Here is a 72089-nt window from a genome sequence, read left to right as displayed (position 1 = left end):
GCGTATTTTCTGGAATGAATCAGTGTATACAATACGATTCTACATTTCATTTATTTTATGCCATTTTTAAGTGAAATCTACAAAAACCCACCTTTTTTTCCCTCCCTTGGTCCTCTAAATGAAAAGATCATTCATAATACTGAAATAATGTCTGTGACAACAGATTATAATATCCAGGTTTCGATCTCTATTGTGAGAGAGAAGTGGAACACAAAAGAATAGAATTCTTAGTTCTGATGGACTATGCAAGGATTTTTAATAGAGATACCAGAAATTTAATGGAATTCAGAGGCCATATTATTCAAGGACTGACCTAGATAAAAAATCTAATAGATTTAAATAGATAGGATAATAATAGAATAATAGAATATAATAATAGAATAAATGTTTCTCTTTATCTTCCTCTTACAAATTTGTGTGTTTTATCTTTTTTTCTTCTAGCAATACCTGTTTATATAGATCAAAATCAAACAATGCAATGGATTTAAATGGTAAAGCATTATCATGTGTGCTTCTAAAATGATGTGTTATCATCCTGGAAAATACATTACTGAGTAGAAATTGATTAACAACATTCATTTTTTTTTTGGTAAATATGTGTGGATTTAATCCTTCTTTAGAAAAGAGTGGATAATCTGAAACTGTTTTATACAGCTGCTGTCATGAAACAAAGAACAAAATATCATCAGACTGTGCAAATTGTTGACACTCCATTTATAGCAGCAGAAGATTAGATGCAGATTGGGTCAAGATTGTTATTAATGTTCCTATTAAGCCCCATCACAGTCATTGCAAGTAAGAGAGAAAAACTAATTTCTTCTCTGTTAATATTATTGTGTGCCTGGAATAAATGCCCTCCAAGGGTAAATTAACAAGACAGTTTCACATCACTACGTAATGCTACAGTCTTAATTGGAAAAGACAGAAATATTTGTAACAAAATCAACCCCCTTCAATTTGTATAGCATACTATGGTTCAGTGTTTCTAAATAATTGGCATTTTGGGTGCTAGCATTGCAACAGGGTGTGATGGATGCCTTTAAAACCCAATACTGACACTTTCAGTCTGTTCCTGTCTTCCCTACTGGTCCAGCCATGAGAAGCTTTGTGTTTGTACCACTTACCCTGGGCATAAGCCTAAAGAAACAAATGGAATTCATCAAAGAATTATTTATTACCCTTATTTTTCATCAGCCAGCGAGAATTTAGAATCCATTGGTATTCTTCAAAATCACCCTGTCTTGTGTATTGGAAGGTTCACCCAGGTGAGGTGCCTGAGAGTACCTGAGGATGCATCATCACTGGCATGGCATTAGGCAGGTGCCAGTCTCCGGAGAGACCTCCTCACAGTGGCTTTGCCAAAGGCAGCTTTCAGCACAAGTCTGGAGTGCAGCTGGTCATGGGTAGTGTCCCCCTGGCTCAGTACTGGGGCCAGTCCTGTTTAATATCTTCACCAACAACGTGGACGAGGGGATTGAGTAGTCCCTAACTCAGTTTGCAGATGACACAGTTTGGTGAGAGTCTTGATCTGGTGGAGGGCAGGAGGGCTCTGCAGAGGGATCTGGACAGGCTGGATCGATGGGCCGAGTCCAATGGGATGAGGTTCAACAAGACAAAAGTGTCACAACCTGGGTCACAACCCCACACAACGCTACAGCCTGGGGCAAGAGTGGCTGGAAAATTGCCTGGTGGAAAAGGACCTGGGGATGTTTGCTGCCAGTCAGCTTGACGTGAGCCAGTGTGTGCCCAGGTGGCCAAGATCTGAAGCCAGTTGATTACTGAAATAAGTTTCTTTTAAGCAAACCTTAAAATACATCCATCCATTCAACCAGCCAGCCAGCCAGTGGAACTGTGGGGGAAAATTTATGTCTTTTAAGGGAAGATAATATTTTTATTTATTTTTATGTATCTGCAGGGATATTATTGGAGCTACACAAATTCACACCAGCTGTAGTGGTCTGTTTTATCAATGACCTTTCATTCTTAAAGGCAGTGAAGAGTGAGTATTTCCCTTAGTTATGAGTTTCAGCTAAGAATAAACTTTGCCAGTCAGGAGTGGCAATACAGAGGTTCTGATGTTCTTAAAAGGTAATTGTGAAGAAGTAAAGATTTAGGATTTTAGTATTTGCTCCATAGAAGCATTTAGCTGGAATAAGAAAGCAGGAACTTAAGGATTATTTTGCTATTAGGACTGATGCAGTCCTCAGTATCTGAGGCTAATTTTGAAGACATTAATAACATTGGTGGGATCAGATGCAGCTCACCAGCTATTTGGAACAAATTAAAATGTGAACATGTTGAACCACTAGCTGCTATTTAACTGGCTGTTGGAGTTGCCCCAGAAAGCAGGGAGCAACAGATGTGGTGCCACAAAAGCTCTGGGCACCTTAGCCCCTGGGAACACATGCTGCAGAAACCTAACAGCATTCTTTCAAAAAGTTAGTGAACATATGAATACGGGTGATTTGACTTCTGCAGTTACTTAGATTTCCAAAAAAGCCTTAAACAAGGTCCTCACTAAGAGCTTTCAAAGCAACTAATCAGTCACAAAATGACAAAAGAGGCTCCTTTTTCAGTTAGTAGCTACTACCAAGATCCATCAAGGGCTATTAAGCAAAATTGTTCAGCTCCAATCTCTATTCAGAAGATCCTTAAAATGGTAATTGCTGGAACTGGAATGGTAAAGCTATCACCACCTGCTTGTCCTGCAGCTACACTTTCTGCTGAAGCATTTGCTATTGTTCTTGTTCAGGGACGTAATGCTGAGCAAGAGGGTACTTCATCTGACCTAGTGCAGCCTTCCTGATATTCTTAGCTAAGTGCCTTACTGTGCACTAAGTTGTAGCAACTATCTGTAGTTTTCTCTTTTTCAGTGATAAAAGGACTCTTCCTTTTGTAATGTAATAATTTTAGGTAAAAGTACAGCAATAATTTTCACACAGAATCATAGAAAGGTTGGGGTTGTAAGGGACCTTAAAGATCATCTAGTTCCAAGCCCTTGCCACGGGCAGGGACACCGTCTGCTAGACAAGTTGCTCAAAGCACCATCCAAACTGGCCATGAGCACTTCAGGGATGGGGTATCCATGGCTTCTCTGGGAAACCTGTTCAGGTGCTTCACCCCTTCTGAGTAAAGAACTTCTCCCTAACATCTAACCTAAAACTGCTGTCTTTCCATTTAAAACCATTTCCCTTTGTCCTGTCACTATCTGCCCACATGAAAAATCCCTCTCCCTTCTTTTTATAAGCTCCCTTTAAGTACTGAAACACCTTATTAGTTCTCCTTGGATTCTTCTCCAGGCTGAACAACTCCAGCTCTCTCAGCCTGTCTTTGTAGGAAAGGTACTCCAGCCCTCTGAGCATATCTGTGGGGGCAGTGCTGACATCTGTCATTGCTCTTGTTTCTAGAAGATTTTGGAGAAAGGAACATGGTACCTGTAGTTTGCTAAGTTGTACCAAGGTCCCTCCTCTGCAGAATCCTGGGAGACCATTAGGAGCACAAGTTGACCATATTCCTTCAACCAAAGAGCAGCACTTTTGTGGAGAAGGCAAAGCTGGAATTTGTACATGTATGGCTCACACAGCCACAAGCACCAGAGAACTGAATATAAAAGGTTTGGATTACACTATGACCTCTGCATCTGTATAAACTCACTTAAGAGAGATCAGCACGATTTAAGTCAATATTTGTAAATTCAAGTGTTCTCCCTCACTGCTGCTTCTTTCCCAGCACGACCATACATGTGTTGGTGGCAGGTTCAGGTGTAGGAGTGAGCAGTCCTGGCCCTTAAACAAAGCTGTTAGGTGTAAAGATTTATGTCTGTATACTAAATGGGCAAATTGCTCTCTCAGTCTGTTAAGCTGTCGGTATGATCTCTTGGCAAGCTATAACAGTTTGCTGCTATTTTTTGGAGTGGAACAAATTGCCTGTGTGCAAATATAGCCTAATAGTAAAACGCAGCATGGATATCCTGATCAAGGCATACAAGGAAGTAAATCAGAGTTTATTTTCAGAGTACTTTGACTTCATATGGAACCAGTTTTTAAACAGGGAGAAGAAGAATCAGTGTTTTCGGTGATGAATGCCTAAATTAATATGTTAAAAGTCCTCTGCAGTCCTGTTAACTTCAGCTTAGCTGTCTGGTTCTCCAGACCTCCTACTAGCAGACCACTCTGGCCAATCATGCCTAATTTGGAGTCCTTATTTAAAAACAAACAAACAAATAAAAACCAACCTTGAGAGAATGTTTAGAGTCAAAATTCTCTTTCAACAGTTGCTTAGTTATGATGATGGACAACTTACTTATTTTGCAGAAACAAAGTTAAACTGATTTAATACCATGAAAAAAACCCAAAACAAAACCACACTCTAGACAACAAAAACATACTTCTGCCATTTTTCTTCTCTGGCTTGACAGGTTGGTTTCTGTAACAGTATTTTTTCACTGCTAAGTCTGAATTTGATAATTTATGGTGTTCTGCACTGGAGTAGTGGTATTGGAGCAGTCACTTTGTAGCAGTGATGGAAAAGCCACGGGCTAGAGGAAGCATTCAGAAGCATTGGTATTTCTGTGACTGCTTTGGAGTATGCTCAGCACTAATTTCCTCTTTGTGCTTATGTGATCACCCAAGCACAGCAAGGTTTTATTGTATATATCTGGTTCAGTACACTGCATGTGGAAGTTTGTTATGAGAAACACAGGACTCCCAGTAATTTTCTTTTCTTATTTAATAGAGATTTTCTGACAGTTCCTCTTTGCACTCTCTTTTGTCTTACCACAAGCAGCCATACTGCTTTCACACCTACCCTGACATGAACCTTCCAAATGCTGAGCTAGATTAACTCCTATTTTGTCTGTAGGGCTTAAGCCAAGACAGAAATTGCCTATATCCTTGCAGCAAACCTATTTCAGGTAGGCATGCAAGGTCTAATAAAAAAGGCAATGGGATTTTCTGCCATCTCTGAGCAGCGAACCAGAGCTTGAGGATAAAAATGTTCTTGCCTACCCGCTTGAAATCAAGGTAAGAAATGCCAGCTCCAAGCTACTCAACAACAGAGACAGGCTTCCATTTCAATGCCCCAGGAAAAAGAATAAAATAGAATTTTTCTTCTTTCTGGAGTGGTAAAATCTGTGACAGTAGTGTGTCAAGTGAGGCAGATGATATAACAGGTGTGAAGGAGGTCAGATACAGTTTTAGGACAGTGAGGATTGTGAAAGAGAAAGGTCCATGTGTACTGGTCCAGGTGGTGCTGGATTAAAGGCCATTATCCAATGTCCATTATCTTGGTAAATTACAGGCCCAGGGATGCCTTCATCTTATCTTCTGCAATATACCAAATAGAGGGCAACTCTAAAGCTTTCCCAGTGCTTTCTTAAATGATGTGCCTGAGATAAACACCTGGTTCCCCAAGCTCCCCTACCCTAGGTGGTCAGTGAGCAGATGGTGGTTAACCCAATGATATTTTTCTTATTGGTTTAAAGATGAAGACTTGAGGGAGAGGGCTTTGGGCTCTTGGTGACAGGACCCCAAGTCTCAGGACTGGAGACATGTTTCACGAGGCAGATAATCTCCCTCCTGCCTGTATATCCCAACACAGATGATGCAGAATGAAAGTGGAGAGCTCCCTACAAGGGCACGATTAGTTGGAGTGAATCATGGAATGGTTTGAATTGGAAGAGACTTAAATATCCTCTTGTTCCAACCTCCCTGCCATGGACAGACATACCTTTCATTAGACCAGATGGCTCAGAGCTTGGTCTAACCTAGCCTTGAACACTTCCAGGGATGGGATAAGTCTATTTTCCATTATACCATGCCTATAAATTGGACTTATAGTGTTATTATCAGTGTTAGTTTTTATCCTTATCGGCTTTTGCTAGTGACAGATGCTGTCCTGAACCCCAGGTAACATTCCTAGCGTTCCATTTAGTAGCAGGCAATTTCATACACAACAATATAAATGCTGGAACTCATGTTCATACGAGTCTTTATGCACATTTCCTAAAGAAAGCGCAACACACAGTCAAGCTGGGGAAGCTGGCACCATTGTTTGGATCACTCTGTCATTCTCACATCAAGACTTGATATGCCGTTAGCAGAAAAAGTGGGTTTTTTAAAAATGACTGCAGGAAAGGAAAAAGATCAGGCCCAAAAATTTTTATGCTCCAGGGAATGAAAAAAAGGGAGCAAACTATAGATCCATTGTACTCCTACGCTGGCACATCTGTGACCATCTCATGGGGATTTTGTGGAAGGGAGTCTTAAGGCAGCAATGCCTCCTCAATTTGCACTGTGTGATCTAGGCAATAAAGAAAACCTAGATGAAACAAGAATATAATGAATTTGAAGGAGAATGTCTACAACAAAAATGCATTGGAACAACCAAGCTGAAGGTAGTTTCACCTTCAAACTGTTTATGTTTGGTACCATATATTTTACTTTTTGTACCTGATATCTGCCACATTACCTGGTTATCCAGTTAATGTTTAAGAGCAAAATAATTAAGAGGTTCATTCACATGTAAACATCCTTAGAAGCTCCTTAAAATGGAGGAAAATCCTATGGGAATATATCTTGCCTTTAGGTGTTTTTGGAATAAGATGTTGTCATACTTTTGCTTTGGATGTGGGGCTGTACTTTAATAGGTGCTAGTTAAAACTAAAGTTTGGAAAACGTTATTTTTTCACTGTATTTCAGTGTTTCAATGAAAAGCATTTTTTCCTTTCATTATTTTCACATTCTGATTCCAGACATTATTATGATCATCTCTCATGATCAAGTTGTATTGCTCTAAATTAACTAAACTAAAAAGAACCCAAAACCACACACACACAAACTGAAAAAAAAAAAGAAATGTCAGGTTTTCTGATTGGGAGACATGTCTGTATTTCACATCTGTAGCCTAGCAGAGGAAATTCTCTCTTCTCTTGCATGAAATGAAACCAGAAAAAATATATGTCAATATTTAGTACTTTCCATGTAGCAAGAACCACATTGTCTGTCCTCTATGTGAAGACATAATTATAGTAGCATCTCTATTAAATTTAAAAGCATATTTGAGTAAACATTGCATAAACTCTAAACAATATAGCAAATTAACTTTTCAGTCACAGCCCCTCAAATAATTTGATTTCTTAATGTAGAAGACCAGCCATTTCTGCACACTGTAAACTGTTCCATGGTATGTCTATAAATCTGAAGAGGAAATAGTAATTTCTAGTGGACAATTAGAGGAAACATGTCTTTCAGGGGCAATGAAAGTGGAAAAAACCCTCAGGCTGTGTGTCTCCTACATAGTGGTGATTTGAAAAATTTGCGTTCCACAGTAAACAAGCCCTTTACGGTTGCTAAACTATTGTGGCAGGAAGGAACTTAATTCTGAATTACAGAAAGACAGCATGCACCATTTCTGTAGTCTTCAAACTTTTGTGTGAATCATTACAGCTGTTCTCACCACCATGGAGAGCCTGCAAACAGAGGTGCTGATCTGACAGCCTAATAATATATGAATAAATTGGAGATAGGCCTGTTCAGTGGCTCTGGATAAGGACAAAATTTCTAGTTGGCACCATCTGATCACATCCAACTTTTATTTGAATATGATTTCTTCTTGCAACTTTTATGGTAGTTTTGGTTGACAGTTCACATTTTAATTACCACCAGGGAGACATATTTCAGTTCTGCTTTCTAAAACTTCATCTCTCTCCCCAGCCCTTCAGTGATGGTTTTTCTGTCAGATAGATTCTTGCTCAAACTGCCTACATCAGAACTGACCAAATCTCAGGTATTTTCATCCCTAATCTCTTTCCCTACAGTCTCATTACCTGGTATGATATTTTGGACTTTCAAATCCATCATTCTGCTAAAGATCTTAAAGATTTTCTGATTTATTAATACTCCCATCTTACAAAAGCCTGAATAATCTCATACAAGGTTATTTAAGAGGGTCAGCCTGTGTCTTCAAATCCATTGTCTATGCCCTAGACATGTTCAGTTCCTGAGACTAATAAACACAAATTTAAGAACTTTGATCTTCAAGGCTGCTTAAATTTGAGATTAATTTTGTGACTAGGTTATGATTTTTATTTTTTTTTTTAGGGGAAAATGTCTTTTTGAAACACAGACCATTTAATGAGGGAGGAAGAATTAGACTATAGGTGATCAGTCACACTGCTTGACAGCTGAATTATAAAGATTAATTCTCCAGTAATGTTGGTGAGGAACTTCTGAGAAACTTCCTGAAAGAAATTAATTCACTGAATCACTGAAGGTTGCTGAATCGTGAATACATAGAAACGGTCTGTTTTGTAAAGCTAACTTGATGCACTCCAAAGACCTGATTCATATTGATTATTCTGAGAGGTTCTTTCATGAAACATCTTCTCTTGACTTTTTTCTTTTTTTTTTAAGACAAAAAATCCTTTGACCCCTCTTGAGAGTTGATTTTTTCTGCTTTTCAGTATCCACGTGCTCTCTCCCTGGGGGCTTCTCTCAGCCAGCCATGAAATCAGTACCTCCCAGGAAGACACAATGCAAGCTTATTACTGTTTACATCATTCTTGACATAATGATCCCTATCTGAAGTGGAAACTCAGATTCAAGTCCACTCTATTGTCTGATTTCTTTTAGTCCAAATTACTTGCATTTCGTGTCTTACATAGTGGAACTTTTTAGTCCAGATTACTCAGATACTAAATTTAAATGACAACTAACACCAAATTAATAGTTAGTGATGTGCTTGAATGCCTGTAATATCAGTTCTCCAATCACCTCGTGATGACATGCAGATAATTTTCCCCAATGCTATTTCTCTTTTTTCTGTCTACTGATTTGTATTTCATTTGTCACTCACGCATCTCGGTGCTTGTTTGCTCTTCCAGCTGTTGCAGCCACTGAGAGTCTGGTTTATCTCCTTTAAAATCCTCCAGCTCCTTTACACACTGCTTACTAAGGAGTGCTCTCTACTTTAAAAAGTCTGAGGAACAACCTGGCTTTTTTGAAACGACCAAGGTAGGCTGGGAACTTTAACACACCACACGTTTAGCTGAGACTGTCATCTGAAAAGTGCAGTTCTCCTAAGCTAATTCCCAGAGCTGGGAATTTATAGCTGAAAGAGAAGTTATTATTTGCTTTACTTAAAAAAAATAAAAAATAAAGAGTAGAAATTGAGACAATAATATTGTAAAACACTTACAGAAGTATCAAGTGAATAGTAGCGTATAAATAGCATGAGAAGACCTCAGAGATGTCACTGCAGCCCATATATCCATGACATAAACAAATGATCAAGAAGCATGCTGTGAACTTGGCCCTTGTAGACTGTGAAAACTGGAGATTATTCTTCATATTCACCTATTTTTCTTTCTCTTACTTTTTTTTCCTCAGTTTACTGCCTTTTTAGCATTTTTTCCCAGTAATTACATCTTATGCTGGACATCTGACAAGACTGCTCCTAGTAGGACAATTTCCCAACATTTCTGCCTGGGACTGGTTCATATCCCCATCCCATATGATCTTTTTGTCTAACTGCTATGGTGTGCAGAGGACAGATAACTCAGAAAAACTGTAAACATTCAGCCCAGGAATTCATACCATTTCTGACATTACTGCAGCAACCAGTATTAGCAGCTCTGAGAGGCTGAATTGACCTTAGTTGTAAACAAACACCTTGGCTTGCCACTCAAGTAAATGTCTTCTAACTTCCTTGTACCTTTCCAATTGAATGAGGAAGAAATGAATATAAAGATAAATGTATAAAGAACTGGTGAATTTGATCCAGAATTCAATATCCTGGAGATCAGGAACTGTGTGAATCTTCCAGCTGAACTACCTTGCTAAGTAATTTCTGTCACCAGAGCTTCAGGGGTCACTGAGTAGACAAGATAAAACCATCAACACCAGAGACTGTTAAGAAACCATTTCACAAATCAAGAGCAATTTTCATTGTTTTTCTCACTGCTATAAAGCAAGCAGATGATTTTCCATTGCCTGCATTGTACCTTTTCTGTGCATCACGCTGCAAAACTCAACTATTAGGAGACAGGTAATGGCCTGGAAACCTTCCTACACTTCACTAGGACTTCAGCTGCACCAGGAACTTGTAGCTGTGTGACAAAAGGAGTGAGTGTCTTCCCTTTAAATGCCAATGCATAAACTAGACATCACCCCAGCAAATGACCATGTCTGAACGCACTCCAGCTGGTGACATGCAGCTCTGCCAAGTCAGCCCAGGTCTTGACAATTAAGCACTTGTTGATGGTTATGGCAGAGCTTGGTGGAGACCATGCTTTCATGATGACCCTCTGGAAATATTCACTAGTGCCTGTGGCCCGCCCCATGCTCCATTTGCTGCTCCTGGATCCAGCATGAGCCCACAGCAATTTGTGGGAGATGATGCACTTTTTCATGGGGCTAAAAGTGACCATCTGTGAAGTATGCAAAAGAAATCCTTAGCTCAGTGTTGTTGCCAGCGCATTCCTATAATGAAAGCACAGTCTCAGCTGCCTGTATTTCTGTTGTAACATTGCAATAACACATGTCAGGCCTGCAGGATGTTTCACAAAGCTCTAGAAAGGCTCCTGAACACCTCCACTTTGGGTCTTCTGAGCTTCTGTGTGATCCTGTTTCTCTTCAGAAAGCCTAGTCAGTCACATTTGATACCCTACCTTGCCTTTTTTGTCTTTTGGGAAATGCACTTACAGCTCAGTTGCTTTCATTACTTCATTACTTCAAACAAAATCTTTGTCTAATTATTGACCTGAAAAGGAAATGTTTCTTCCCCAGCTGGGTGAAACAGAAATATAGACTGGGGAATGACTGCAAGCACATTGCATTTCTCCCTTTTTTTTTTTTTTTTGTACATCATCTATTTTTCCTTATTTCATATTTCCACCCAAGTTAGCTCACACTATGTAAATTAGGCTGTTGATTTCTGAGGCATTCCTTTACTTAGTGTGATGCTTTGTGAAATTGTCAGCTAAGCATTAATCATCATTTAGCCTGTCATTTTGTCTGTGTCTGACATATATTAAAACGTACCTCAGGATATACACATCTGGCTGTGACAGTCATTTGTTAATTGAATGTGACTTTTAATGAACTTTTCACCCAGCAGGCTATTCCAGGGATTTATGAACAACTGTATTTGTTACAAGTGCTCCTGTAATTTTTGGAAGCGAACATCGAACAACAGCGTCCTGACTTCATGCCAGCTGCTGCAGCACATGGAGCTGCACATCTTGCCCATTAATCCCCACAGGCACCGGCTTCACCAAAGTTATGTCTGACTTTGTAAAGGCAGATTCCTAATGGCAGGTGTTTTATAGCCGCTCTCAAAGGCATCTCCTGAACACAGTCATGCATCACACCAGCCATCACTGCCTGCCCAGTGGCAGTGTCACCAGCCACACTGGGCTTCCTTCCTCTCCATCCTTCGAAGAGCAGACTGCTGTCAATGGCATGGTGTGTGTGCTGTTGGTGAGCCTGTCCATGTGCCTGTGTTCCCCACAGCAGTGACTTGGGAGCAGCTTGCTTTCCCTTGGAAACCAAAAATAGCCTTCAAAGTAACAAGCTTTTCAAGCAAAAGAAGTGAGGATGACCAAAATGATAGGACACCAATCCACTGTGTGTATATCTGGGATGCAAAAAACCAATTTTATAGTGGAAAAAAACCTTTCCTTATTCTTTTGGTTTTGTTTATAATTGGGATTTGTTTGTAACAACTAGTTCAAGAGATGCTTCTTTCTATATCTCAATTTCTGATTGCCATTGTAAATATTTCTTTGGAAGAATTTGAGACCAAACACAGAACAGGATGAGGGAAGCTTTGGAAATTAGCTATATATACAGAGACTTGGCAAAAGCATTAACAGATGCAAAAGAAAAAAAAAAAGAAAAAAAAACAAAAACAAAACAAAACCAAAAAAAAAGAAAGAAAAAATCTAAATGAAGGCAACACACAATATGAATATGAAAAGAGAACAGTTTGGAAATGGAAATACAGCACACTTGAAATTAATGTAGACTCTTTCTAGGCCTGGCGTGATTCATGCAGTGCCAACAAGCTGTACAATTTGCATCAGTATCTATGTTTCAATACAATTTTGTAACCAGGCTATTTAAATCCTCCAAGGCTTTTATGAATTCAAGTGTGAGCCTGGACATGAGGAGGGGCAGGAGGCAGGAACTGGATATCTGCAAGGCACATGTCACATGCAACCTGTCAGGGCCAACTCCAGGCTGAAAAAGCAGCATCTCTGTTCAAATCCTGGCTTTGTCATTCTGATACAAACACACATTTCAGCTGCAGATCCTCTGGGCAATGTAATCTCCTCCCTTCTCCTTAGAGTGCTTCAACTCAAAGTGCATTTAGAGCTGTCAGTTCTGTTTGAGGACGCAGCAAGACGTGATGCTTGACGCTGTATCATAGCCGACAGGATGTCTGCACGTGGAAGTTTCCATGTATTTGGATGCATGCATGTAATCAATCTCATGAACCAGAAGCTTGATTTTTGCTTCACAGTTGCTTTCAACTTCTGTGGAGTTCACTCTTGCTTTGTGCTAATTCTGAGGCTACTTGTTGGAGGCCAGCATGCTGGAGGCCCTGCCCTGCTTCTCATCAGTGTGAGGGTATGATGGTAACAAGATGCTCTCATTTAGAGTAATTGTGCTATGCAAACTAGGGAGGGCTCCATGCAGCAGCTATTTTAATGGAAATACTGGTAAATAAGTAAATTAAAAAAACTAGTATTCCTAGTGAACACCTTTCCCAGCTAACATGCTCTCTGAGAAGATTTCTGAATGTCTCCAGGGTCTGAGCTTTCCTCAAGAAAAGACCACAAGTATTAAAGCTGCAAGAAGCTGAGACACAGATGATGCACTTGCTTTTCTATTTCTGTACCCTATTATAAGCCTTGTTGTTTTGGGTCATTTATTAGAGGCCTCATATATATAAAGAACTGGAAATCTCAATTTTTGTGTTTAATTGCACCTGATAAATATTTGTCCCATAATTTGCACTTTTTTTAACCTTTTATGATTATTGTTTCTTCTTTATTCTCTGATCACATGAGCATAGTGTCATTTAATAATGTGCAGCGTAGAACAAGTACTTATTTTTATTTTTTTTCAAACACACTGCCTAAGGATTTTATTCAGTGACTCTTTTCTTGTTTTGTGAGACAGAAGTTGAATCTGGATGACTTTCTTTAATATCCTGTGATGGGCCTTTAAGTAGTTATTGATCCTTTTAATCTCAAGGTAGTTGAGACTCCTTATAAAGGTCTTCAAAGTTCTTGCCAGAAAGACCTAGACAGAAGCATAAATGAAATTTAAAAGTCTGTATAAAGTGGATCATTTACATATGAAGGTGCTTGATGAAGCCTCCAGGAGATGGGAAGAGGCACAGCTTCCTCATAAGAATTATGCAGTAGAATCACACAATATAGGAGCACAGAATCATTTAGGTTGGAAAAGACATTTGAGATCATGGAGTCAGCCATTAACCCAGCCCTGCCAAGTGCACCACTAAACCGTATCCCTAAGCACCACATCTGTACATCTTTTAAACACCTCCAAGGAATGGGGACACAGCCACTTCCCTGGGCAGCTTGTTTCAATGCTGAACAACCCTATTGGTGAAGGAAGTTTTCCTGATATCCAATCTATATCTCCCTGGTGCAGCTTGAGACTATTTCCTCTCCTCCTACTGCTTGTAACCTGGGAGAACAGATCAGACTCCACCTGACTACACCCTCCTTTCAGGTAGTTGTAGAGAGTGATAGGGTCCCCCTCTAGAGCCTCCTTTTCTCTAGGCTAAACTCCAGCTCCCTCGGCTGTTCTTCATAGGACTCATGCTCCAGTTCTTTATCAGCTCCATTGCCCTTCTCTGGACTCGCTTCAGCACCTCGATGTCCTTCTTGTAGTGAGAGGCCCAAAACTGAACACAGGATTTGAGGTGTGGCCTCACCAGTGCCGAGTACAGAAGGACAATCACTGCCCTGGTGCTGCTGGCCACACCATTGCTGATATAGGCCAGAATTGTATTAGTTTTGAGTTATTCATATGCCAAGTGATACTATTTTGAGGTTATTTTTAAGGGGATTGTCTCAAATACAAATACCCTCTGGAGCCCTTCTCCTTGTACCTATTTGGTTGAGTTTAAAAAGTATTTGAATGGCAAATTTACCTCAAACTTAGTGGGACAGTTGTTCAATACCTGACCTCTCAAGATACTTCCAGGTGAATAGGACTCAGGCAAGCTGATTTTATTATTCATTTTCCTTATATGAGGTTTTTTTTTCCCTCCTTCCAACCATTCCATATGGGATAACTCTGCATATCTGATTTTTATAAAGAAAGTGCATGGATATGAATGTCTCCAAGCTCTTTGGTAGATAAACTGCAAAGAAGTTGCATTAGCACCTCTTTCATAGCCTCTTTTGTGATCCTCTCACTCCTCGGTAATCCCTCAGCTCTGCAGCTTCCTAGTTCTTGTGGTCTAAGGTTTTACGAGTAACTTTTATACTTGTCTGTAGCAAGTTGTTCTAAAAACTCTTAATTTATATTTTTAAGCCTAATTTATTTAGGTTTAGGATCTGTGTAAAGTGCCTTGTTGGCACATAAGTTCTGCTTCTGGAAAAATGTTTTCTACATTCAGATAAAATCTGTTCTATTTAGCTTTGTCATTTATCTAAGAATCTTTGGGTTTAGTTGTTTGTTTTATTTTTCCCCAAGGAGTAATCATTTATTTTGCACCTCTTAAATTGATGCTTTTAAGGAGTCCAAAATGTCAGCTTTCTAAAATCAGCGATCTAGCAGAAGGGAGAGAGTTCAGAAGCCTTTACTGTGGCAAGATTCTGCCTCCAGCTTAAAAGGCAGCCACAGCCTCTGACACATTGCTACATCCAGTACCTTGGCTGCACAGCTCCTGTGAAAACCCAACTCATCAAAGCTCAATCCCCAGGGAAGGGCCACTGGCAGGAAGTTTTCTGCATGGTCCATCCAGTGGTTTTCTACATGATGCAACAGAGAAGGGTGGTGCTCCTGCAGCTCCCCACTGCTCCCCAGGTGTAATCCCCTTCCTCTCCTGGCTGTACCGCCAGTGCATGCTGCAGAGAGCAAAACAGCCATAACAATCTGAATATTTTGTTTAATTTTCACTTTATTTGTGTCCTGTTTATCTTTAAAATTTGAGATGCCAAGTGGAACATGGAGCATGGTTGCAGGACTAGCAAAGATCTGGGCCACTGACTTTGCTCCCTGTCTCCTAGGCACCAGAGTAAACCATAATCTTCATAAATTTCACAACTGGAATTCAAAAACAGTTCATCTACAGTATTTTCCTCACTGGTTTGTTTTCCTGTGATAGCAATTGATTTCATTAGAAGCATCTTTGGAAATGTGAAACTTCCAACAATATGTACAATATGATATAAAGAAAGATGGTTTTGGCATGAATATTGCTAAAGTACATTAGGATTTTTTCCTAATCCTCCAGATATTTAAAAATATAGAAACTTCACAGGGCTACAACCTGAAAAGTTTCTCAGCAAGACTTACAAATACAAAATCTTTTTTTCAAGTGACACTGATTTTGCTACAAGAAAGGAGAAAATAAAGAAATAGCGGTTTATAATAAAGAAATGAAAGAGAAAGCCAATTGTGGCTCTAAGTAGGGAAGCTCCACATTTCTGTCAAGGCATGCCCACAGCAGAAGCTAAATTGATCCCAGCTGCTTCAAAGCAGCTTTCCACTACTGAGCACCATTGAGGTATCTGATTCACTCCTTTGCAGAAAGGATTTTTCTCTCAGTGCCACACTGGGAACACGCACATCCCTGAAGAACTCGTTGTCATGGAGTAGTCATCTCACTCAGGCATCAGTGGTTCCTCCAGGCGTTCATGCTGGTTCTGATTCAGAGCAGGTGTCTGAAGTGCTCCACTCCAAACCCCACACATGAAATCCCACCTGCACACAGCATATGTCAGCTGCATCAGGAAAGCTGAGGAGCATCTCCTGCTGCCTCAGAACTCCTACCACTGCCTCAGCCTGAAGGAATCCACAGGTTGGATCCCCTCTCAGACCACATACAGGTGGGCTAGAAGGATGTCAAGGCCTTCATGCACCAAGCTAAGTGCAGGACAGGACCTTGGCACTAATAGCTGTGTATTCTTACACAGCCTTAGCTCATGTGTTCTCACGCAAACAAAGCCCTGAGGGTGACCAGAACACACTTTTCCCCGTTTCCACTGGGAAAAGGAGCTGCTGAATGTAAATCTATGGTACAAATACTAGTTTTGTGAGAGAATAGCTGCAGCATCATTCTTCTGAATAAATCTTCCTTATAACCTGGAAAAGGTTATCTATCTACATCTACCAGTTATTTTTGTCATTAAGCTAAAAATAGTACTCATAAGAGGGTTTTTTTGAGAAATCAAGCCATCTACCCAAATAATTAAATAAATGGCAAAGAGTCTAATCAATAAAGGAAATACATCAAATTATATTCTAAGAAAAATATTTTAGAGGGAGTATTGGCAGGACTCCAAACTACAGCTCTTGTACTTTAAGAGGACATTTGGAAAGATCTAATAAAAATGCAACATAATCAACCAATTCTAAGCCATCACCTGAGTTACTTGGTGTTTAAAGTTCCCATTGTAAATAGGATTACTTTAACAACATGGCTTAAATAATGTTAAAAATAGGTCCTAAGTATTCTAGGTCATGCCAGAAATATGTAAGAAGTAAAACCAAGGGATTTTAGGTTCATGAAAGCCAACCTCATTTTCAAAATGAAATAGAATTCTAATCCTCTGTTTTTATTTGTTATCATAAATAAATATGATAAAAAGCTGGACATGGCTTGTAAGTAACCACTGAAAAACACAGGTAAGGTACCCACTTTTGTCTGCATTTGTCCAGTTCTCAGAATATAAATGGAAAGTTTCTGAGCATAAATGGAAAAACCTCTGTGCAGATTCCCTTTTCATTTGTCTCTGACTGGATCTAGGGAAACGGCTGGATAAAGTCTTACATATATAGATATATAGATATAGATTAGATATAGATATAGATGATATAGATATAGATATAGATATAGATGATATAGATGATATAGATATAGATATAGATATAGATATAGATATAGATATAGATATAGATATAGATATAGATAGATATAGGCATAGATATATAGATGTATATATAGATATATAGATTGTAGTGTGATTTTCAAAATGGCTTAAAGTGATTTCAAAACAGATAGTCTAGAGTCCTTTTGGTGCAATTAAAAAACAAAAACCAATTAACAAATCTATGCTATGCTCAAAATGTCTAGATCTTTTGAAAAGCTTTCAAAGCCAGATCGGTATAATGTGGTAGAATATGCCTGAAGATGTTAATTTTGTATTTCCACTGAAACAAAGTCTTTAAGATAGAGAACTCTCATCATTCCTCACAGAGCACCATTTTAAGCGGCAAATGGCAAAGACTGCTGACTTCAGGGCAAGGTTGGATTTTTCCAAACTCCTGCATGAAGGCATGTCCCAGAGTCCAGCAGCCTTGAAAGAGGCGTGCAGCTGCACCACGGCCTCTCCCTGTGCGACGTAACAAGGCTCGGAGCCAAAAAGGGTCACATATGGCTACATCCAGGCGCCAACTTTTTGTCACACGCTCGCTGCTTGCGTCGGGCAGGAGTGGGAGGATGTCCTGTGTCATTTTGCTGTGCAGTTCGAGGGACTGCAGCCAAAAAAAAGGGGGAAAGAAAAGAGTAAAGTCAGCAAGGCTCCAGGTAAGAGCTGTTTTTCCTATTGTTTTTAGGGCATCGGGACCTGCTCTTTCCCCCCGGCATCAGTTTGCAGCGGGACAACTCTGTGAAGGCCGCGGGGGACAGGGACCCTGGGCAGATGCGTCCCTCCGCGCTTGCTGCAGGGAGGGGGTGTCCCAGCCAGGTCCCCTCTCCCCGGCAGCGGCAGCCCGGGCCAGCCGGCGCTCGCTGTTTTAGGGAATGGTGCCCCACGCCCGCCACCTCCAGGCCCGGCAGTCCCTGGGGCCCGGCAGTCCCTGGGGCCCGGCCCCCCCGCGCTGCTCCCCGCCGGGACGGGCTGCGGGGACGGGCGCGCCGGGGGCGGGCACGGCATCCCGCCGCCTCCCGGCACGGCATCCCGCCGCCTCCCGGCACGGCATCCCGCCGCCTCCCGGCACGGCATCCCGGCACGGCATCCCGCCGCCTCCCGGCACGGCATCCCGGCACAACATCCCGCGGCATCCCGGCGCCCCGGGGCACGGCCGCGGCTCCCGGCGCAGCGCGATCCGAGGGCAGGCACCTCCGGCGCCGGGTGAGGGCGGCGGCCGCGGGCGGGGGAAGCCGGGGCCGGGCGGGAGACGAGAGTCGCGGGCGGAGCTGGATCGGCCGCCCGGGCCGGCTGCCCTCAGGGAACATCCCGCAGGGAACATCCCGCAGGAGCGGCGGGGCCGTGCGCCCCCCCTGCGCCCGCAAACCGGAGCGTTCCCGGCGACGCGGAGTGCCCAGGTACCGTGTGCGTCCCTGCCGGCCCCAGCCACTCCGGCCCCGGGCAGCCCTTCGGGCATCGAGGGGAGCGGGGAGAAGTTTGGAGCAGAGGGCGAGGAGCGGTGAAGCTGCTGGGGAGCGTGGTCCTGGGGATGTGATGTCCCGTGCCCGACCACCGTGTCCCGGACGCTCTTCGGGATAGGTCACGGCTGATCTGCCTGCGCCTCCCTGCCCTGGCTGCTTCCGCAGTGACCGGGTTAAATGTGTCTTAGCGCCAGGTATTATTAACCTTTAGTGGAAGCCGCTAATCGGTGCCATTCATACACAGGCTGTCTCTCATCGGGGAGGAAACTGAAATTACTTTTTCTCCGGCAGAAAAGCAATCCAGAAGTGTGCCAGGTGCGAGTTTTAAGCACGTCTCCTTCCTTAAAGTATGATTACCCGGTCAAATTAATCAGTGGTGACAACACGAATGCTAGAGAGTAATTTACTGCTTAGATATATTACAACACATTTTTGAACCATAACCGTTGTGCATGAAGTCCATAATTTAAATTGCACAGAAAGATAATGAACAACTAACATGTCGTTTGTTGATGCAAAATGTATTCCTAGAAAACTAGTTAAAATACATTACTGACTTTCAGCTGTGTTTGCAAGGAACGTCCTTGCAAACTTGTACTTAGATCACATGCAAGGCAGGAACTTTTTTCTTTCTAATTGCCACAGAATGTTGGCAGTAAGAGAATTGTTTCTTAATCCAGTCATATATGATTCTTCTCAGCATTCATTGAAGTTATTTGTTGTGGACTCTGCAGAGCAGGCAAGTGTTTTTAGCAGTGAAAAGTAAAAGAGTATTAAAAATTCCTGAAGCAATAGCTTTGGGGGCATTGTGGTTAAGATTGGTTAATGTGGAAACATATAGGGCATATTGACTTACACAGTATAACTTCATCACCTTCTGTATGTAGGAAAAAAAACCCCATTTATTGATGAAAAATTGGATCAAAACAGAGACCTTAAAAACAGCTGAAGGAAAGACAGTGACACTTTGTTTATTTTTTCTGACTACAAAAGTCACGGGAATGAGAATGGTCTGAGTTACTGAGTTTTTTTGTTTCAATTTATAATATTCTCTTTGAAGTTTTGAACTTGAATGTTTATGCCATGATGGTTTTGAAATACTACATTGTGGTTGATAGCAAATACTTACATATATGAGTAAGATAATTTGAAACTTAGCTATAAATACCCACATAACTTCTAAAAGCACATACTTTAGTGTACTATTAGAGTGAAGGTTTAGGTTTAGTTCCATAGCTTGGTTTTGTAATATACCTGTTGAAACAGAGACCAGCTTTTTTTCTTTTGGTTTGGTTTGTTTGTTGTTTTTTTGTTGTTTTTTTAAATTAGATGTGTTATGACAGTTACAAATTAAGACAATACACCATAACACATCAGTATGCTATAAAAATATACATGAATTTCAAAATCATGACAAATTTTAAAAATATTTTCATTATGCAAATCATGAAATGCAGAAAGATAGAAACTCAGTCACTTGTTAACTCGGTCATGTTGTTAATCTGTCTGAAAGTACAAAATTGTTCCCTTGTGTCCGTTCACTGACTGTCCTGTTAACAAATAATATTTTTTGTTAGTGTACTAATGAAGGTTTTTAATGACCCTTTCAGAATGTAACTGCTTCCTTCAGTTTCTAAAACCTGAGATGGAAAATCTCTGAGGAATCATTTGTATAGTTATCTCCATCAGCTCAAGATCATATGTTCCCTGAACTCCTGCTGGATTTTTTGCTGTCCTTGGTTGATTTCTCCTCCTGGTGAAGATGCCTCAGGACGGCATTTGGTTCTCTGGGCTTGGCTTCCTCTTGACTGGCTTTGGGGGCAAAGTGAGGGAAATTGGTGTGTTCTCCCCACTTCTTGATGTCCAAAGAGCCTCCATGCACTGCAGCATCTCCCTAGGGTGCACTTCATTTTCTTAAATAGTTTTGTGAGCAGTGGAACAGTTCAGGATTTTGGATTGATTTTTTGCATCCTGTAGCATCCAGACTGGCCACTCAGACCTACAGGATAACCCCCAGCACTGAAAGGGGAGAATTACAAAAGTAAATCCAAGTGATCTTGTCTGCTAGAAGTATTTAGACAGTCAAATATCTGTGTTAGAATGGATTAAGATTCTGGCGTTTTCGTTTTTACAAGGGGATCATCCAGATTTCCATTGCAGCCTAAGAGTATGGCTTAGCAGAAATCCTAGAAAGTCAGAAATGGTGATCTCTTTGTGAAAAGCTCCCAAATCTGGCTCTCCTCACATGAAACAATGTCTTCTGTACTTGACTCAAAAATTCAGGTTTTAAAAGTTTTTCCCATTTTAGATTTATGTTTGTTATTTCTTCCCTTCTGTCCTGACTATATTAATTTCAGCCTGGTTTTCTAAGGAGATGAAGCTGAAACAATAATAATGCTGTCTGACTGACAGCTCCCCTCATTGCCTTGGTGTAATTTTTTTTACCCTTAGGGATTAATTTCTGCCAATATAAACAGAAGAACAGAGATTTCAAAGTGATGAAATCTTACAAACCTCAAGACTTCTGGTGACCAGGGAGATGAGGGAGATGCGATTGATGCCCCCACTGAAGGAAGAGCTGTAGTAAACATTCAAAGTAATAGACATCAGAAAATGTGTGTGGGTGCTTCATAGGATGCTGAGCTTTATAACTTCTGCTGCTCAAGGCTTGGTGATTATATTTTTTCAATTTCTTTGCTCCATGGGAGTTCACAGTTGTGGAAGTTTTGATCATGCCTTTTCTTCTCCATAGTCCTCTCAAAATAAGCTAAATAGGTCTCAGATGTTTCTGATAATGAGTTATGAATACAGATACTGTCATTCCTCGACTTGATAAGCTGATGTGTTGCTTTCCTTGTCCATAATTTAATACTTCTTGATACAGGGTTGATAGCCAGTGGTGCAGTAATTTTCTTTGTTGTCTTGACTCAGTGCAAACACTCGATTACTGTGGTCACAATAAAACCTAGCCTCTTCCACAATCAGTTTCTCTCAATTGCTTACAAGTTTTTGATTAGAGTGTAATTTGCTTCCTACTGCCACTGCTGTTTCTTCTGGTTAAGGCTACATCTGAACATCCTCTTCTGCTTTCTCTGAACAGCAGGATGCTGTAACGCTCTCCCCATATCACGAGAAGGACAATGGAGGAGAAATATGAAAAGGTGTTGTGAGTTTATCTAGCAAGACCTTTATGAATACATGTGCTTTTATTGACTTTTTTGGTAGGTTTGGTTCTGATTATTTGCTCTGTTACAAAACTGAAGAGCTGTGTGTACAGGTAATTGCTTATTTTCTCCTTCCTTGTCTTGCCAGCATTAATAGCATCACAAAACTTGTCCATCTTTTCTCTTTCATTATCTCCCTATAAAATTACTGTGAGTAGGTTTTACCGATGTTGGTTGGGTTTGGTTGTTTTGTTTTGGTTTTTTTTTTCTTTTCTTTAGAAAGATTTAATCATGTATTAAGTTAATTTGCTAGCTTTGTTCCTGCTGTAGAAATTGTGTCAGCTGGCCTTGCTCTCTGGGCATGAATGTACATATAAGAATGAAATTAATTTAGTAAAGTGCTCACTGAATAATGTTGATTTCTTTGAAAATATTTTTTCTGCATTTACATTGCACAACGCTCCCCTTTACATCTTTTACGATCGTTTATATACATTAAAGTCTTCATTCCCCACTAAAGATGCAGCACCACCATGCTTGTATAGCAATTAAATATGACTTTATTCTCTTGTTTGATATCAACAAGAGGAAGGATGAGGTCCACAGTGATTTTTTTTCTGGGAACAAGCACATACACATAATGTCTTCCCTGCTTCATCCTCTTGCCCTTGGATGGAGCCAAACCTCCTCCCCTGCTGCAAGGACCTGGCCTCCTGGCAGCCCCACAGGGCTCTCCCTGTGCTCCAGGTAGCTGCCACCCCACACCCTGGGCTGGGTGCCTCCCAGCTGGGAATTGTCAGAGACAACTCCCACAGCAGTTTCTCACCACTGGTTGCATCGCTCCCAGAAACGTGGGATGTAGCATTGTACGTAGGTGCTACCCAGTCTGCTTCAGTTCAAATGCATCCAAGGGATGGCTCTTAAAACCCTGCCAGTGGAAGGGTTTAACTTGTGCTGTGGTGAAAGATTAGGTAGGATGTGTAAACTTGTGCCCTGACCTTGGCAGGGCAGAAAAGGGCAGTGACATCCTGCAGAGAGGGAGTGTGGCCTCTGCCCAGAGACCAGGGGGTGGGCTGGGAGCAGTCCTTCACATGGTTTAGCTGTGGCTGAGGCAGCTCATCTGACTACAACCAAAAAAAATACTGTCAGCAAAGGGAGGTGATGATTTTACCAGGGTCAGGTTTGCACTGTACGTGGGGAGACAGACCTTGAGCAGCCTTTGGGTGTGCAGCTCTGGCCAGGTGCACCCAGGCTGAAGCATTTTGACAGGAGGATTTCAGCTGGCTTCCCAGAGCACAAAAAGCACTGAATATATGCAGCAGAAGTTTTCTGCATGTCTTTGCTTTGGTATGTGGCACACATCTTTCCATGCTGAATCCAGAGGTAGGGGAAGTTTCTGTGCTGGGCTGTGCAGCTCTGAATTTAAAATCTTCCATTTTCTGTGTCCCTAGGAATATCCCAGGAAAACAGTTGCAGATCAGGAGCACTTGCTTTTTTCTTTTTGTTTCTTGTTCTTTTGATCTACAGATTAAACAGTATTTACTACATACATAGAAATAGCAAAGCTATCTCTGTTGTCTTTCCGCATCCTGTCCACATATTCCATCCAGCAGTGGAAGGTGAACTGAGTTTCCAGTACATAGTGATGTTTATGCCTGCAGTTCTGAACACCTGCTGAAGCAGAACAGAGGGAATCATTTATACTGCTTTCCAGCCCCCATGGACAAATGGGTAGCCTTTTATTTTAGCCTTTTTCAGTTACCTTTTCAATCAATTCAACATTGCAACCTTCACAACAATGTTCTATTGGAAATCCAGAAGTTTGTCCATAGGCTCCTGAGCAACCTGGAACTGTGATTTAGTAATGCAACTTTTCAAGGGTTGTTGAAATGCCCTTGGAAGATGTGCTGCATTCAGCATCACACAATTTGGTTTTCTGTCTGTATAAAGTACTGCTCTTTGCTCAGGCTCAACATCCCTTTTTTGTTTTCCCTACTTTGGAATCTTGTGTCATTTGTATCCTTTAACTGAGCACCTGACCCATCGCTATTTTGTATCTTCTTCATCACAAGGTACCTTGGTCTTGCTCAGACAGATGCAGAGGCATTGGCAGCTCTTAAATATTTCATATTAACTGATGAAAGTGCTCTGTGGTATTTCACTGAGTGATGACAAAGAGATTGTCATTCAGATGATTCTGTACCCTTACTCTGCCTCATCAAAAATAGCTTTAGTTCCTGGGCAATACATGGTATGCTGTGTTCATAAGCAATTTCTATCTACATAGGTGGATTTTATGGTCCTTAATTAAGGGAGTTTCTATTAGTGTTGGTAAGATTTGTCCTGGAGCTATATATGTGGAGACCTTGCTATGTCTCTTCCATCTGTTCTGGATGAGGTTTGGTTGGGTAAGAGAACTAAAGGAAGCAGACGACGGGAAGATGATGTCTATGTATTCTGTCTCTGAGTGGACAAGCAGTTCTGAAAATAGTGTTTGAACTAGAACTTCCCCCATAGTACCAAGTAGAAGGATATGATTTGCCTGAAGTATATATATTTCTCAGGGCTTAGCCGGTTGTGAATAGCATTGTTTGCTTTGGCAGATGACAAAAAGGTGTCAAGCAATCATGTGGTACTTCATCTTGATTTAAGTCCACAATACAGTGGGTGTGCTGAAGTTTTTCTGCTGTTTGTATGAATAGAAATTTTGAGGACTAGCTTTATAAACTGCTATGAAAAAATAAAGGAAAGCCACCCTGGAATCGAAGAGAAGGGCAGAAGTCTGCAATTCTGTTGCCACTTCTTCCAGAAGATGGATGGGATTCTCCTACAGAGACAACCTGTAACGGCAAGACACTGATTTAGGTGTAACCCTGCCTGTAGCAGAGCCTTGGGGACACAGGATTGCGGTTCCCTGGACACAGGGAGTCAGATGATGCTGTGGAGTGTGTCAGTGTAGTTCACCTTCCCCGTTTCCTTGCAAACAGGGTGCACTCTCCTCCAGGAAAGGAGCCATTTTCTGGAGTATCAAAGGTGTGATGGTCATGGCTGGAGCAGTTGCCCCATGAGGAAAGGCTGAGGAAAGGGCTGGCTCAGTCAGGAAGATGTCTCTGGAGGTGCTGACAGCAGCCCCTGGTACCACGGGGAGAGAAGTGGTCAAAAACAGAGAGCCACAGACTCTCCAGGGGCCATCAGCCAGACCAAGCCAGAGAGGTTCAGATGTGCACAGGGAAAAGAATCCTAGGAAGCAGAGGTGTGGGCTGGCCACGGTGGCTGTGCCAGTTCTGCTCTGGGGAGTTCCAGCCCCAAGGGAGCACAGCTGTGATCAGCCTCATCTGGCCTTGGTGCTGGGCCAGACCAGGGAATCCTGAGTCGCATCCAGCCTGAGTTGTCCCTTGACCCTGTCATTCCTGTGCCTCTGAAAAGTTGCTGTGAAGCCTCTGTTAACCATCTACACATAAAAAACATAACAGGGAAGAGGAACCTTATTTAACAGACTGAAAGAAGGGCAGTTGACAGTACCTTTAATAAGAAATAACAAATAGATGCTAACAGCAGCATAGTGGTTTGCAGTCCCTGCCTTAAAATATCTTGCTAATACAGTCAGCCCTAGATATGGTTAGATTCAGTGTTGTAAAACAATTTCTAAATGTACTGCATGTGATCTGTTTCAGGCTTCAAGTCTAATTCAGTCTGCTGCAGCTTTTGTTCAGTTAAGAAAAGCTTTCTCCAAGGCACAATAAAGTATAATAAAAATGCAGGGACTTCTGCAAACATGTTTTGCTAAAGCTTTAATGTGATAGTTATGTTCTGTGTTCAAAAATGAAACACTGAGCCTTACTGCTTTCTTGGAAGTAGGCATCATGCGCAATGGTGTGACTTTGATGTTTAAAAGAAAGGTCCCCAAGTGGGGATGGGATTCTTCTAATGTGTCTCACTTGTTTTTCTTCTTGGAAAGGTCAGGTATTATAAATTCTGTTGTTGCCACCTTTCTGATATTTTCTCTAATTTTCTTCTCAGAAGAGCTGGATTGAAGTGAAACCTCTTGGTAACAAACCCTCCAGAGAAGACAGCCACTGACTAATCTATTATTAAGACTGTGAGTTGCTTCTGTTTAACAAAAAAATACTAAAGAACCATGCCAAAAAGTAAACTATAAGCAACTGCTTCTACAATAGATAGAGTTTAATTTAAGCAAACATCAAGCAATAAGCTCCTCTCCATGTTGTCAGAGTTGTTTCATAAGCAGTGATTGAACATGTTTTCCCTGAGTAACATAAAAGAGTTGGCATTAAGGAGCCAGTGGTGCTTTCAACCACTTCCCCTCTCTTCCCCATCATTACTCAGAACCTGTCACTAAAAGTGCTTGCTGTTTACCTCAGAGAGCTTAAAACAGCTTAAAAAGATGAATGTGTGAGGGTTGGAGGAATATTTGTTTTCTTTCCCCTTGAAGCTGCATTTGTTTGCTGGAAAAGCTAGAATTGTGGAAGGAATTAAATTGAATAAAAATAATTCTTAGCCAATATCTAATGGAAACTGCCTATTACTGATGTGATTGGAAGGTCTCCTCTTTAACACAGAGGGTGTTTATCATAAGACATGATGCTTTTGGGAAAAAAGCATCACTGAAAAGGTAATGCTGGCTTTTTCTGTTCTGAATTGGTAGTTTTATTATTTACAGTTTTAAGAGAGAGTACATGCTGTCCACGCTGTTCCTTTTATTAATGTGTAACTCACTTTTATGTTCTTCTCTCCTTCTGGTTTCTCATTAGTTACAGGTAGCTGGAAGTAACACTCCAAAGTAAAACAGAATAAATTGGATGGTGTGTTTCTCAAACAGATTTCTCAAGAGATTCAGTCTGTTCTGTTCTAGTGAGTTTTGAAGCTAAAAAAAAATAAATATTATGATACTAATATTATTATACTAATTCATTTAGCTTCGCTGAGTTGTAAAGTAATTCCAAATGGAAACCTACTTCCTGTAATCCCATTTAAGGAGATACAATTCCTTGGTTTGAGTCAACTATAATAATTCACACATCTTAGCATGGAAATTGAATATTGTTACAGTAACTTAGTTATCTTCAAGGGATGTAATGGGACATTCAGTTGTATATTCATTGTGTTAATTAAGTGGCTAGTTAACAATCCAGCCTTTGTAGAGAGTTAAATTTTGTCATATAAAGGAAGAATGAAGAAAGCTGGAGGTCTTTTTAGTAGCAGTTGGTGGTCTACAGAACACAGACGAAAGATGAAGAAATGTATCCAGCTAATCAATTTTGCACATCCACATGGAGTGATATCTGCCTCATGATTCTGACAACCAAAAAAGTAAATTAAAAATTCGCACCTTAATGATTTTAAAAGTTGCTTGTTCTTTAGATTTTTGTAAAACCTAGAACCTGAAGTTCTACTGCTTAAAATTAAATAAATACTTTGGAATAACTTTGGAAAAATCAGATTTAGAGATTCACCTTGTTTTTAAAATGAAGTCTTTTTTCGCTTAATGGATTGATTAGTCCTTATTATAAATATTTTAACTATGTAATTTTTCTAGGCATACATTTTGAGAGGGTTGGTTTTTGTTTGTTTTTTTTAAATCTGTATCTTGGCCTCATTTCTGTACCTTTTCAGAATTTAGGAAAAAGCATGTAAGATTAGAGGTGAATCAAAGCAAAACAAAAAGGTCAATTTTAATTTGAATGGTTCGGTACCGCCCCATCCCCGCTCTCACCTCTCCTCCCGGTGCTGTTCTATTTGATTAAAGTCACCAAAAAGCTGGGATTTCCAGCCCAGGCCTTTCTGTATGGCTGCCTTTCAGTGTAGGATGGAGTGCCTTTGCTCCTGCTCTATTCCTGGTTGAGAGCTGGAGAGCAGAGATAACAGCCGGCAGTGCAGTCTCCGGGGCAAAGGATGTCTCCCGTAATCCCAGTTTCCTTGTTAAGACTTTCAGTGTCTCATGGAGGAAGAGAAGCGAGGCTGACAGCCCAAGCTGCCATGTGACAGGAGTGACATTTGATGTACGGGTGGCAGCGGATCCCTTGGCTGTGTCTGGGACTGGGGAGGCCGTCCAGCCTTCAGGCTTAGAAAAGCAAGAGCCCCTCAAAGGTGAGTCGTAATTACCATTTGAAGTTAAGCTGTTCCCAAAATGGGGATATTTGTTCAGATGTCTTAACAGGAGCTGGCAGGGGGATCTGGCTTCACTCCTCCTGTGCCAGTCTGAACTGCTCCAGCAAGACAGCAGGCCCAGTCTTTTTATACAACTGAACAAAAGCGGTGCAGGATAAGACCTCGTTATGATTTTGGGGCGAAAGCCTTGACAGCAGAACACATAGAGACATGCTATTTTGTTGGAGCATGTCTTTTTAAGGCTCCATCTCTTAAGAGAGAATGCAGCATTCAAAAGCATGAGGATGGATGGCTCATCACTAAATGGGATGTGATGAGGGGGAAGATACTCAGCCTCAGGCAGCAGGGGAGCTAAAAACAACTCAGTGGTGTTGCGAGCTGTGTTTGCACAGTGCCAGCACAGCCAGTGCTGAACTTGGGAGAGTCTGGAGATGTTCTGGAAGTGTTCAGAGGAATGAAATCCTCAGGAAAACCCTGAAACTGAAGAAGGAATATTATGGCATGTTCGTGTCTGGTCTCAGTATGGGAGTTTCAAAAATTGTGAAGAAAATAAGCATATGGACTGTATAAAAGGCACATAAGCTTATTTTGGGTGAGGAATATACACGACACTGCTCTCCTTTTTACATCTTTTCAGAAAGGATCTTGGCATGTTTTCTGTAGATTGTGTCTCTGAACTTAGAGAGGGAGGATGAGGAGGAAGGGAAGCTGAGAAGAGAGAGCTGCTGGGATATGACAGAGTTTAGCACCAGTTTGTTTGCAAGTGGAAGATGCAGAGGAGCTACAGGGATGTGTTATATTGTTAATTATGTTTCAGTGTAGCTCTGGAGTTGTAGATCCTAGGAGAAATGCTGCTCTGAAAAATATGGCATTCAGAATTTGTTGGTGAACTGTAACATCTGATATGATACTTCTCTAGATAAAAATAGAGCTTAACTCAGATTAACATTCAACAAACACTTATTGCAACTCCAATTTTAATGTTTAAACTGTGAACAAAATACCAGGAAACACTCACTAATAATTCTGTGGCATCTGCTTTCTGGAGGAAATTGTGCCCTCATTTTCTAAATTAGAGGAACAAAAATAACAGTTAATTTATTATTTATTTTTTTTCTCAGGTCATGGTGCACTTGGTAATAAGTCACTGGTAAACAGCTCATGAGCTGTCTGTGTATCTCATCTCGAGTGTTGAGTTTACAGGATGTTTACTTGGAAGCCTTGGGACAGGCTTGGGACCGGTGGGAGAGAGGGGCTGAGGTGACACAGCAGCGAGAGCTCAGGGAACAAGGTCTGTGGCACATGCAAAGGGCTTGAGGACCCCTGTCTGTACACTTTGACAATGGGCATCAAAGTTACTGAGCAGAGGAGTGAGATAAAAGGTCGGAATGGTTTTGTTTTGTAACCAAAATGGGCAGGATATGTCTGTTGAGGAGAATGGCGGCCGACTAAATGAATGCACTTTGGCAACAGCAGTTGTACCCAGGTGTCATCTCATCTTTTGGGGCTGTGGCACGGTATTCCAATGCAGGTTACTTTTCTTCTTCAAGGTAGAGGATCCTTTGAATACCATTTTAATCTTGGGTAACTCCATCCTCCATTAAAAAATGAATGGATGCTATAAAAATACCAAGCCTAGAATAGTTCCTTTGGTCATAAATTTCCTATAGGAAAACTGCTCTATGTTCAACAGTTTAATGCTGGGGTTGGTGATGATGCTTGGGTTTAATAGGGTTTATTAAAGTATCTTCATTATTGGGAATAAAATTGTTCTGGTGATTTTACATGATTTTGCACTTCATAAGCAGCACTGTGGTGGTGTGGTAAAGACTGTCTTATTTTTGTCCCCACAATTCAGGAAGAGCTGGGATCTTACAGAGTACTGGTGGAACTGTCTAACCAGAAAAGATACCGGTAATCAAACACGAATATCTAAAGGAAAGGTCATCTTAGTTATCATATGTATATGCCCTTTTCCCATCCACCAGCTTGTTGTTTTAATGGCTCTGGGGTGGCACAGATTTGTGACTAATCCTTGCTTTGAATCAGCAGTGCCTACTGAGATAATACAGGAATTGTTCAGAGCTTTAAAGAGATGGATGGTTCAAATTTATAAAACAAACAAACAAAAAAAAACCAAATCCCAAACAACTGAAAAATAAAAAAAAAAAAACAGGTCAAAAGAGCTTTTCTATTACATCACCAAATTGATTACTTTTAATTCAGGAATTAATTTAAGCCATTCTTATTTTTCATAACTGGATCTTGGAGAAGCATTTTTACCATGTAAACCTGATTTTTTTTCTGCATTGTTTTTTTTCTTCTTGGGACTGAGTGGTGAGGGCAGCTATCCAGAATGAGCTTCAACAAAGCCTAGATATGTGGGTTCACAGTATCTCCAGGCAGCATAGCAAGTGCCACCTTTCCCAAGGATAAACATCACTGGCTTTGGCCTCACACCTTCACCTTGGCTTGGAGGATTTGTGGCCATTTGTGGCCACAGATTCTGCTCATCTTCAGCTTTTACTTCAGCCTGATGATGAATCACATCTTGCTGTCAGAGTTGTTTTGTGCCACAGTCTAAGCTGTGGCACCTGAAAGATCCCTTCTAGTGTGTGGTTTGGTGATGTGGATGGTTGTGGGGCAGCCTGCATTGGAAGTGCTCTTCTGTGGCTGCAGACTCTCCTTCCTTTGGGGATCTTTGAGCTAGGAGCAGGTTTTTGCATGAATCTCCAGCTTGTCCCTGGTAAAATGGGAAAACATTACCTTCTGAGTTGTGAGATGATGCCTTCAAAGCCCAGAATAGACAACCAGTTTCACCAGGGAGGCTTCTTGAAAGGCTGAGCAGTTTGTGTCCTCTAATGAGGCAAATGAGTGATGTGCCCTGGATTTAGCTGTGCCTACCATGTGATAATAGAAATTCATTGTGAAATTTTTATGATCCCAGGAACATGTACTGACATGCTGCACAAAGCAAGGGTGCTGCCACTGCACAGACTGGGCAAGGTTTTTTCACTCAATTTGTTTTTCCTCTATAGCCCCTGACTCCAGGTCAATTCAACTATTTTGGGTCACTTTGAAAGCAATCTGAAACCATACTCTACTAAATACAGCTTCCCTGGATATGTAGCTTCAGCACATTTTCTTGTTGCGTGAAATCTCAGAAAGCCTATTAGTAAATCCTGACTTTGATTTTTCTTTTTATAGTTGTTTACAATTTCAGATAAAATTGCCACTTGCACTAGTAAAGGACTTAGTGTGAACTTGCAGCTCACTCTCTTTTGACTAGGTTATTTTATCTGTGTCAGTTTGTGATATCTGATACCTATTTTTCAGCCTCCGGTTCTGTAGCTGAATGATCAAAATTTCAGAAGAGCAGTTTATTTGTAGAAATTGCTTCCTTTTTCTCCATGTAGATACAATTTTCATATAAATATTGAGTATTTTGACAATCAGCTCCCAGATGTGATCGAAGCACACATCTCTATAGCGTCAAGTATTAGCTCATAAAACTCAGTGACCATGAAAACACATCCATGACAGGGACGGTGTAGGACTGGTTAAATGATAGATCCTTAGAGCATGTGGCAGGAAGAAGGTTAGGCACAAACCCCTGACTGATGGTATTTGGGGCAGAGTAGCTTTTGTGCTATTAACAGGCATGGTAGTTCTGCTAAATACCTGGTGTCTCCTCTCCTTCACGCTGCCCTGAGGATTCTCTGGAGAAGCAAAACATTACTAAGGACAAACAGAGAACTCAGAGCATTGTATGATAATTTTATTGTAGAACCTGGACATCCTTCAGTGGGAATGGACATGCTTGAATTGCTATGCATGAGTATTTTTATGATATTGAATAAATCTCTGAGAAGAACTTGGCTGAATACAGGGAATCTTGAGGCCCTACGCCATGTGTCCCTTTCTGTGAGATGTATCCTGCTCTATTTCTGTTTCAAGGAGGTTTTATGAGTTTGTTTGGAAGCAGTGCATCCTTAGAAGAACTGTTCAACAGCTCTTGAAAGAACAGTTTCCTGCCTCGCAGGGTATTTTTAGCCAGCTGAGACCCACAACGCATCAAGACCTGAGGAACGGACCACCCGGGACTTGAAAGATAGTTTTGTGTTGATACCTCTCTGCCTTGTGGAAGTTGAAGGTAAATTAGGGTGAATTTGGCTTCTGATATATATCAGAACATCTGTTACAAATCGTGCCTGGCTACAGTAGCCTCTCAGATGGATCTCTGCAGCACAGTGGTGCACTGGCCCTGCTGGTTTTTTTGGAGATGTCCTCCATACCAAGGGCAAATAAAAAAATCTATAGATCTGCCTGCTTGTCGCTGTAAAGCTGCATGGTTAATTGATGTGTGGCCTGATCCTTGTGTAGAGCATTGAAATGTGAACTGTGCTCAGAATAAGCATAAGTGCATTCATCCTTTTCCTCAGTATAGGTGAAGGGAAGAATTCACTCCCAGAATGAACAGAGGGAACGTTGTTGCTGTGCATACCTGACAGAGATGGGCTAGAAAAAATATCTGTTGAATTAATATCAGAATTACATTCACTCCCAGGCTGCTAAAAGCTGTAGTCTCCAGAGAGAAGAGCAAGAACACCACCACATTGCCTGAGTTTTGGTATCACAGCACACTGAGTCTGGAGGTGACCTTTAGTTCTCATCCATGTCATATCCCATGTGCCAAGGGTTTTTTCCACTGTTTTATTTCAGGTTTGATCTCTGTGACACCAGATGTGGAATATCACATGGTCAGTTATGACTGAACCTGTTAGGTCAAAAGAAGCATTAGAAAATGCAGTTACAGAGCCTGTCTGATGGAAACCCTTGTGTGACAGACACTGGTGTTCTTGTGCAGGACACTGTGTGGGGGCAAGGCAGGAGAAGGTGCAGTGACAGTGTGACATGAAATTAGAGAGAACAGCAGTGTTTTGAAAACTTCTCTTGAGGCTTTTCATCCAGGCTTCAGGCTTACCGTTCTGCCATTAATAGCAGTTATGCACCTTCCTGTTGTTATTTGCCACATGCAAATATAGGTATAGATACCATGTTTTCATGACATGTAAAATTGCATTCCCCTACTGATAGCAGCAAGGAATCTTGCAGGAAGGATTGCAAAGCACTTGTAAAAAAAATCCTGTTTATTGAATGAAGCCACAATAGAGTATACAGAGGTTAGGGCTGAGTTTTAATGATTCCTGCTTTTCTTCTCCTGCTCTTTGCAGAGATGCTGTTGTTCCAGGGAGGGCTAGGGAACCCCTTGGGCTGCAGCTGTGTCTGGACTGCACAGTGCAAGAATAAAGACCAAAGAAACCTCTTTTCCACTTCTCCCATCCCTCTGCATCTTTTTAGGGATCAGATATGATTCATTGCCTTCCCCTCACCTCCAAATGCCATTCAGCCCTCGGAGAGCCCCAGTGAGAGAGCAGATTGCTTTAGTTAAATATTGGCAAGTGACCACATCCTGCAGCTGGGGTCTGTCTGGGCTTCTGACCCCTTTTCCTTTTTGTCATAGGTTTTATAGAGGGATTTAGTTTTGGAACTGCTGACTTCAGCTCTCACATCTATGCTGATGGCTTTATTAATGGTAGAGACATCACATAAATTGTCATCTCCTGCCCTTGACTGCCCAATGTCAGAGATGTCTCTGGAAAAGTTTCTGTAGACAGGAAAGGAGATGTTGATTCTTTGGGGCATTTGACTTTTAAATTTCCTCCTCATCACCTTGCTTTTAAGGGCACTGTTACAGGGTTTGGTTACTTGTGTCAGTGCCCTTTCAGAATCGCACCCTGCATCACTGCAGGGCTGCCTCTGCAGCCACCAGCCCAGAGTTGTTTGGCTTATGGGGTGATCAGTATGCAAAAAACTGAGTGTTCATCTCTTTGTGCACTGTGAAACTTTCCATTTTACCATTCAAGCAGAATTTAGCCCAAGTGGAGGGGTAACACAATTTCAATGGGAAGATAAAATTGATAATCTTAGATTCTTTTCTGATTGAGCTCTTTCAGTCTTTAAAGTGCTTTTTCATTGTCTAATGCTTCTTTGAAATAAAAAAAAAAAAAAACTGAATGAACAGTTAATAAAATCCTTTCCCATTTTCATCAGAAAGCTGATGTTAGCACAAAATACCCTTGTAATTTTCCACTTTCAGATTCTGCTTTCTACCTCTCCAGAATCAGTGGACACAGTAGACTTCTTACCATAGGAGAGAATAGTCCTTTCCCTTTGCAGGAGATTGTTGTGGGGCTAGTTGGAGGTTATCTATCAAAACTGAAAATATTTTTTGTAGTCTTCTCTTTGTTAGAAACTTGATATTCTGCCCTGTCACAGACGGGAATGGGTTTTCTTAAAGCAATGCTGATTAAATTATTTGGACTTTTTTTTTTTTGTATGGAAAGGAAGTTTTACTTTTGCTTAGAACTGACATAATGGGGATTTTTTTTGCAGAGTTGTTTTTTTGTTTCTCTACTTTTGTCCAGAGCAGTTGGGAACAGTTGAGCTGGTTCTTATCAAATGGGTATCTAGTGTGTAGTGTCATGTTCCTGAGGGAGGTCAAAAATAAGGGAAAACACTATGTACACATGAAGGTGCTTACCACTGTATAATCTCCATGTGTCCTGTGCTTGGCAGCATGTGGGTTGAGTGAGACATAGTATTTTTGTGTTTAATAGCTTTTGATAGATTTTTCTTCCTTCAGGTTTTTTATGATATCCTCAGCATTACTGATTACACCTGAACCTCTCACTCAGCTCTTTATACACAGTTTTCAAATCCAGGGTAGATTTACCACAAATATCCCTGAAGCCACCTTCCTGACATTATGAAGGTTCTGTCTTAGGAACAATTGATACTTGTTGCCTCTTAATTCTGTGAATATTTGAAATACTAACATTGTGTGTAATGGAAAGCAAACCACAAATCTGTGGAGGTGTGTGAATTTGCAGAGTGTTGGTTTCTGGTAGAGATCCTGGCCAAGTGACAGGACATCTGGAATGATACCACAGTCTTCCCAAAGCCAAGCCTCATTGCTGCCATATTTCACCTCTCTTTTGGATGTTACTGTTGTGTCATCATCACCCTCTGCAAGCTGGTGGGATTCTCTCCCTGTCCCTACGACAGCTGTAGCCATTGTTTTCTTGTCCTTCAGGTATGTAGAGATGTTGCCAGTGCATTGCAGGCTGAGCAGTTTTGGAGGCAAAAGCGTTTCTCTTGTGCCTCTCAACATACACAGAAATAGGGTGAGGTAAGAAGTGGTGTATGTGCAGTGAATACCCCTCAGATGATTTATCTACTGATTATAGCAATGGTTTATGCCAAGATGTCCCAGAAGAAAAGAATGAAACAGGAACTAGTTACAGCTCTAGAAGAAACAGGAACTCTGCCCTGTTGAGAGCAATTACTCATTGTTGTATTTGAAGAGCTGAAGAAAATGTATGTAAACAAAACATGTGAACTTGTGTAATTAATACCTAAAGCCTAATTACAGCAGATTATTTTTACACTCTATCATTTAACTTCAATTCTTAGAGATTCCACATGAAAAGTGTAGAAACTCAGCAGTTCTGCAAATGAGTAAGTAATTCAGTATGTACTTATAGCCAGAACTGTTAAGGAAATGCTGCTTAATTAAGCCTCATAAATACAGACAGATTTGTTTTTAAAAAAACTTTCTGCTGCTCAAAACAATCTTCAAAACAAATTTATTGCTCATTCCTGAATGTTTAGAACAGATTTAGAGTTTTAAATGCTTATCAATAAATATTAATAACAAGTTTGGGGGTTTTTCTCCTGCATCTGTGAAATTTGTTTTGAAAGTAGTAGGATGTCCTTATGCAAGTTGCTGGTAGAAGGAAGAGCTGCAACTGTAAGGAGACTTGGCTTAAGCATAAGATAACTTACCAAATAGCTATAGAATTTTTTTAACCTTGATAAAAGAACTCATGAAATGTCAGGTTTTTTACTTATTTCACTGCAAATGATGCTTATGGCATAAGCTGTTTAGCTTAATAGTTCCAACAATGGTTTTGGAATTGACCTCCAGTATCTGTTCGGATGTAGAGCCCACCTCTCTGTGTGTCTGGGAATGGTAAAAATGTGCAGATTGATAAGCTCCATCCATTTCTGCAAGATAAACTCCTCACATATGGGTTTACAATGTGGAAATCATGCCTGCCAATATCCTTCATGTTCAACAGAGGCTGTGTGAGGAGGATTAAGTCATTGTGCATCCTCTCAGGTTTCAAAGATGCTTCACAAAAGGCAGAATTACTTGCTGCTAGTCCAAACCTGTACAAAATCCCCCTCTTTGACCCCTGTCCTGCATTTGAGATCCTGGAAATGTTCCCACTGACGTAAGCCTGAGTTAGATAAAGTACTCAATCCACTTTAAGATCACATCTTTATTTCTTCAACTAGACACCTCTTTTTTTTTGTGCTTCAGAGCCTCCAGAGACTGGGCATCACACCGAGGTGGGGAAATAGTGCTCCAGATCAATGCAATTACACAGTGCACAATCTAAATTTGTGCCATATTTGCGTATTTCAGAAGAAAGAGCAAGTTTGCCTCTCACAGCCTATAAGATGCTGTCATTGTGGTAATGGAAACAGGAAGCATGAAGGAGAAGGGTTTTTGTGTAGGCTGAAACTTCCCCTGCAGTGAAGCTGAGTTCAGACAGCAATCTTGTGCTTCTCAACAACTGGCATAAAATGCCTCTTAGCAGAGGTCAGCACTTAGGAGGCTTCTCCTAAAACAAATGGAAACTCAGCTGAAGGCAGAATGAGGCAACAGTTACCATGAATTCTCTCTTAGAAGACTGTCACAGATGAGTGGTTTAGGTCATTTAAGGAATCCCTACCAAAGGTAATAGCAGCAGCAGGTTTAATCTGAATTTGGGAAGGCTCATCTTGACAAAATTCAGTGGCAAGGTTCATTCTATGACTGGCTACACAGACAAAGCAAACAGAGCAGACTTGGATTAGAACCAAATTTTAAATGATTTACATGGAGAACAAGGATGAAAAAGCATAAAGATCTAAAAGTTAAGGGAGATGATCCCAACGAGTCATGGGGTTCTAAGAGGACCCCCTTGTGTTCTAAATTCCTATTGGAGTGTTGGTGCAGCTGAGTCCAATCTTAGTCCCTGGCTTGGTCAATGGTTAATGTCTAAAGGATTTCATAGGGAAATAGATGGACTAGGGCAGACCATCTGTCTCCAAATGCTTTTGAGCCTTTTTAAGCAATTTTATGTCATGCTGCCAGCAGCAAGGAGGTGAATTTGTGCCTTTCTTCTACTCTCCTTCAGAGGGATGTTGGTTTTTGATGTCTTTGAGTGAAAATTCAGTACATCACAGTAACCTCATTAATCATAGTGTGAAGAAAAACCCTGTCAGAGAATCCAGGCTTTATCTTTGCCTTTTTCTTTTTGAGACACTGAAAGGAGGAGGAAAAAAAGATATCAGATGTGTCTGAGTGATAGTACTGAGGCTCAGAAATTGTAACTGGACTAGGGAAAAAAAACTTTACCATAGGTGCCAGGAATGGAAGTCTGAAAAGGGAACTTAAAAGGCAGGCTGTCTGACTTGTTTTGCTGGAAAGGTCTGCTGTTCTGATTCTGTTTTCTCTTTCTGGAGCAAATATTTATCAAGTTTTATTATTTTACTACTATCTTACACAAGTGCAAAAGGAAAATATATTATTAAATTTAGTGGGTTTGTTTTTTTACTTGTATAAATAACTCTTTAGCAAGCTATTTATTAGCTATTGCTACTGCACAGCATCAAGGAATAAAAAAGACTCCCAGTGTAGATGTGCCAGCACAAAGATTGTATTCATAAGGGAGCACTAAAAATGAACACCAGCCTAAAAGGCACATGCCATGTTCACTATCTGGAATTTGGTATTTGAAGTTCATGCACATAAGGATAGTAGCAGCCTTATCAGAAAACATCAACTTAGCATGTATTCAAAAACTTGCAGTGCTGACAGCTCCTACAGCACTGATGAGTAGGCTGCACAGAGGTGAAAGATTTCTGATCTTCCTGTCAGCAAAAGCATATGTAGACCTTATAGACAAGGTAATGAAAATATTCATGGCAGTTTTGACCCTCACTGCTATTTTTTTGTTCTGACCCTTCATTTATAAATGGATATGGGAAACAAATGAATCATCATTTTGTGGTGGTAAGTATAAAGTTCAACTTCCAGGCTGAAGTGCGTAGTTAATTACTTATTTACGACAATGCTCTTTCAGAGCGAAGGTAGACTGCATTTGTGTGTTTCACTGTATGGATTATGATGTTGTCTTTAAACCAAGAATTTGGGATGGGCAAGTTTTGAGTACTGTTTTACAGGCTGATAAAGCACAGGAAGCCACAAGAGCCTTTTTAAATCCTGTAACAATTCTTTTGCAGTTGCCTGATATTCCCTTTCCACTTACCTTTGCAAAAGGTATTGGACATAGTTGAAGTATGATTTCTGATCCTGGCCAAAAACAATGGAATCAATGGATCTCTTCTGTCACTGATTATGTGCAGATTGAAAACCATAATTGGGTCCTGCCACATATTAAAACCCAATACACTGTTACAGACATCTTCATTTTGATTTTGGAGCTTTATGTTTCTATCATTGCAGTCTGTTTCCCTGTTGAGCAATAATGCCATTTACTGTGAGACACATGTCAGAACCTCAGCTGAATAAATGCAACTTCCACACTATGAAAGCAGATTTAAAGCCAGACTTCCTCATATATAACAAGACTGCATGACAGCTAGTGCTGACTTGTAGAGCAACACAGACCTGGTACAGCTGCTGGGAGTTATTTGCATAACATATTGAGGGCAGAGAACAACTTCCACAAATTTTACATATCATCAATTTCCTTTATTTTTCTAGCTTCAAAGCAACATGCCTCACTTTTCTCCTGAAACACACCTGTAGATAGAGCCAGTATTATGTTAAAATGAGGGACAACTGGATTTTTTTACCTACCTCAGCTAAACAAGTACAATTTGACATTTAGGTTGGATACATGCAAAGTCACACACACACACACACACACATATATATATATATATCATAACTACCCAGTTACTGCACTTTCTTTCTCAAAAAATCCTGAAAGCAGTCTTCTTGAACAGCAATAGTCTCATCTGTTTTCTAAGTGGCCATCTGATGAGTTAAGCAGTTAGTTCTGGATATAACCAGAACTCTGGAAATAAGTTTCAGAAGCATTTTCCTAATCAGTCTTGTGTGTGGTGCAGACATGAGCTCAACCAACCTGTGGCAGCAGCTCCTGTGCACATCATCTGTTGTAGTTGCTCAGCAGTGAGGAGGGCATGGCAGAGGGGGGCCTGTTCTAGTGACTTCAGTGAGCCCATGAAAGGATGTCTCGTTACCTCCTTGGACTCGTGCAGTGTCTACTGCTGCTGTTTTTCTACGCAACTCCAGGGTGCTGAAAGTATTTCTTTGCAGATTTGTTACCAGTTCTATGGCAGCTGGATAGCCAGCTTTTGTCAGTCAAAGGAATTTGCAGATTCGGTGGCTCTCCTGTTCTGAAAATGTATTCAGTAAAGGAGAGGCACTGTCAGAATAGATGATTATAGCTCTGAATTACTTGAAAAAGTGAATGTAGAGGAAATGGAAGATGACAAAGATGGACACCATCTGAAAGGAAAGTATTTTTCAAAGGAAAATTAAGAAGCAGACTTTCAAATAATGGAAGTAGAAATAACTTGAGATAGAATTAAATAAGAAATAGCAAGGCTATGTTGGAAGCACTGCTGAGACTGTTGAACTTTGTGCATGTGATATTTCCTGGGATTATTTGTCCTTACTGGGATAAGGGGAGGCTGCAGACTGTTGAAAGAGGCAGAGGAGCAGTCACAGCACAGAGAACCCAAAGGCTGTTGGGGTGGAACAGAGCTGGAAAAAAACCCAACCTGCCAAAAATCACAGAGAATTTGTCTGCTGGATGTTTCTGCAGGGCTGGTGGCAGAATGCATTTCAGAAACCCACATTGCCAAGCTGAGTGGCATCACTTCCTTAAACATATTTTTCTTCTTATACTCCCACAAAGGCATATAACTCTAATCAATTAAATTGAATTGCAGATTTGGAAAGCCAAAAGGGAGAAAAACGCTGATGACATTTCTGGGGTTTTTTTTAACATTTCAGGGAAATCTGTTGTCCTGGGAAGTTCAGACTTGGGGGGCACTACAGTAGGCACATTTCTATTTTGTTTTAGCAACCAGAGCATGGCCATATTCTCAGAAGCCACAGTTGATGCTCTGGGGGAGAAATGCAAGGTATGATTTACATGTCAGCTGTACTACAATGTTTGTCACTCTTCTCAATACAGAACTGTTACCCTTTATTATTTTTTGTCACTTTTATAAACTGATACAGAATAGGATTGTATGGAGAAGAAAAGATGGTAAGGTAAAACTTTAATTTTTGTTATAGCTTCTTAGTTTCAGCAAGAAATCTCCATCTGCAGTTTTCCAAGAGACTGTTTCTTTAAAAAGATGTTTTCAAGATTGATTGGTATCAGGTGTTCACTGCCATGTGATGCAGGTGTTACCATGGTGACCACTCCACTCCTTTAGGTAGGATGTCAGAGGCTATAATTGTGCTTTTAAAATCCTGTGCACAGTATGATAACTTGCACAGAAATAAGCTGTAGGCTTGCTCAGACACAGGTCTGTCTCTGAATTTGCTGATTTTTGACTGCAAGCCACAGAAGATTGTAGACTGATGTTTGGGAAAGATTTCTTTCCTCTCTCCCTTTCCATGTGACAAACAAGCACAATGGAGCCTACAATATAATGGGAAAGATTAAATTCTTTTAGCTGCACTCCCTCCCCAGCCCCATTTGAGTCTGTGGCTCTTTCTGATCTCAGGCCAGGAGATAAAGCTGGTTGGAGCCCTTCTGTGTCTATGTGGCTCTGCTTGCGTCTGCCTTCTTCTAGTGCACATGAAAAAAGGTGTTTTACCGACACACTGGCGTCTGCATGGCTGTCCTCCAGACAAGCCTGAAGTGCCTTCTCTGCCTTTGGCAAATCTCTGACCAGGGATTAAAATTGCATTACCCTTCAAAATGCTGCTTGCTGACCCTAATGTTTCATAGGTCCTAATGCTGCAACCACCCATTTGCCTTTTTACAGTGCAGCTGCCAGCAATGCTACACGTGCTCCTTAGCTTCTGCAGGGCTAGGACATAGGTGCCCCTTTTTTCATACACTGCTTATTTCTGTGCAAAAATAGTTTTCCACAGTCTTTAGATGCCTGCACTTCTCCTTCAAGCCAAGTAAGTTTTAGGTGACACAAAAAGGTAGTAAGATTGCAATGCTTATTTATTACCTTGAATTCTGCATCAGTAAGACAGAATGTAAAGAGAAAAGTTAGTAAAGAGTGAGGAAATTATAGGGATGGGTTGAAGGTCAAGAGGCAAAGGCTGAAAGAGCAGTAGAGTTAGAGGCTATTGTGCATCCTGCCCCAGTTCCTCTATATCCCAGCTACTGCTTCTTAGCAGCAGCCAAAAGCCCTAGGCTCAGCCTCCTAAGGATGCCTTTAGGCAGGATGGTATCCTGGGAACCCTGGTTTTTAATAACTGGCTGTAACTTTGCTTTCTTGGTCTCCTCAGAGGGCCTGGGTTCAAGACCACAGCAGCAAAATAGTCCTACAAGAACGACCCAGTCTGTTACAGGAGATCAGATGTCAGGGAAAAGTCTTACTGCTAGAAAAGAAAATTTCCCCAATTTAATAAACCTTTCTGATGAAGTATTTCACATTTCTTTAATTTTAATAGGGCTCAATCCTTTAAGCTGCTAAATAGCTTTACCTCTCCCCAGCAGAGGTAGAGAATTGTGGACATCAGCACTGCTCAGTACTCTGCAGAGTTAAGAACAGAAAGTTGACCATTCTGGGTTCTGGTAGTCCCTCTTAAGCCTCCAACTGCTATTTTGAAAGATGAAATTAGAAAGTAAGATGAAATAAATATTTATGTCCTCAGTTGTACAGAGTGCTTAAGAATTTGTTTTTAAGGATGCAGCTATGAAAACTGGATATGCAGGTGAGTGCTGCTGTGTACTGGAGCTGTGTAGTACAGTGGTGTGTAGTGCTACAACTTGGATTCCAAATGACATTTGATTGTATAGTGTGCTTCAGTTTATTGATTTTACATTATCCTCTATTGTATTGGAGTTGTCTTTTGCTAGGTATTAAGTGGGCTGTAATACCACAAATAAGTGGAACACCTAGAGATAGTTGAAGGTGGGTGTAGTTAGCAGTCCTTTAGGTCAACATTGTCACATCCCCAACTGTACTAAGTATATGCCCTGAAGCTGTGCTGAGCATCTTTTAGAAGCCACAGCTGCTCCAGGGTTCAAATTCTTAAACTGAAATTTCCCATTGGCTTTTAATTAGATTAATAAATGAATGTGCAATTGGTGAGCTGTACGGAAAATTTCCGACTATGGAAACAACTAAACCAGACCCTAATGCAGTCATCAAGCAGTTTGAATAATTAAATATCAAAAGCAGATAAAGAACAAAAGAAGTCAGATGTTGTATAGCGTAGAGCATAAACACTGATATGAAGACTGACTGAAATCTGAAGGGATGGTAAACAAGAGCATCTGTCCTTTCAAACACCACATTTATTAATAAAAAACCAGCATTTTAATGGGTTGCTTTGCGTCTAACTGTATAAATAAGACTGGAAAATGCCAGCCAAAACTACAGACAGCAGAATCAAACATTGAATTGTTTGGCATAAAAGTGAGAGCTTCCATGGCTGGTTCTTTAGTGGAGAAAAGTGACACAGAAAGTGACGTAATATACTAATTATTGACTCATTCTTCATGTTTTCACTTCTGTTTCCCTGGTTCCTTCCTTTTTGTGGGAAAGGGCTTCCCCTTCTGCTTTTGCTGTGTTCCTCTAAGCAACAGAAACACGCAACAGAAAACCATCTGGAAACCGAACTCGGTGCCAGCCCTATTGAGAATAATAAATCTGATTTTTGATGCCTGATTTGGAGTACCACATGCTCTGTTCTATATGTCTTACAGCCAAACTAGAAATCTGTCACCATGCCCAGTTTCCAAAACATGGAGACTCTTAGAATACAGATTCCTGCTGTATCAGTGCATAGTTTCCCATCTTTTTCACATCTCTTGGGGTGAGCAGCTCAACCTGAAAACTCTTGGCAACTGTAACCATCTTACCCTGGTCTGTGCATTGCCCACAGCAAACTAAGCTTTACTTACCATGGGAGGCATAGCATCATCCTGGGCAGCACTCATTAGACCATGCATAGAAGATTGCCCAGTTTTGGTTCTGCCTTACCAAAAGGTTGTTGATAAACTGGAGCAGGAGTTGGCCAGGAAGGAACACTTGAGTAGATGATGAGGAACTGTGACTTGTTCAGCTTGGAGAACAGTTGGGAGGACATATGACCAGCCTTTCCTTATGCTGCTGAGAAGGTGGAGCAAGGCTCTTTACAGGGTTGCACAGCAGGAGAGCAAGAGACTATGGCTATGAGAGATTATGGTTATGAACTAGAGGAGGACAAATTCAGACCTGAGGTAAGGAAGAGCCTTTTCTTCATGATGACAATGAAACCCTGGCACAGAGAGGTTGTGTAGTTTCTATCCTTGAATATTCAATAGCTGACAGGACAAAATCCCTGAGAAGTGTGATCTGAATTAGTTATTGACTCTGCTTTGAGTAGGAGGTTGGAGTAGATGACCTCTTGAGGTCATTTCCAACCTGAATTATTCTATCATTTTATAACACTGAGTTTTCAGCCTTGATTTGTCCTCTACTTCTGGCTCTGTCCCAGTCACCTCCTCCCGTCCAGCTCTCAGAGACCTACAAGCAGCGGAGGGCTACACTGCTCTTCTCCACCAAGTGAACATTGGTGACATGATGAAAAGTTGCTGGTTTTGACATGTGGACAAACTCTCATTTTGACAAAACCCTTCCTTGTTTTCATAAGATGGTTGCTTAGCCAGGCCTTTTAGGCAGCTCTCCCAGCAAGAAAACGTTTGCTTTCCTTTCATTCTGCCATATATTTTGAATGATTTTTTGTTGTCTTTCACATTGCTGTTCATCTGGAAGCTGGTATTTGACTTTTCAAAATGGTGGCTGGCAAGAAGCCACAGCAGTAATTAGCACGAAGGCAGAACAGAATTCCAACACTTAGCTGAGATATTTTAGTATTGCAAAAATGAAGGGTTTTTTCTGCTTCAGCAAATGAAGAAATAATGTTCCAGCCTTTAAGCAAGTTCAAAGAACTTGTATTCAGGGTCCAAAGTAAAGTGGAGCAATTTCTGGGAGCAGGAGCAGGAAATGAGCCAAAGACAGTGGATACATGTTCATTTAGGCAAAAAGACAGATGGAAAAAGAAAAATTCAACCACATACAGCAAAACCAGGTGTCATTGGCAAGAGACTGACTTCTTGCATGAGAAAAGTGTAAAACATTTTTCACACCCAGTCTACACCTGGACTGATTCTGTGCTAGAGTTTAAACCTATGCCAGCCTGTCTCTGTGGCCTTGTAAATATGCTTGGGGAAGAAGATGGTTATGACCAATGCTGGAGATTAAGCTACTGCTTTCTACCTGACTTCTTCATCCATTTGCTCCCATCTGAACAGAAGAACTTTGTTTTGTTAATTTGTTTTTCACCATGAAAGAGTTGATTGTTCTTTTTATTTTTTTCAGGATACAGACATTTTAGTGTATTCCTAAATTTATCGGTGGTGAAATTCTGAAGCAAGCATCAGTGGATTGTGGCCTCTGAGAAGCCACTAGAGTCTGCTTCCTCCCAGACCTTTCTTCATGTCTCATGCACCCCATCTGTTCAGAAAATATTCAGCAAAAAGTCAAGCTGGATGCCTTGCTTTGATTTAAATAGGTTTTTTTTTTAGTTGTCCCAGAAGCAGTGACCCTAATTCATTTTTATATGCAGAACTGTTTTTTAGAAGACTAAACTGAATAAAAGTGAATTACTTTGTACTGTTCCTAATTATATTACTTGTTCCCTTCTCCTCAGCTGACTTTTAGAAAAGCTCAAAAAGCTCACACTTTTCTTCAGCAGCAGAGTCAAAATTCATATAGAATGGGCGGATACAAAGACATCATCCAAAGTGTGCCTATGAGTAGTCTGAAATAACCACTTAATAATAAATCTGAAATAATGTTAGGAAAAATCCAGAATTTATTTTCTTTCCTAAAATTGAAGGGATTGCAAAGTCAAATTTCTAATGTGGATTAATCACTATGAAGTTTCTAAAGTTGTGTTGAAGTATATAACAAGAACGCTTTTTTTATTTTGGATACTGTTGAAAGCTTGGTATTACATTTTTTCCCTAAACATGTTACTTTGAAGAGGAAACTTGCTAGATTGGCTTACAATAAGGAGAGCAAAGAGTGTCTTCCAGAAAACACAGAGCCTTGGGTTGACAGAGAAGTGGAATGATAAGTTTGCCTATCAAAAGTCACTTCATTTCATCCAGTTATGCCAACTTGAGAATTGGTCATCACTGTTTTCTTAGCGGTTGAAGAATTCACTAACTTCAAATTCAATGATAACTTGGGATGCACCTCAGAACTTCTCTCCAAAAAAGCCATGTGAGCAAGGCTTTTCTGAACTTGGGCAAATCAGCTTTCTGTTTGGTGAAGGGAACAAAACAAGGGGCATTTTGTGATGTGTGATGAAGGACATGTTGGCCTCAGTTCAGGCCTCACTATGTGATGATCCAGCTCTTGAACTTGGTGTAGCTTGTCATTGTTTGGGGATTGAGGTGACAGTAGGAGACAACACAAAAATTGCTGCTCAGAAGGTCCAGAATAATTGCATATTAACTTCTTCTTAATAAATAACTTCTGCTTATTTTGGACGTTTGTGGTCTCTTTAAAACTGTGTATGTCTAACAGCTTACAATGACCTCCTTTTGGATTTTCAGAATTTTAACTCCAGTATTCCTCACAACTAATGTATATCATGCACTCAAACTTCACCAAAGACTAGCAAGAGGCACAGGGTTTTTCCTGAGTATAGTTGTATTAAAACTGCCTAATAATTCTTTCCAGTGTAAATAATCACTGTTTGAATTTGGTACATGCAAATAATGTAAACAATTGAAAACTGACTCTTCAACTTTGTTTTAATGCTGTTACTTTTTTTTATAGGTGTGGTAACTCCTCATTGGCAGGGATAAATTCTAATAACCATTCCCCCAGGGAGATCAGAAAAATCAAACTATTAGGTGTGGTGAGTCAACATAGCACATAAAAAGAGAGGCAATTACAACTGTCCTGTCATCAGATCAGTAGGTCTGTGTTGTGATTGACCTCATTCACTTCCACTTGCAAGAAGCATGTAAATGTCACAAGACGCTTTGCCACTCTTGTCCCCAAGAGAACAGTGTCTCATGGGGTCCTTTTTAGTGCTCTGTCAGTATTTTCGTAATACAAAGGAAAATACTCTTTCAGAGCAGTTCCTTGCAGCATAGTCAACGTTATTAGTGTCAAGTCTTACTTAAATAAATGTACAGTGTTTTGGTTTGATTTTGTTTTGGTTTTGCTCATGTTTGGTTTAACCCTTTCTAAAAGCTCTTTGCTTTCAACAGTTTTTAGCTTCCAGTTTTTAGCTAGGAGCTAATTGGAGAAAAGAACAGGTAAGAATTATTGGCTTGTGGGGAGAAAACAAGCACAGTCATTAGAGTACTCAGCTGGAAATGTGGAAGTTATGAATGTTGGTCTGGTTCCAAGGCCTCTTGTGTAAGAAATAGTCACTGCATAAATTTCAGAAGCAGGTTTCTTTAGATTATAAGAATAATATTTTTTATTTGTATTTCAAGTGGTGGCCTGACAAATGCCAGTCAGCAGTGAGTAGGTGCAGGTGCTGCATGGCAAACCAGAGCAGGGAAAAGGTCTGTGATGGGTGGCATCCCTAGGCAGGCCCTTCTCCCAGATGTTACCTCTTGGTTAGTTCCAGGTGGCTCTTCCTTCATGTATGAAATTTGTAGGTTGAAGATATTTTCTGAAGCATCCAGCTTGGGAGAAGAAACTTCGGTATCTCGTTCTGCAGTTTGGCTTCTCTGTACTTTGCAGATCTGCTACCTCAAGCAAAGGTGTCATACATAGACATGTTCTTGGCTGAAGAACAAAGAAAATCCACTCCCAGATGCTGGGAAGAATTGTGGTGTGTGAAACAAGAAAAAAGGCACCATCAGTTCCAGGAACAGTAGTGGGCTTTCATCATGACAGTCCACAAAAGGTTTTACTTTGCCAATGACTACTTTCACTGGGCTTAACTCCATCTTTATTTGCTTTAGACAAAGGTGTGGGTTTATTAGTTTTAGAATAACCCCAAACAGTTTAATATCCAATGAAATTCAAAGAACTTCTTTCCATACCTACTTATCTCACCTTAATGGCTATGGCAAGAGCATTCAGGGATAAAAGAAATTGGATGACCTCTCTCCTCATACATCAGTGTAGGGATGTCTACACCTAATAATACAAAATAAAGGCATCTTACAAATACACTGAAATGCCTTTACATATGTCTCATAAACCTAAGAACATTCTGGACATCAATCCAATAATATATTTCATGGTCTAATTTTGATTTCTTTAAAAATTTCATACAAGATAGCTAGCTTGGTTGGTCTTTAAAAAGACTTAACTGAGCCTCTCAAATGCACTAAATTCAAGTTCAGAATACTTTGTTCATATGGTAACAAATGAATAAATAGAACTTTTTTTTGTAGAAAAAGCAAGTGAGAGTCTCAGAAGTATTATCTGAAAAATAAATTTCTTGGAAGTGAAAAAGTAGCTTAATAAATGATGACATGCCAGGGTGTACTTTACGCAATCCTTAAATGTTGTTTGGGAGACTCTGAATGCACTCACTGGTGCAAGACCAACAAAGTTTATCCAAGTTTACAGCAAATAACCTATCCTTGCATATGTAATGGACAAGCTTTCATTAAAGCCTCCTGCTGCATATTAGGAAGCTCTTAGATCATTAGTTTATCTGACACCAAGCCACTTACCAAACTCCTAAGTGTGGAAGTTTGGTTTCTAAGTCACAGTTTTGGAAGCTGCAGTAACTGTTCAGAAAAATCTATCCTTCAGCTGGTAGAGCCCATGAAGAGCTGCAAAGATGTGTAATATATATGCTTTTGTTCTTCAAAATAGAATAGTGAGAACCCATCAACAGACCTTCTATATCTACATGGTGTTTTCTTCTTCTCTTCAGCACTTAGTTATTTAGAGCAGCCAACATCAATACACAAAACGTCAGGTTTGAAAGGGCATGTGTGCAAAAAAAGCATTTTGGGCTAAGGAGGTGGTCCAAAGCACTGACTGTGCTAACAATTTTGCCCAGTAATGTAGTAAAAGCATGGGTTTTGTATTCAGGTGAGCAACAGATTGGGAACAAGATAGCATTTGAACTTGAGAGAACATTCACAATTTGATGCTTCCCTGCTAATACCAGGCATGTTTTACTGAAGGGAAGAAGAATGGAAAGGAAGATAGTAGCTTGGGAAAGAGCTAATGGTGCTGTTGCCACTGCACTACCCCAGCTGTGCTGTGTGTGAGCATCAGCATGGTATCGACCACAAACCTCCTTTCTGTGACTGTAGAACAGGTAGTGTGACTCTGATAACATTTTCTGTCTCCCAATATTCACATTACTCTCTTCAGATCCTGGTTCTTAATTAGAAATCCATTTTTGCTTTACCTTGCCAACTATATTAAAATAAATTAAGCATATTTTGTAACCAGTGGCCAAGGACTGGTACATCACTGAATTTTCTTCTGCATGGTGTTAATTGAGAAAAACCAATAAAATAGGCATAGCTGATATGTGCAAGAAGAAAACTAATTTTACAGAGTGCTAAAAGCTTCAGGCAAGATTGTGGTTTTCCTGTAAATTTATGCTGTCTTTATTGTATTAGCTACTTTGGCAGAAGTGTTGAGGTGGAAGCTGAAAAGTAGCACAACTTATTTTGAAATAGTTTGAAATCCAGTAATATCTCTATGATGAACCCAAATCTACTTCAAAATTGTGGCCTTTGTTAATATTCTAATAACTTTCTGGAGCAGCATTTTTATAACTCATAGCTGTGAAACATGCAGGAGTTCTCTGAGCCCTTCACAAAGTTTGTACTGTGTTTCATAAAGTGATTTCATTATTTCTCTACATGAAAGTGCAGTGAAAAGAATATTCATCCAAGAGAGAATCTGGGGAAGAAAAGGTTATACTAGCCAAGAACTGAATTGTTGAATACATTGGTATGGACTTTATTGTGGTTTCATATTTTACCCAAATTATTACATAAGTTGTTTGAAGGACAAATTAATATAGCCATTTAAACAAATTGTTAGCTTTTTAAACATTCTGTTCTTGCCTACATTAAATATTTGAAATAGAGATGACACTGTACAGAAAAGGAATCTGTATGTAGGCAAATTATTTTCTGTTTCTTCTACCTAACTTTATGTGTCCGCTGACATCCACTGAAACGTTCCTTTTTCCCTGTAGTAAATAAGTAATCAGCTCATGTGAACAGTTTGTGGTAAGACCCCTATCTCGGTTGCCCCAGTGCACATCTAGAGAAACATAACTCCTGTGGGTTTGCTTTAGTTTTACAGCAGCTAAATTTTATTCAGCTTGGATCTTCTGTGTTGGAAGAAACCTATTCAATGGTAAATAAACCCCCACCTCCCCTCCAGCCCTCCCATTTGTAGGTGACTGACCCTTGAAAAATGTTGGATAGAGGCAACCTTGACTTGGTACAGAACATTGAATCATTTCCTCCAGCTAGAAGTTATTTTTTCCTGATTGTTTCTTTCCTTTTTTTTTTCCCTGCTGACGTACGTGGCACACAAGGTATGTGTGGCTTCAAATTGCTGCAGCCGTTCTGATTTTTACAAGCACGGAGGTTTATTCAGTGGCAATTTGATGTTCTGGTAGTTAGGTGATGGCAGCTTATTTTTGTGGAGACAGGAATCTGGAGCTCCTGGTACAGCTTGAGCAGTGTCTTTGTTCTGTATCTCATTCTGGCCCCTCTTGAGGCCATGCTGTGGGGCTGAAGGCATACCTGAACCATGAACATTAAGGTACTTAGCATTTTGGGAGGCAGAATTGTGCATATTGTCAAGAACCCATACTTAATGACCCCCCTCTTGCGTGCTGGTTGATTCTTCATCCAAATCAACGGACGGCTGATCCAAAATCAGGCAGTGTGGTTATTCCCAGCTAGCTTTCTTGTCTCCTGTGAAACTCACCGTGTTTAGATGCTGAAATATGAACTCTGTTTTAGACATTTGCTGAAAATGTGTTGGCAAAGTAGTATTCATCTTAGAGCAGTGTGAAAGCAGTTTTTATGCCACAGTTACGTGTTCTCTGTTTGGATAGCAGAGCAGCCACGGCTTGTTGCTTACACGGTGTCCAGGCAGCAGTTGCCACCTTTGGGGTGAACGTAACAGCACTGCTGGTGCAGAGAAATTTGCCTCTCATTAAGAGAGATTGGAGAATTCCTTTAATGGCACTGTTGTTAAGGATTTATTTTTGTACCCAAAGTGCCCTGAATGAAAAGGCAGAAGTCCAGAAGTCTACCTGTATGGCATGCTCTTCTGTATGTGAATTTGTAATCTGTTCATTTATTTTAATTGCATGCAAGTTTATCTTCCTTCTTGGTGACAGTTCAGCTTTCCCTTGGTGTTTTGCTGTAGTCAGCTGAGAAGACAGACACTGAGATCACTTTCCAGTTGTTTCTGGGTGTCTCTGGTATTCATCAGCCTCTTTGCTGTCCTGTAAGTAGCTTTTTTCTTATGCTCTCGTTTCCTGTATTGTATTCTGTACGTCTTTTGAGCTGTTTTTTAAAACATCTTAACAAGGTTTCACTAGCATCTGCCATTCCTAAAGAATTTTAGTTAATGAGCTGTGTTTGTTTCCTTACTGCCTTGAACAGACTAAGCAAATAGAGAAGTTCCCCTTTATTTAAATGTTCGTAGCTTTGCTGGTGTTCTCCTGCTGCTGGGTTTTACACACTGTGAGGATCATCTTTGTCTTTCTAAGCTCTCCCTTGAAATGCTAGAGCTAGCTTATTGTTTGGTACAATAAATGTGATTAGATTAAAAGCCAAAAAACCCTCCATATTATTTGTTAAAATTATGTTCTTTGGTTGCAACTCTCAGTGTTTTAGGGAGTTCCCTGCTGAGAAATACAGAAATTAATTCAGTTTCTCTGTGTGTGCATCTTTTCCTCCTTCAGAGGGGAAGAGGGATTCATTAGGTGAAACCAATTTTTTGGCCCTTAAAATGCAGACTGTCAGGTCAGCCCTGCAGAGACATCCATATCAGAGCCAGGTTTCTGGAGCTGTTTTTGACCATGAGGAGTCTGAGATGGAGTACTGGACACAAACAGCTCTGAACTGAGCAAGAATAGCTGGTTTTGCTTGTCCTTGGCCTTCACACAGTCATCACAAATGTGAAGGACTCTACAGTTGAGGGAGGAGTGCTGAAACTTCTCAGGCAGGAACAAATCTTGCTCTTACTTTATTCCTTCTATCAGCTGCATGAGCAAGGATTTTGTGGAGGGGTATCTGCAGGAATTTATTTTCTGACAGTGCTCTCCTAAAACCTCCATTTCATTGAACAAAGCTGTAGTGGTTTGGTTGAAGTTTTAAGGTACAGAATGTGACCCATGAGTTTAAAATGAGACTAGCATACAGGTCCTATTCAATGAAAGGTCGTGCCTGTGCAACTGCAATCAAGAAAATGCAGTTATTGCTTCACTTTTTTTTAAAGAAAAAGACAAGTTATAAATAAAACAAACCTTTCAGCTGCTCATTTTAAAGTGAGACAAAGATGTAGCAGAGGAGACAGAGAAAAATGTTAACATGCCTGTAATCTTTGGTAGCTGTTCAAGAACAAGAGGTCATCTGCAGAAATAGTCCCTTGAAATCATCCTATCTGCAGTTTTCCATCCAGATTCATGCAAGGCTCTATCTAGAGAGGAGATGTAGGCTCTACTCATCTCCAGTGCTGAGTGAAGCTTAGAAAAAGAGAATCCACCAACACTAAGGATATGCACTCATTGGGGGACCATGACAAACACATTCTTATTTTTCACCTTTTGAATATATAGGTCTTAATGCAGAACTAAATCCCAGTATATAAACCAAGGAGTAAATATCTTGAGTACTACAACATCAGCATAATTCCCTCAATGATCTGCACTTGTCAGTATCACTTCCAGGCTTTCTTTTGAACTGTTCAACTCATACTTCCACTAAAAATCACCAAGAAACCCTCCTATGGAATTTCCATTAAGCAATGCACTTAGGTTTGTGTTCCTGGGAAAGACACATCTTTGCAGAACATGTCCTCTAAAATGGTCTTGGTGTTGGTTTAAATCTCTCTAGAAACAGAAGTATCAGCTTGCAGAAAGATTCACTCAGGGATAATGCCTATCTGTTTTTGCCTTTTCTCTTTTTCTGTGCTTAATAATACAAAATGGGGGGGGGGGAATACTTCTGAGGAATTTGCATGGAAAATAAAAAAATAAAAGAATAAAAGAAGACATTAATTTATACTGTTGGGTGTCAGGCTGTAATGTGATTATGCTGACAAAACTAAAAGCATAGACGTTCAGAGCTCATAGGCATTTTAGGAAAGGTCTTTAGGTTAGCAGATGAAAAAAAAATTGTTTCTGAGCATTCTGCAGTTCCTGAATTCACACATTACACAGGTAGGTGCACACACTGACCAAATGCCGTGGAGGCTGCAAAACCTTAAGAGAAGCTTGCCAGGGGGCTGTTATTTCCAGTTAAACATAAAATCTGATGGCTCCAAAATGTCAGTGCTGAACAATAATCTTTATACAAAGGGAAACTGGTCCTTTTGGGCTCCTCATCCCCCTGCAGCAGAGTGCCTTCAGCGAGGGATTGAAATGGCAGGTGTGAGTAACTCCAAATATCACGTGTAACTCCCCCTCTGCAGGTTGCATTGCACATTCTTCTGTCTTTCTGTGGGGAGAGTCACCTGTGGTGCTACCTGGGGAAGAGCGTCTGCAGGGATGGTGGAGACTTTTGCCATGGTCCTTCTGTGGGTCAGGGTGGGAGAGACTGGGTGAGGAGGGGGACACTGGCCCTTTCTGCATGGAGAGAGCATGTCTATGAGCATGTGAATTTGCTTCTGTAGGACAGAGAAAGAGGAGAGAAGGCATTTGCTGCCATGGGAGGGTAGGAAGAGAGGCATGGCTGGTGCTGTCTCTTTCAGAGTAAGAGGAGTTGAGATGAAGGATGTCCCATCTCCTGCATGACCTCTGTGGCTGTCAGGGTTTGACCATTTTTGTCTCACTGCTGGATGAGAGCACAAAGGAACAAACCTCCTGTGACAAAGCCAAAAAAGGTCTGGGATTGCCTTGCCTCTTAACCTAGGAAATGTCCTGTATCACTGGGGCCATGTACAGACTCTTTCCAGAGCAAAGAAACCCAGTTAAGTTTGTGGGCTTCCAGGAGTGAAACCAGAAAGTGAAAATTTTGGAGGGGTCAAATAGCCTGGTGATTAAAGCAGTTGCCATATCCATAGCAACTCAAGCTGACTCTCCTCCTACACTGTGCCACTCCCTGAATACTGGCAAGCACTCTTGAGGAGCAGTTGGAGGTCTCTCTCTTGCCTGGACCTAGTAAAAAAGTTTCATTAAAATTGATGTGATTCAGTAATGACATGGTACCATCCCTACACAGTAGAAGTGCTGAGTCTCCTTTGAGTTTTCAAGATGAAAACCCTATCCAATTCTGTTCCAAGGGGAAGCAACGTTTGCTTAGACAGATCTTGCTTGTTGCTTCTGCTGCTCTTGTGGAAGAATGGCATTGCTCTAACATGTCAAAATTAAACCCACCTCTCACTCAGAATATAGCAGACTAAATGTTAAATTAAAACTAAAAAGATGAGGAGAGAGCAAACTGATTGTTAAACTTTTAAATCCAAAGGATTCAGTATGTGGAGCTTCCCCTTAATGTTGTTTGTATTACAAATAGGAACAAGCCTTGATTGCTTGTTAATATTTTGGTCTTCATTCCTTCACTTTCCTTAAGCATCAATGGCCCATGCAGATTAAGAAAGTTAAATAAAAGTTCTGTGGATCATGGTATCCCAGCTAAAATAGCTTAAGGATCCAGCCATACTTGGAATCATAGAATCATAACATGGTTTGGCTTGGGAGGGATATTTAGAGGTCATTTAGTTCAACCCCCCTGCCAATGGCAGGGACACCTGAAACAAGATCAGGTTGCTTAGAGCCCCATGCAACCTGACCTGGAATGTTTTGAGTGATGAGGCATCCACCATCGCTCTGGGCAACCTGTGCCAGTGTTTTACCACCTCCTGTAAAAAACCTCTTCCTTATGTCTAATCTAAATCAATCCTCCTTCAGTCTAAAACCATCATCTCTTGTCCTGTCACAACAGGTCCAACTAAAAAGTTTTTATTCTAGGCCCCCTTTCAGTACTGAAAGTCTGAGGGTGTCATTCAAATAATTTATTAAAAAGTTCACTTCAACTTTTTACTGTCATCTTTTAAATCATCCTATACGTACTGGTGATTTTCACAGCCTCCTTACCATTTGAGATATAAATACACCTTTTTTGGTCCCTATTTAAAGCAGTTAATACAGGTGTTTCCATAGAAGGACATGTTTACTGAATGATGATTTATCAAAATGGAAAGGGTTCTTTGAAAGCCATCTACTTTAATTAGAGATAATTTTAATTGAATTAGTTTAAAATACATTAATTCAATTGTGTGGAAATGACCTGCCTGTTAGTTTCATGCATGCTTTGGAAAGGTCTTTTTGGTTCTTGTTCTTGAAAAACAGGCTATAATAATTGGAGGTAGAGATTTGCTTTTAGGGCTTAGATTTTTTGGGAGACAATAATTTTTCTTAAATTCCAAGTAAGCTCGCTGAGATCATAAAATAATTTCTGTAGTATATTTTGTAGAATTTTGATTGAAATATGTCTTCTTTTTCATGAAACTAATCTATAACTGTGAAGCCCTAAGGTAGGAAGGCTGGTTTAGTTTCACAGGCTAAGGTCATTAGAGGGTAATAGAGATGATTCATACTCTCATAAAATAGAAGTATATTGAAAGGCTAAAGAAATTAAACCAAATTAATCCCCTGTGTATTTTACAGACTTGTTTAGGCATGTAACTGCTATGAATTTTACCTATTAGATCTGTTCTCCTAGGAAAAAGAGACACTCTGAAATAGCATGAAAGTCAGGGAGGTTTATAAATTGCTGTGATCAATGGTATCCTTTCAGCAGAGATGCAGAGGAAGCAAACAGTCATCTAAAAGTAGGAAGGGGGAAGCAACTATAGTACTGAAGATAAACCCTTCACCTGAAGTGTAAGGTGAATTTTAATCCAAAATAAGTTCTAAGGAAAAAATTCTTAATGTGTATCATGGCTAATCATATAGCCTATTTGTTTCCTTCATTGCTCCTCACGAGATTGTGGGATTGTGTATTTTTTATTTATTTAATTTCTTTCATCAGTGATACTCAGTGGAGCTGTGCTTAGCTGGCTCATTTCTAGAAAATATTAGAACAAGATGCTCTCAAATACTTATGCCCCCATATTCCTTATTCTGTGGAAAAAGCTTTTCCCCAGTCTCAGAACATTCTGGCAGAGGATTAAATCCTAGGGTTTCATTATTCTGATCCTTAGTGGGTGTAAATACCCTGTGGTCTCTGACCTTGGCACAGTCACAGATTTTCTGGTGCACAGGTAACCAGAGACTGTATCATCGGGTGTCCTATCCCCTGGAGACAACTCTTACCACCAAATCTGAGTGGGACAATTCTGACTCAGTGATCTGCTCTTGAATGTCAAAGCACTTGTTCCTAGTACTGTGTCCTGGCTCTATTATCAAATTTCAGTGGAAGCAACACAAGCCTTGCAATTAGATAAAGTACGTGGGGAACTGCAGGGTCAAATTGTAAACCTGTGCTATCAGGATGTGTCTCAGTGAATTGCAATTGATTGAATTAATTTTTTTTACTTGCAATTTAAAGACTGTTGTAAATATAATTGAGAAAGTCTTGTGAATCAAGGTCATTATTTAAGTTAAATTATAAGCCTAAAAGAAGACGGATTTCTCAAATCTCAGTCTATTTTCTTGGTGAGTCACCATGAGAGGGGCAAATTTTCCTAGCTGTAATTTCATTAAAATCAGTAAATAGGACTACTGCCAAGATTGAACAGGTAAACTTCGACCTCAGTGAAATTGTATTAGAGTAAGCACGATGTATGCTGGAGAATGAAATGAAAATAAAAAACATTCATTGAATATTGAAGAAATACTGTTTCTGAGGCAAAAAAAAAAATTATGCTAAAGCATAAATATATTATAAATATATTATAAATATTATATATATAAAATAATATATATAAATATATATTATTTCAAATGCAATTGTTGAAGACAGTGCAGCAAAGTCATATAGCTTCTCAAAATGTATCCATATGTCCTATTGATTTTTCATTTTTGTGAACGTTAAAGTCACTGACATGTCAAGGAGAGCAGTAGGAAACTTAAGTAACTCATTAAAGGCTGTTCCAGGGCACCAGGCTGACTTGCAGTTGGAGGTTAGCTCCATTTTCCTTGTATTGGACTTCACTTGCCAAATGGCTGTTTCCTGCCTGGGCTCACTTTAATGGTCACCAGATTCATCTGAAAAGCACAGTGTTCTCTATTGGTTCATCCTCCCCTGAGGACAAGCTGCACCAGAATGATTTTGCAGAATTTTCCAGCACCTGTAGCGGTCCAAGGACATGGTCAAGACAAAGTTTTAGGAACGGAAATTATCTTTTATTAGTTATTAGTGATTGGAAAAACCTTCGGGTAGACCAGCAGAGATAGCTTTATAGAATTATCCTGTAATAATTCACTTATATAAGCAAAATCAAAGACCTTTACTGCCCTTGAACTGATATACTAAAATAATATTTTATTAACTATTTAAACATTTATTGAATTGAGCAAATATAATTTTCTTTCCACCATCCTATTCAGTGAAACATGCCAAATGAGGTATTTTGGATTGGATTTCCAGGAGTATTCTTGGATGAGCCAGAAGAATAGTTCAGGAAGCCCAGATCATTTGTGGAGTATGAGACACACCTGAAGTGAGAAATAGATTAATAATTACAGTGAAAATAGTTATGCAGACCTTCATGGCAAAAGTAAAGAGCACTGAGGCCCCAAGAACTGTGTTTGAGAGAAGTTTTGGGGTGATGTCTGCAAGATATCTGAGGGGCTCCCAGACTGATATTTGCTGAAGAAGGGTGGTAGAGATCCTCCCATCAACAATAAGCACTACTGAAATAGCTGAAGTGGTCAACTGCTTTACCTGTCAGGCTGGTACTTAAGGAAGCCAGCAGAATAAAAAAACACTTGGAATGTTAGATTTACAGACTCACTCATGGCAAAGACAAGCAGGCTTTCTTGCAGCTTTCCATGGTAAAGAAAATAAAATTAGCCTTTATTAGTATGTTAGTACTTTTAGTACTCAATCAAGAATAGATTTAAGCTTATTTTGTTTTAAATGCTGTTTCCAGTCCTCTATGAGTAACTAGCAATTTAATACTAAGTTTCACTTTGTTGTTGTTGGTTTGGTTTGTGTTGGGATTTTTGTTGGCTTTTTGTTTGTTTTGTTTTGTTGGGGTTTTTTTTGTTTTGTTGTTTTGTTGGGTTTTTTTTTGTTTTTATTTTTGTTTTTTGGGGGTGTTTTTCTTAGAACAGACTGCTATGAGTAATTCTTGCTCTGAAAGTTGTGACTCCTCCTTGTGTGTGCTCGCACTATGGAACCAGAATGCAGAAATGAAAAACTTAAATAGGAAAGTTTTACTCAGGGAGAAGACACGTGCTTGGATTTGACTGGACTTCACCTTTCCCAAAGTGTTCATCAGTCATAAACTACATAATTATAAGACAAAGTATCCTCTCCTATGCTCAGGTGAAGAAATGCTGGGGGGGGTGTGACTCCAAAACTGGCTAAATCCAAGTATTTACACATTAGTCAGATCAAACTGAGATAAGCAGGAAAGTCCATGAAAAGGATGGGATGGTCTGATTCAGGCCAAAAAAATACAGCTTGTAGGTTTGAAGAAGGAAGAATCATACAAATAAAATAAAATTCATCTGGCTTTATATATAATTATAGAATGTTGCCTGGCTGTGACAAAGATAAAATAAAATGTCAGCTTTTATGGATGCTAAATATGAGCAAAAGCAGGGAGCACAGTGCCTGTGGAATAGCAGGCCGCATAACTTTCTCAGTCTCGCCTGAGAAAGCGGCCTGGGAAATCATGGGGAGGAATTAAAACAATCCTCAGAGGTAGAAAACAGCCTTGCAGGGGCTGTTTGTCAGTTTCTTGTTTTCTTGCAAGAGAAGGTTGAGGGGTGGTGAACCCCACTGACCAATGATGGTGATGGGTTAGTTTACTAACCAATAAGAGTTTTACCTTTCTATACTTTCACTATCAGTCTATAAAAGAAGATCTGAGGTAATAAACCTTAGGAGCTCTCCTGTTCAACTCACAAGAGAATCCGTGTCGTTCTTCTCACCTATCCCAATAGAGCAACAAGCTTTTCTTTGCATAGCTAAATTAATATAGTACTTCTAAGAGCTTGTCCTTGCTTTTTAATGGAAATGCTCTCAGTGCCCTGCTTTGAAGGCTTAGGAATTTAGCAAGGTGCCTGCAGCTATTTACACTGCAATTCCTGCTTGCTTCCAGACTGTTACCACCTAACTGCTGAATGGAAAGAAGCACGAGCTTCTGTGGAAAGGATGGAAAGGTAATCCTTTCACCAAGCCCACTTCTATCTCCAAGGGACACTCTGGAGGTCTTAATATTAAATAAATAGTGACTTTTCTCCCTGGAAGTGTGCTGCCTGCAGGGCAAAGAAGATGCACTTCTGTGCAGAAGATCTTGCTGGAGCTGCTGGTCCTTTTCAGGGCTCCAAAAAATATCAGTCTGTAAAGACTGTCACAAATACCACATATTTGATGGCCTAGGTGTTGTAGCACATCATATTAACAATATATTAACAATATTTTATCCTCCTCAAAAAAAAAAAATCCCTGAGAAGACAGATTCTTGGTGTAGTAAAGACTTTTTAAGTTAAAAAAGCAAAGCTGTTTTACTGTTACCTAGCTAGTTTGTTGCTAAGTGTAGGGTCTCCATTGTGCCCATCTTTCTGCTCATCGTGCACCAGAGCTGGTCTCCTGCAGTGTTCCCCAGAACTGAACAAGCCTCTTCCTCCCCTGTTGCCTGCCTTCCAAAGAAACTCCTCACTACTGATTTAGTTCTTCTTCCTCAGTAAGGTTCTAGAGCTCTCCTTTCTTTCCATGTCCCTTTAGCTTCCCTTGTAATTTCTTTGTCTCACAGACACTCAGGTAATCTCTCTTCTCTCAGAAACACAGTTACAGCTCCCTGTGGTTTTTGACTTCTCTGTCAGCCTTGTGCTCCCAGCTTTCAACCCTTTGTGCCCACATGTTGCTACCAGGAAATTCCTCCTGCTCTGCAACTCCTCTTCTGTAAGCACTTCTACAAGGACTTCCCTTCCTGGGAACATACAGTATGTGGAGGTACATTCAGGTTCACTCTGAAACAGATGGAAACATTTCTTATTCACGTCATTAAGATCTAAAGGAGGTTTGGGAGCTCCCCAGTGAGAGACTTTGGGTACACAGCCCTGTTGGTTACATGCATGGGATTGTTCCACTCTCATGTAGCTGCTAAACTGTAAATTCATCTTCTCACATAAGCATTTTACATTTCACTGGGTCAATTTCTTTACTGGAGTGCATTGTGTAAGTGGACCCCAGTATGCCTCAAGCTCTTTGCTTGCCTGAGTTTTCCCAGTGGTTTTGTCAATTGTTTTCTTCCACAGAGCTGGCAAGTAAAGAACCAAATCCCTCTCTGCTCCTAATGAAGAATACAGATTTGCATACATATGCTGGCTTACGTAGATGACTTGTCTGTGTCACAGGAAGTGTTTGTGGGATGTGGGGTCAGCAGATATCAAAGCAGAGGGAAAAACTTCTTTAATGCTTCCCTAAGGAATTCCCAGTTGAAGGGCTGAGGAGAAAAGAGATTGGAGAGGCTGGGGGATACTCATTTTCTTGAGTGCCTTTGAGAGTGCAAAATATCATAAATAAAATTGAACTCCAATGTTGTAGTTGCAGGGACTCTGCTAGGCAAGATTAGCAGTAAAAATTATTTCTAATTCCGAAATTTCTCCTCATATATATTCCTGAAAGTGAGCAAAATTCTCTTGAGTTTCTGGCCAGATTCAGATTCTAAGAAAGGATTTAGCAGGTTGGAACTGTGTGGCTGAACTCAGAAAGTAGCATGTGCATTTGCAACACAAAATGACTCTGTGGGGATGAATGGACAAAACATAGGAGGAAGAATTAGGTTGGTAAGTTGATTTGTTACCACTGAGCTTCATTTCTTATTCTGTATTAGGGGATGTGTTTGATTTCTTTCCAGCATAGCTGATGAGTTAGAATTGAACTGTGTTTCCCATGAAGTCGGCTAACATTTGTGTCTGTCATTGCTCTTGGTCACGCACAGACATTCCGAAAGTGACATGTTTGGTTGCCTGGTATTGACTGCCTTCAGCTAATGTCACTTCATTTATTACTTGCTGCAGATAACTTCTGATTCAGTTGTCAGCAGACCCCTTCTGCTCTCTCCCTTATTTTCTTTCACAAAGAGAAAGTTGTGCCATTATTTAGAACTGCTGTTAATTCTGTCATGTGTTCTCCTGTGCATCAGAGCACTGTGCATACTCAGGGGTCAGACACAGCTCACAGTCAGGCTTTCTACTCTGTCTGGGTTTATAGAGGGTGAACTGCACCATTGGTATCTGTGCATTCTCCAGAAGCTTAAAGGCATCAGGATCAATCTTACGTTGCTTTTTTCCCCTCTTGTCTTTCCCATGAGTATAATATTGGCTTTATGAAAGTGATCAGAAAATTCAACTGAAAGTTTCAAAGTTCCATTCTGAGGAAGAAAAAGTCCTACAGCTTTGGCCAAGTTTTTCAGATTCTGTGCCCTAAAATCATGGATTTCTGAACAATGGGATCAAGATTGTGACTATTAATTCAGTGCTTCTGAGAGCAGGAAATGGAGGAATGGTGCAATCATGATATCCCAGTCTGACCATTCTGGAATTAAGAAGATCACATATGGAAGCCATTTTTGCACACTATTGATAAGGATGTTGCTTCTGGTGCAAGAGTGTAGAGCAGGTCTTGTACCCAGAGCAGAAATAACACACAAGACCTTTGTGTAAAATGTCTGTACAACTGTGTACACTGCAAAGAACCAAAAGGGAAGAAACCTGTTACACAATATACCAAACTTCCAAATATCATCCTAAAAAATATCAAGTGTTATATGGACTGTAATAGACAGACTGAAACAGATGTAGAAGGACATGCTTCTGCTCTGTAGATTTACTGAGATGGGATATAATTTAGTTTCCCTGCATAGAAAAACAAAAATTCATTAATTTTTCTGAGAACATTTTTCTGAGAAAGGCCAACTCTGTTGGTACAGGAAACCCAAATCATCTTTCTAAAGTGCAATAATAAAATGTACTCTTGTTCCAAGTTTAATGATATATTAAAGAACTTGAAAGGCAACAAATTTACTTCTTTTTCCTTGATAGATCACTTCTAACATTCCTATAGCTATATTGCCTCTGCATACTAAGAAATGTGTGATTTCTTGCCCTAAACCCCAAACAAAATTGAGACCCCTTTGTTTAGATATTCATATGGTAAAGATGTATTGGTAAAAAACACTTGCTTATCTTTCTGTGTGCTTCCCAGCAGTAGGGTTGCCAGTATGTAACAAATGATCCTGATATGAAAAAAAACAGAAGAGAAGTTTTTCTCACAAAATTTATGTGTGTGCCCAGGTACTGTTAGTCATCATCATAATCTCTAGGCTATCTTCCTTAAAAGCATGGATGTTCCTAGGTGGTTTTTTTCCCCCTTTTCTGTGGTCCAGAAATGCCTCAGGATAAAGCGTAAGGATTACGTGTGTATGTATGATGAGAATGTTCCTATTCTGAGACCTTTGGTAAGAGGAGACAAAGACATGAGAACACAGCTGCAGCAGAAGTGGATGTGAAAGCATGGCAACTGCTTAGCAAGAAGATGTGGTTTTCATCTCAGTTGCACAGTGGGAAGCACTTCATTCAATAAGTTTTCTGTTCTCCTTACTTAAAAAGTTTTGAGCCTACAGACTTTTGGGGTAAAGGTGAATGGAGAACACTCATTACAAGTAAATAAGGACAAACTAAACACCACTTGAAGGACTAATGTTTTTCTGAATATATTAAGATGCTGAAATGCGTCTTACAGGAAGAGACCCTCAAGACACAGAATCAGTCAGTCTGGCTCTGAAAGTACTACTTGGATATTGTATTTTTCATCTGTTTTGTGAGAGGATTTCATGGTTTCCAGTTTGCTTCTACTAAATGGCATTCAGAATAAACAGTGTTTGGGAAGCATAGCTTTCTCTGACAGCACAGGCAGAGACTATTCATAAGTTTTTGACAAAAGTGCCTGAATAGCAAGGAGTGATGTGGTTGGTCTTTCAGACTCCTGCATGGAGTGGAGTGCCATGGAGTCCCACAGTACCAATGTTGGGAACTTTTTGATATTTACTGTGGAATAGTTTGTCCTTCCAAGCAGAACAAATCTGGCGGTCTGTCTGTATTAGACAGTACCAAGATCAGAAGCAAAAATAGCTTTCACAAATACTTAAATTTATCTAACAGATAAGACAGAAGAAGAGACAACACTGACATTAAATCTGGACTTTGCCACCTGCTACAACTGAGCACCTTGAAGCGTTATTTCTCTTGATTCTCAACAGAAATTGTTTCAGGAGAATGATTTGTTCTTTTCCTGTCATTTATTTAAATAAATTCTGCCCAGATTCTGTGACTCATTTTCTCCCAAATGGATGGCTATGCTGCCAGCAAAAGAAAACTCCAAGATTAACAAACTAGCTGTCTTTTAGTGAAAATGCCACTGGTAGTTTACCTGACATTGTTTTGTTTAAGGACAGTTGCCTGAATATCTGATAGATCATTGAGTTTTGCTTTTGGCTGTGGTCAGTTTTCACAAGCAGAGCATTTCTTTCCCCCATGCATACCTGAGTGGTCTGTTGTGCATTCTGGGTGATCCTGCAGGCATTTCAGAGGCATATATGAGAGGATTAATCTAATACTCCCAAAACCTCCTGAACACTGTCTTGGCCCAGTAATGAGCTGCAAAGTTAGTCCTGGTGATGGAGTGCTAGCTGGCTATGCCTGTCATAGCCTTCAGTCTCTTAACTGGTAGGTGAGTCCTTCTGGGACTTGCACAAGCCTTCCTACTATTGACCCTCTGCAGACAGACCCCATCCCTCCCCAGCTCTTCTCTTCCACCCAGTTTCCTCATACTTTTGGGTAGACTGGGCTTTTGCTATGGCAAAAAGGGAGCTGGGGAAGTTGTGATTTGGAAATCTCACACTGTACTTTCGGAACTATGCTCTGTTAGTCTGGTGAGCAGTGCCACAGGAGAAAAATGACAACAGTAATTTGGAAACTTAGAGAAGCAACTGCACACAGGTGTTGGCAACATGTGAGTATCTTTATCTTGGATAAAGCTAGAGTAAAATGGGTTCAGTGAAGCAGAAGGAGATGTTGGCAGCAGGAGAAGGAGGAGTGGATTTGAGAAAAATAGATGCTGTGCACATTGTAATTGCTGTTTACTCTGTGAAGAGGCATGAATAATACTGTGCTTAACAGATGCAAGGAGATGCCTGAAAGGTAGATATTTTCCAATGGATGTGTTAAAAAATGTAAAGGTAAAAACAGATGAAGAGCAGAGAAACTCTGTATCCTTACTTGGATGTAGGCCTTAGAAAATACTGATAAAAGAGAGCCTCAGAATGAAATTGAAGAAATCCCTTAGGACATTAACGAACTAAATGGCATTTCTCTCAAGTACAGCAGCAAGCTACTTTGAATAATGTCTGTCATATGTTGGGAGTTGAGCTTAAGTTTTGGGTTATATGGACCTATAAATGGATTTACATTTTGTAATGTCAATTCTAAGACTCTTGGGGTAGTCCCTCATCTTTCAAATATACTTAGAGAACATGCTGTGCTAGTGCAGTGTAGATAGAAAAAAACAAAGGTGAAAACCCTTAATGGTAAATGTTATGTATATAAAGGATGGTGTATTTTTAGATAGCTAAATTTGAATTATAGCCACCCGACAGATGGATAATATCAGCTGATTTTCTGTCTGACAGATGTTATAGATTTGTCTAGTTTTGCATACTTTTTTAATCAAGTGCATAAATCAAAATTCACTTACATGAAGGCACGTCAGACTGTCCTTCATTATCTTGCTGGGTTGTCTAGTATTATGCAATGAAGGAAGATTACATCAGAGGAGAAGGAGATGTGCTGGAGAGGAAAGGGAGAGCTTTGTAACAAGTACAACACTGCAAACTGTACTGCAGAGGAGAGTAGCTTCATATGGCATGAGTTGTAGACCAGGTTTTCTCCATTTAAAAGTGACCATTTAGGGGTCAAAACATCCACGCAAAAGAGAAAAGAGGGGGGGAAAAGTCCTTCTTCCAAGGCAGGCTTGAGAATGTGTGTTTTCCTGTTAATGTCATTCTTTACAGCTTATGCGAACAGCAGTCTACTCACAACAGTACTTTCAGCTCCACCGTATTAATGGTTGAAATGAAACGTACAGGAAATGCAAGCATGCTGGTATTTTGGCATTGAGAGTAATTTTAACAATTTTACTAAGCAAAAGAATACCCCAAGCATTTTCTGTTCTGAAGTGTAATTTACAGTCTCTTTACTTGCTGTGGTGAGCATATGAGGAAAAACAATTAGGACACCTAGAGTTTAATAAATATGAACACCCCCACAAAGCCATGAGACTGTGTATATAAACATGGATTCATTCTCCTTCTTTCATATTTTGTGCCAAGTGCTGATCTCACCCTCTGATAGTATAATACTAAATCTGAGAATGTCGATGCATGTTTGACCATTGGACTGCATCATCTTAAAGGTCTCTTCCAACCTTGATGATTCCATTTTTATGTGTTTTCTGAAGAATGTAATTCTTGAATGCCGATGTATAGTTTCTATACTTTGCCACTGATGGAAAAATTTAATTTGGATTTGACCTGTTTCCCTGCAGAACAGGAACCTTCTGCTAAATCTCCAGGTGAGACCTTTCACTTACTGCCCTTGGTTAAAGGAAGAAGTTTATGTGCATGTTCAGGTCACCTTTCAGACTTGGCGGTCCTACTTGTGCCTTTGTTTCTTGCCAAGAAGGATTCATTTCTTCTATTACAAGGTACTTACAGATACAAAGATTACTTCTTCTTGGTTTTGGATTGGCACAGCTGAAAGGCACTTTGATGGAGAAAAGAAAATGTTTGTAGTAGAAATGGCAGGTCAGCATCAGTAATCAAAGTTCTGCCTCTTCTTTCCTGCATATCAAGGCAAATCATATTTGATATTTACTTGTATAATTTTTTATATCCATTAAATGAAAGCAGTAATATTTCCCAAGCTTAGCAGAATTTTAAAAGGGGGACTCTGATGCTCTGCTTCTTATAAGAACAATGCTAACATGACTGACACTTTCCATATCCAGTTCTTAGTCTAAATACAGCCAGTTGTCAACCAAAAGATGACAACCTTCCATCAGATTGATCTCCAGTACCATCTGTATCCCTTCCCACACAAAGCACTGACCTTATTCACACAAAGAGACAACACTCCTGCTCCCCCATTGCAAACAGAACTTCATTCATATAGAGCAAGTAACTTTTGTTTTTCATTGAGTAATGGATACCTAATTATTATTAATTGCTCTGTTAATTATCACATAATTGTGTAAATGATTGTATTATAGCCTTTTGTGACTGCTAAGGGCAGTTTTCACACACTCTCTCTCTGTGCCACTTGCAGCCAAGTAGCCTTCTGCTCTAGGTGTTCACACTTCATCCGTTGACTCCGTGTGACCATGCCTCATTTCTGTGCCTGATTGAAAGCCCATTCTGGTCCAATGTTTCCCATTCAGTACAATTGGCTTTGAGACAGGGATCACAGGAGCAGAATATGGTTGGTTCCATTATTTCCGGGATTCAGTTATTTATTATATAAAAGTCACATGCTCAAGTGAAGGTTAAACCAGGCTAATGAGCAGCAGAGGAAAACAAGTGGTTTGTTAGGTGAAGGATAAAGAAATTCTACGAAGAGTTTCAGTGTTTTGAGAGGTCATTTTATATAGGTTGCTCCTTGGTGAAATTAATTTTTTCTAACAAGATTCTAAATAAGAATCTGAACAAGATTCATAATAAGGAAAACATGCTTTACTTCACACAGACTGTATGACAAGAGAGTTTTAGTTCTCTTCCAAGTGATTGTAAAGCAAAACCGCTTAAAAAAAGAGGGAATAGGTCGTAAAAGGACGTACAGATGGCTGGCAGAAAGGACTGTTGCCAACCCTATTTACAGGTTTCTTGGTGGTGCAAAGTTGTTCCTTGTGCTCCTCTGATGTGCAAAAGGCACGGTAAGGATGGTAAGGATGTACACAGACAGTCTTATCTTCTTCAGGGGCAGAAATAAAGCTTAAACACTCAGTATTGAAATGTATGGCTTTTAATAAGAAAACAACCATTGAGAAAAGCTATTGTACTATTGAGCAGGTGATTAGCATCCATCAGGCTACAGCTGTTTTCTTCTGTTTGTTCCATGTGCAGATGTTGCTATGAGGAAAGGAGTCAGCAATGACTGATGTGGAGCCTGTGGTCACAGATTTTGCAGCATCAGGACGGGCAGGCCGCCGAAACGCCTTACCAGATATCCTGGGCTCTCCTGCTGGTGCTGGGACTTCAGAGTTGCCACACAAACTGGCTGAGCTCTCTGTTTCAGAAGGTAATGGCTGTGCATTCAGAAAAGGACATTTTTATGCAGTTGTCCTTTGTTTTTTTCCTAAGACTTCCACCACCATGCAGTTTTGATAATACTAATATTCCTTTCATCATTTAGAATTAATTTGAACCTGCCAAAGCAGTTATCACGTGTGCCTCCTGATGAGACAAGTTAATATTAACCCATATCCATCCACAGATACAGTGTTAGCAGTTTAGGGAAACAGTTCAGTGCTGGGAAATGAATTCCAGTTCCCTTGATTTCCAGGCAACTTTGCAAACACAGCCAATCCAGCCATAAATTCCAGCATACTACTACACTGAGATAACTTTGCATAAGACAGCACAGCTGTGCTGTTAATACAATGACAGCTATCCTAACTCAGGCATATACATTAAAAGTAGTGTTTATAGTATATTACTCCTGCTTAGTAGGCTTTCAACTTTTCTATCTGAGACCAATGCCCTATTTTGCCATGATCTTTAATTTGATAAGCTGTTCTGCTGATACAGCACATGTCTAATCAACACCAGCTTTGTGAGTTCTTTTTACTTTCAGAATGACTTCAGAGGAGTTTTCAGATTCAGAAAAATCCTTTTTCTAATGCCTAAGAAACAAAAAATATAGACTCGCCCTGATCATGGTCTGTCCCTACTTTTTTTAAACTGAATCAGAATTTTTTTCAGAAAACGTTTTCTTCTCATGCCCATCACTGTTGCTGTTGTGGTACCACCACAACAAATGGTCCCACATCTGACATGATGCTGTGAGTGCAGCAAACAGGAAGGCAAGCCTGTGCTGAGGTTCAAACAGTCCATGAATCTGAACCAAAGTAGATCATTAAAGGGATTCCTAGTCTCCAGAGTTGCATATCCTCCTTTTACATTGCCCAAAGAAATTACGGGATGTTAGGTGTACAGCCTCCTAAAGCACCGTAAAGGCTGGGAAGGAAGGATTTATTTGATCTCAAATTGTTGTTATTTTGGTGATTTAATTTTTAGTCATGTGTTTGGGGGTTCTGTAATCTAAACCCCACATGGGCCCATCAAAGGACTGCTGAGCAAGTAGAAAGAACATTTCCTGGAGGAGTAAGAAGGGCCAAATGACCATATTGTGACTTGAACCAGGAGAAGCAAGGAAAATAAGAATCTGAACGTGTTCTGGAAGAAGGCATTATTTTGTCTTGAGGAGACATTTTTCCCTATAAATATGAAAATTATGTCCCTACAAAACAAACAGGAAAGAGTGCAAGTCTTTTTAAAAGAAAAGTTACAGCATGGCATAAAGTATCTAGCCCTCCAGATGACACAATAGTCCTCCTCTCCTGGTCTCCATCCAATCCATTAAGAAGAAGAAAAAATGAAACACAGCTATGTTAGTTTTAGCAAAATGTACCGATGCTTTCGTAGAAATACAGGACCAGCACTGCCAGGATTTGAAGAACAATTAAGAGCATTGAATTGTCCTTGGCTTTTGTCACTGACATATAGGTATGCCAGAGCATGTTGGAAGGCAGCAGATTCTGTTACCAGCAGTTCACAGTAGTGATAATAGGAAGTGAATACAAAATGCAGTTAGGTCCACTCTGACAGCTTGGGTGCTTTCTGGGGATGGGAATTCCACAAGTATCAGATGGGAATTTCAGCCTCATTGTGTTGTAAATTAAAGTTTTGATGAGATAGCAAGCAAACAGAGAATTCATCAAAATGGAAAGACAATTTTGAAGTTCAAATGCTGTGACAGGGAAACAGTTTGTGAAACATTTGGGACTCTAACAGGCATCTCTTTTGCCTATTTCTGACTTTAACAATAAGTCGTTAGAAAAAGAAAGTAATTTGCAGCTCAGAACAAAGAAATTAGATAAAGGAGAGAAGTGGAAAGATGGAACGTGGCTATATAAAGTATGCCCTATTTTGTTGCTACTCTGAAATTCAGATTCAGTGAAGATTATGGGAAATGGTGAGGACTCTCTCCATTTTGTTTCAAATTTAGCTAATGCTCATTGGATCATACATTTCCTCTTTCTAAAATACTGTCAGCTACCATCATAGTGAAAAGTCAGGAACAAGATGTGCTAGTACCTTCTGGTTTAGAAGAGAAAAAAGACTTTGCTCTATTTTTTTATAAATACACACGGACTGTACCTGTATTATGGACAAATGTCTATGTACTCTGCAAGCCACATGAAGCTGATGTTCTTGTGAGATGACCAGGAGAGATTCTGGCACCAGTTATTTATTTTGGAGCGTAATTCTGAAATGCAGACCATCTGTATCATGTCTGATCATCCTCTGGTGGTGTGTAAGTTTTGGAGTGATGAGACTTTCCAGAGGTGGTCTGGAAGCACGTTGGTGTCACCAGTGATCCAAAGGTTGAAGAGGAGGCTGCAAGAATTTTGAGAGCAAGAAGCTGTACTGGTCTTCCACATTTGGTAACCTGTGTTAGGGCACCATTCTGCCAATAACAGTAGCTTAGCTAGCACCTATTGCACACCTAAGTGCCACCAAGTATGAGACTAGATTTCTTCTAACAAACCGTTCTCGTCTAGCCTGTCTGAAAGACTCCACTAATATTAGATGTCCAGCCTGCACAGAAACAGCCAATAGAGGAGATCACTCTGTCTCCCTTTCCACAACAGTGCTGTGCCACATAAGGCTGGAGGATGTAAAATAACTTGGTTCTTTTTCACTATAGAACTGCAAAGCCTCTGAATCCCTAAGCAGACTTAAAACATCAAGCAGTTTCTGCCAAGAGCTTTAGCTGATGAATTGTGTGCAACATTATATATTTGCTGTGATGTGGAGACCAAGATACATAATTCTTTTGGGTGATTTTGATATTTTATAGCAAGTCAGAAAATGTACCCCTTAGATAATGACTGTGGAGGAGATGGGGGAGTATGAGGTGGAGAACAGTACAGCCAGATGTGCTGAGCAGGTCTCTCCTTGTCCCCAAAAGCTATGGTCTGCTATAGATTTGGTTATGTTGTTACCACTGGTACTACCATGTGGGGTTTGAAGATAATGTGAAAATTATTATTATGGTTTGCAAGCAAATCAAGGCAAGAGGAGTTTCTGCTTCTCAGTGAGTAAACTTGATCAGAAGAAACAGCATGGAATAATACATGTAATGACCAGAGACACTGGGGAGCTTTTATTTATATCAGTCATGTAAGCATTCAACTCTAATCTGTGCAAAAGTGAACTTCCAACTCAGAGTAACAAAAATCCCCCATCTTGTGAAGACAGATATATTCATGTAGGTATTTCTTGTCAAAGAAGGTCAGACATATAACTGGCATGTCCATAAACTGTAATGTTATCTACGTGAAACCAGACAGTGCTCAAAGAAATGCAATATTCTAATTTTATTTTGGAAATGACCCAATAAAAAAATACAATGATACAAAGTTATTTCCAATCTGTTTTTTAGATTAATGCCAAATGCACATTAATCAGCCTGTGCAAGGAGTGGGAAAATCAACACCAACAGGCAGTGGCTTTTAGAAGATGTCTCTCAAAGTTCTTTATTTCTTGAGTTAATCTCTCTTCCAAAAGCACCCATGACTGTGGTAGCAAAGAGCCAGTCCGAACAGAGATGATCAGTGAACCCAAATACTTGGTTGCATTAAAAAAACCTGTGAGAATATGTGTGGTATAAATGTTTAATTCTGTCTCTGTTTAGATGCAGGAGCAGAGGGTGGAGAAGTGTCATCATCCAAGGCCTTGCTGGAAAGTCAAGAGGCGGAAGGAAAACGCAATGATTCCTAACACCTAAGGACTTCTGGGTTAATGAATCCCATCAACAGCCTTCCTAGTTTCCCTGTGTCACCCCTTCTGAAGTGTGGTAACAACTTTAGCAGCACAGACATGACTTTGCAAAACACTTGTACCTAGATGATTATGCAGATGGCATACAGTTCGTTCTAATGTCATCCTTCAAAAGCAATGTTCTGCATATCCAAACAGAAAGAGAGCTAAAGAATGTATCTCCTGTTTTCAGTTTTCTCTCTTGTTTTGGTTATAGTATTCTTCCTAACTAATCTTATTTAACAGTTCATCTAATTCATGGTTTCAAAATCAAAATCATGTTTCTAATTTCCAAAACCAACTTATTTCTCTCTGACACAGAGGTTCACTCCCCGCAATGTGATACTAAGTATATATTAGATTACAGACATTATCTGTAATTTATATCCGGAGATTTTTGTTCTCATTAGACATATGTAGATGGGTGTGAGAAAAAAAAAATAATTACATAAAATAAAATTTTCTCCTACTCCTGTTGCCAGAAAGTTTTATAGACTATTTAAACATCAGTGTTTGTTTTCTCTTCTGACCTCTATTTGATTATGGCAGATCATCTCAGTGCTCCCACTCTTTGCAGTCTTGCCACTTTGGCCATTCGTTTTCATGCTGAATATTGTAGCTGTTCACGTGTATCTAACATAAAGTAGGTATGTTTGTATCTGATGAAAATTGTTTAATCTCACTGTGGAAATTAAATATCTATCATCTTTTCTGTCTTTGGTTGATTTCTTAATTTTTCTCCTGTAGGACAATATTTAAAGCCCAGTAATACATATTTCTGTTATTTCATCTGGGTTTTGCTTTGTTGTTTGCCGACAGTGAAGATGTTTCAATCACTGTGATTTTTACAAAGATTGTAGGCAAAGTTTTTTCCCTACTGGAAGGACTTGGTTTGTTTTGGAGATCATGCTCCTGAAAATACTTGGTATTCATTCCCTTATTGTAGGAGACTTAAGATTTGGGTACAGACATGAACCTTCATGATTCCTTGGGCAGCAGCCACTTACATGCATCATGAAAACTGAGGAAGCATCTCTGATGGGTACATCCCACATGTCACTGGTATTCCATCTGTGAAATATTTGTGTAATCTAAACCTGGCTGAGAGCTTGCAAGAGCTCAAGAGAGCTTGTAAGGCACAACTTTCATTCCAACTGTTCATTTACTCATATTGTGGCTTTTGAGGACCACTCAATAAAGGATCCAGTTTAATTCAACTGAATTGACAATTAGTTTCCTCGTCTTAAACCTGTTTTCGTTTAACGAGTGCAACATCCAAATTTTTTTTTCAGATTTGGA

At 40.1% G+C, this 72089-nt stretch overlaps 1 protein-coding gene across 6 annotated transcripts; it reads left to right on the top strand.

Moving 5' to 3' along the window:
* Nucleotides 1–17399: 17399 nt before the first annotated feature.
* PKIB (cAMP-dependent protein kinase inhibitor beta) lies at nucleotides 17400–71502 on the top strand. 6 transcript variants are annotated; one of them, XM_014263335.2, is made up of 3 exons: nucleotides 17400–17793; nucleotides 66810–66984; nucleotides 70666–71502. In XM_014263335.2, exons 2-3 carry the CDS (start codon nucleotides 66837–66839, stop codon nucleotides 70749–70751), a joined length of 234 nt encoding a protein of 77 aa, XP_014118810.1. In that variant the 5' UTR covers nucleotides 17400–17793; nucleotides 66810–66836; the 3' UTR covers nucleotides 70752–71502. The 6 variants fall into 6 exon arrangements, with proteins under 6 accessions (XP_014118810.1, XP_014118814.1, XP_014118811.1 ...); XM_014263339.2 differs by lacking the exon at nucleotides 17400–17793 and adding an exon at nucleotides 18201–18340; XM_014263336.2 differs by lacking the exon at nucleotides 17400–17793 and adding an exon at nucleotides 18388–18534.
* The last annotated feature ends 587 nt before the right edge of the window (nucleotides 71503–72089 follow it).

The sequence above is a fragment of the Pseudopodoces humilis genome, chromosome 3 (genome assembly GCF_049639895.1).
Source record: "Pseudopodoces humilis isolate 2021_Gansu_Grassland_sample_001 chromosome 3, ASM4963989v1, whole genome shotgun sequence".
Taxonomy (NCBI): domain Eukaryota; kingdom Metazoa; phylum Chordata; class Aves; order Passeriformes; family Paridae; genus Pseudopodoces; species Pseudopodoces humilis.
This window is presented reverse-complemented; position numbering and strand designations above follow the sequence as displayed.

Excerpts from the sequence above, each read along its gene's own strand:
- PKIB (XM_014263335.2), top strand. The coding sequence starts at position 66,837 with ATGACTGATGTGGAGCCTGTGGTCACAGATTTTGCAGCATCAGGACGG. Across the intron at positions 66,985-70,665 it reads TGAGCTCTCTGTTTCAGAAG|ATGCAGGAGCAGAGGGTGGA; the intron begins GTAATGGCTGTG and ends GTCTCTGTTTAG.